The following is a 72,089-nucleotide window of genomic DNA, read 5'->3' on the forward strand; positions in this document are numbered from 1 at the left end:
CCATAGATAAGTTGACATTTGGATTTTTAACCAGAATACAGTGAAATATGAACTACCAATGGATAAGCCAACTCTGTGTTTTAATTTTCATAAGTGATTTATCAATGGATACTGCACAGATTATCCATTTTCATGGTATTCAAGTGTTAGCTTATTCTTGGATGGGTTTATACATAAGTATATACAGGATATATGGGTAATTTTAAAAAATATTAAATACGTACTCATGAATGAGCCTATCCAGAGATAAGCTGAATCCAATTTTGGGGGCATATTTTGGTGCCAAAAATTCTTATTTGTGAACATATACAGTACAATGAATACAGTAAATCATTAAAATATCTTAAACTATATAAAATTAGGAAAAGAAGGGCTTCCTTGAGCTTACCTCCACTCTTGCTAGTAGGAGAACAAGAAGAAGGTCTAGAGAATAATAAAGTTTTCAGTTAGGGTTGGAAAGATATAAAATTTGATACCAAATTTGGTATCAGAAATAATTTTTTTCCAATTCAGGGTGTCTGTTTTGGATATCTCCTCTTAAGTTGCCTTTGCCAGCAAATGGAACACTGTTTAGAAAGCACTACCACTAAATCTTTGTGATAGGGTTGGCACATAAGGAAGAAGACAATCTAAGAGATATCCAGCATGTAAGCAGTATTAAGATTTATTCTTCAATATAAGCACTTGAAGTTGGTTTGGTGACATCTTGGTAACCAAACAGCTATGGATTAATTGGGTTAATATTATCTGCAGAGTCTTAATTTTGGCCTTCAGAGACAGACAAAGTTCTATATATTCAGTTGGATTTGCTTCCAATTGTTTATGCTATTTTGCGTAATAGACTTACCGGTATGTGTTTAGCAATTATTTTATCCTTTTAGTTTTGAGAAAAAAGATATTTAAGGATGAGGTGAATAATTGTAAAATGACATCAAGGAATCTGCTTATGCAACAGAGCAAGCAAACTGATCCCTCATCTTCTATGGCTGGAAAAATCAAATTATGGGGAGAATCTACCAGTACTAAGTGTGAAAGTGAGAGTTTCTGCTAGCAATGATATTAAGATGACATTCAGAGGGTAATTATTTTTCCTCCCAACTTCTGTCGTTTCCCTCACATCTTACATTTACTGTAGATATTTAGGAGTACATGTAAAGCACATGCTATGGACTCTTCAAAACTTAGTTACAAAATGTTTCAGTTACTCATGCACAAATTACTGAATCAAGTTTAGGTAAACTGAAATGTAGGAGAAAACTGTTTGCGAAATGAATAAATCCATCCAGGAATTAAATAATTCCTTTTTAAAAACCCACATAAGTAAGAATATAATCAAATAAAAGCACTGAAACCAGTCTCTCCTGAGGAGAGTCTCCTCCCTCCTGCAACTCCCCCCCAACCTGATGTGGAACCACAGCTTGACTTCATGTGATTGGGCAGAGGAGCATTCCATTCCAAAAATTTTGGATATCTTGGCAACATGATGTCTTATGAATCAGATGGGCAGCAGCAGCAGCACCTGTGAATATTTGTTTCTCATTTTCAGCTGCTATGGAGATTGAAAAGGTGTATAGTTTCCAGTGGAACTTAAAGATGAGCAAATCAGATCTGGCCACAACAGGCACACTTAACATCTGCTGAGTATGGTTTAGAAGCCAGATGTCAACATCATTTCATACCACAGACAGCTATCCTTTCTATACTGACTGGCTTAGTCTTAAAATCTTTAAGAGGCAGCTTTTTTTAATTCATGTATTTAACTTGCCATATTTTTCTCCCACAACTTTATATATATATTGAAATCTTATCACAATTAAAGATGATAATATTTGTCAATTCAGGATCGGGGTGTCTCTGGTCTCCTCAGGACCAAGGTGTCTTCCAAATGTTTCAGGTACTATACATTATATAAGAGGGGAGCATTTACTGGAATTACAAGTACTTAAATGTTCTGAGTAAATGCTCTGAATAAATTTGCTCAGATGTAATTAAATATCATTCTCTTGGGCATAGTCCTCTACTGTAGTAATGATTGGCTGACTCCCTATATACAACTGTGGAATTTAGGTACTAAGGTGTGGCTTTTTAACAAAAATCTGTTTGTTCAATAAGCCACAATTGGCAGGATTCCCCCATTACACCAAGCCATATCCCATGGTTCATAAATTGTAATAGATGGGTTTATATACTACATTAAATCTATACAACACAGTCCGTATAATCAGGAGCCCAGTCTTTTCCTATTCCAGCAGTGAGGATGGAAAAAAGTAGACTATATATACATAAAAAGAATTGGGTGTGCAAATGTCACTTTAATTCTAGATTTAAGTCCCATGGAAAAGCAATGATTTGGGAATGCCAGAAGCCCTTTATCTGCAAACAGCCTCAGACTGACGGTCAGCATTAGCAAATGCAGAAAAAGAAAAACAGCTGAAAGAGTTTCTGATTGAGATTTCTATATCTCTTTGTAGTACACAAACAGCCTAATACATAGATCTGCACTGATTAAAGGATTCCATGTATAACCGAACTGACTGCTGAGAAAGTCACATCAGACTTATTAATGAAAAATTTTTTGTGCTGGACAAAAGAGGAAGGCTCTCGATGTTCTTTGGCCAGAATTTCTATACCATAGCATATTAATTGATTGTCTCCAAACAAACAAAAAAACAATAAATCCCAACACATTTATATCAAGACATTAGAAAAAGCATGTAAGACAAATCAATATAAAATTGGTATTTCTAGTGCCAAACTGGAAATGATTCCACATTTCCTTCAGCAGCTAAGAATGAAGTGTTGATGTAAAAGCATATGGCTGACATAAGCAGTTAACTTTTTATTTATTTTTTAGGAAGAGAGCTAATGTAGTCCTTCTCTGATCAAGAAAGTGGAAATCTTGTTGTGATGACTTCTGGTGTCAAGCAGCCTCTTGGTCTTTTCAAACACTGTTCCCACAGAAATGCATACATTAAGTGCTCTTAGAAACAGAGATATGTTACAGATCACATTCATATCAGTCTATATTTGCCCTTACTAACCTGGTGTCCTGTCCTCCAAATGTTTTGGAAATTCTGGGACTTGTCCAACACATCTGGAAGACACCAGGTTGAGGAACACTAGTCTTTTTTTAATCAATTAACTTAAAAAAAAACACAATAGATTTAATAATATCACATGAGGAGGAAAAAGGCTGGAAAATGAACCTTTAATTAGAACAACCACCAAAATATCTGACAATATTGCCAAAAGAGAGAAAGATTTATTTAAATTCATCTTCCACATCTCCTATAAAGTGGATAAAGAAAGTCTGTACACCTCAGGTTTTTGAGATGTAAAAAAATTAGACCAAGATAAATCCCTTCAGAATTTAGTCCATCTTTAATATCTCATGTATCTTTTACATATCAAAAACCTGGCATTTTAAACATGTAATAAATGTTCTAGACAGCATCCTTGTCCCACACAACTCTTGATATATTGCTATATTCCAAATGTTAACATTATAACCAAAAAGAACCTATGTTTGTTTAATATATAATGATACAGAATCATATTAATTAACCTGTTAATTTTACCCTAAAATGTGACAATCATAGGACTAATCATAGGAGCTATTGTTCCAGTTCCTGAGTTGCCTCTAGCAAAGCAGTTATGCCCAACCCTTATTAAATGTCTGTCGTACCCACCATTTAGGACTGTCTCAGTTCAGTTCAAAAAAGCTGCTTCAAAACATGTAAAGGCACACATGGAGCAACTCTTAGTGCTTCATTGAAGCAGCTGCTTCCTTTTCCTAAATCACAGCTTTCAGTACCAAGCCTGGAAACAGATTGATGATTATGTGCCATCTTTTGATATTTTATTTATTTTATGAAAGATTTTGATTGCAATAGTGAAAACTAATAAAATTAAACATAAAGAAGAAAGAAAGAATAGTAGGAAAGAATAAAAAGTACAAAAAAAAAAGGAAGAAAGAAAAATAGAAAAGAATATGATAAAGAGAGAGCCAATTTGGTCTAGTGGTTAAGGTACCAGATTAGAAAGCAAGAGATGGTGAGTTCAAGTCCAGCCTTAGCCATGAAAGCCAATTGGCTGACTTTGGGCTAGTTGCTCTCTGTCAGCCCAACTCACGTCACAAGGTTATTGTTATGAGGAAAATAGGAAGAGGACAGTATATTGGATATATTTACTGCCTTAAGATATTTGTAAAAATAATAAAGGTGGAATACAAATAAATAAATGAAAAGAAATATATAAAGAGGTGATTTCCAAGCTTCATTACAAAATGTATAGACAAATTTAGTAATTTTTCACCCTCTATAAACTTACAAATATTTGTCTCTTCATTCCATATTCTATCCCTTATCTATAAACAAAGTCCATAAAACATAAACTTTTCAATACTGGTGTCAGCAAAATGGCATAGTGTATCCAATGTGGGATCATCATTGGTTTTCATGGCTTTGTTTTGGTTTTCTAAGCCATACAAGTCAACTACATTTTCTTCTTTCATGTTTCCAGCATTGACATTCCACTCCATTCATAAACAACACATCTAGTTTGCATGTTCTGTCAATTTCTGACAGACCTCTCAAATCAACCAGACAGCAAACATGACCATATGAGCTAATTCTACTTTATTGTAAGCCTGCATTAATAGAATGTCACAAGGCTGAAAGTATAAATCTCTTACCATTAATTAAACAATTGGGTGGTCAATTAGGGCAGGTCCTTCCTAAGTTTCTTTTTTGGACTGTCAAGCCATTGGATTCAAGAGGGTTTTCATTGTGTTATTTCTGTTATTTCTGTAGAGGTGTAGTGATTCCTGACATACAATGGAACTTTCCCTCCTCTTTTGTTGGGTCTGTTTCTTTTGAACAGTTTATATTTTTCTAGCTGTACATTCTAATCATGGGTTCCATCCCACCAAGTTTTAGTAATGGCAACAATATCATACCTGCCCTCATATACTAGGACTTCAATGTCTCTCTGCTTGTTCCCTAAACTCTGAACATTAGTGTATAGGCATCTGAGCTCTTTATGGCTGACCTTGCATTCCTGCTAAGTGATGTGGTTGTGTGGAGTGATATTATGTGGCTTCACTGATATATGACAGCAGTTTTGGCAGTCCCAGTTGCCATTGTTAGGTGAATCCTATGCAGTTGCAGTGTCCCATGATCATGTAATTATTCTTTCTGGCCTTCTGCCACTTCCCCATTGACTTTGCTTGTTGGAAACCGGCAGTGAAGATTGCAAATGGTGATCGTGTTGCTGCCAGTCATTGCAATAAAGTAATTGTGAGTTGGTTGCCAAGCATCTGAATTGCAATCACATGACTGTGGAATTGCTGTAACGGTTGCAACTATGAGGACCGGTTGTAAGTACCCCTCATTCAGTGTCATAACTTTGAACAGTCACTGAATGAGTAAATATTAAGTGTGAATTACGTATATAAGTATAGACTACATATATATATATATATATATATATATATATATATATATATATATATATATGCAAATGAAAAGTTCTAAAACCGAATTAAAAAGAAAAGGTAAAAAAAAGGCATATCTTGACATGGACATGCATTTAACAAATGAGAGGATGCTTAAGCTTTGAAGAAATCATATCAAAGCAAATATAAAATCTTGGTCCAAAAAATAAATGAAACCACATCTCAAAAACTTACAAGAAACTATACTAAAGGGTTTCTCAGCATCCAAAGGAATTATGACTTCTGGGTCTTGTTTATTTTGGAGTTAGAATAAGGATCTGATATTATCAGAAGCCTGACAGCTCTGTAGAAATCCAGCCAGAGCAGGCCGCAGAGCTACTGAAAGAACAAGCAGTAACTAAAGGGCCAAAGTAGCTCTTAAAATCTTAGCATCCACATTTATCAAAGAAGTAAATCAGTGGTGGGTTGCCCCTGGTTCGCACCGGTTCTATAGAACCGGTAGTAAAATCGGCAGGAGGCTCCGCCCACTGACCCTGACATCATGAAAATGCTTCTGCGCGCTGCCCTGTTGTGAACCGGTAGTAAAGGTAAGTACATTTACCCTGAAGTAAATGTATAATCAGAACGCACAATAGGACCCTTGCTCAGTTTAGAAATAACTATGGCATTTGCCTCATTAAAAAAATGCCATTATATACCTTAGTATGAGATAGAAACTCAATATACTTTTTGTATCAATCTTCTGGAAAATCATTACATTGAAGATCTTCTCCATTTCTGCAGATTTAATTATAGTGTCAATTCTTTTAAGTGAAAAGTGTGAAGAGAGATTAGTGATCTGAGCTGTGGTAGCACAATAGTTAGAATGCAGTATTTCAAGCTAACTCTGCCCACAACCAGGAGTTTGATCCATACTGGCTCAAGGTTGACTCAGCCTTCTGAAATCTGTAAAATGAGGACCCAGATTGCTGGGGGCATATGCTAACTCTATAAATTGCTTAGAGAGTGCTGTGAAGCACTGTGAAGCTATTGCTATTGCTATCTGATCCTATGATAAATGTGGTAGCTTTTTGTGAAAAAAAATACAGCAATCTTCTATTGAAAAGAATTAGAAGTACATAATTTACAAACCTGGATCCTGACTGGCTTTCAGTTAGCATAAAGCGTTACTCCTACTATCTCTCTTTCTTTCTAATTCAAAAATACTTAATATCTTTGGAATCTGTATACACCACCTGTTTGAATTGAAAATAGACAGTACAATATTACATTGGTTAATTAAGTCTGAAAGATAGTAGCGTTCTAGAATTCTCTGCCTTTTCCTAGTTGAATTGCTTGGTGGAATGTAATAAAAATTCTATTTGGGAAATGTATAGTTTGTTACATTTATACTTAACTGAGATTGAAGTCTTCTGTAAGACTGGAGATGGGTGGGATGAATTATGAATTAATTATCTTTGACTTTCTTACTTTAAAAATTAATTACTGCCCAAATCTGCTGCTTCTTTGTAAAAACTTTATGCAATAATCCATCCTAGAGAAATGCTTTAGTGTATCCTATAACAAGGGCAATGATGTAATGAACCCAGGGTTAACATTAAAAACTCTGCCATTTATTTCCCTCTGCTTACTACATTGTTTATCTTTCAGCAAAGATGCAATCAAAGACCACTTTAAAATATATTTAATTTTTTTCTAAACACAACAACATATTTCACAGGAACATAGTCAGAAATTGTAGTGGTATCTATGTCACAAAGGTTTTTTTTTTTTAAAGGTATTAGAGAATAAGCTACCAGGAAATAATCTATTAAACACAATTGGGAAACATGGGAAGCTTACAAATAAATAAAATGTTATTTGGAACTTGTGTAAAATGTCAATGACAGAGCCATGGTAATTCCACAATATATCACTGTCTGAAAATAGCTTCCTGTCACCTTCATGTTGTTGCTATTTCTAATTCAAAGGAACAACATGGAAAGCACCAGGATGGTGATGAAGTTCAAAGGTATTGTGCACCTGTTTGTTATGACCTTACCTATTATGCAATAAAATTGCAATATAATGCATATTGTTCCATAAAACATCCTGCAGAATTCAGAAACACAGCTTTCCTTCATGGAAAGTCAAACCTATATTATTCTGTAACCCAAAAAGCAAACTGGGAAGGTAGAATTAAAAATACCTGTAGCATGTATGGCACGCATGCAGCCATTGCATTATTTGTGTCAATGCGTTACGAAATCAAGGGCAAATCTGGATTTCTAAGAATTTCAAATGAAATTCTCATGGGGGAACAAGAAGCATTTATTATTTGATCCAGGTGGCTGTTTTTCTTTCTGTTTCATATACGTTCGCTTTTATAATATATTGCATTCCCCCACCTCTCTTCATATTGAGCTTCTTTTTCTTCACCCCACTTTATGCGCTGTCTGGATTTGCATCTGTTTTTCCTTTACCTCTTTTACTTTTCCTTCATTATTTACTTTTGTAAGCGAACTGATGTTTTTATTCAATTCCCTTGGGTTTTTGCCCAGATTTTTAGTGTTTTAAAAATCTCTCAAACTGTCCCATTCTTTTGGTTACCTTCCATTCCATAGCACTGTCTGGGACCTGTTTCCAATTATGTATGTTTTGTCTTGTTTACTAGATTTTTCTTCTCCCGTATGCTGTTACAGTTGCTTTTTCAGCTGGGGTGGAGCTGACAGAAGCCAGAGTGAGGCACACTTTTTCTTCCATTTTTATATTTTCAAGTCTGTTGCTTATTTATCTTTGCCTGTGAAATAATGTCAGTACCTACTTATGGCTATGGAAAGTTTACCTTTGAATGCTTATAACTGAGACAACTAGAATATAACTTCCTATGCTACCTTTTGTAAGTCATAATATAAAAAATGTAGGCCCGAGCCGAGGAAACAAATCTCTTGTTTTTCATATCGTCCTTCCTTTCTAAAACCTAAGCTGCTACCATATATGGATCTTCATGAAGAATGGTGTTTCAGATGCATGTTCTGACTTATATGTTGATTGCTGCTGCATGTGACTGATTTTCAGAACAAACTTATAGGCACTGCTTTAACCAAAGGCCCGTTGCAACATTTCTCCCAAGGCAAAAATGGGAAAATCTGGAGATTACATTATGCTATGCATTGCATGAAAGATTTCATAGGTATCGAAACAAGAAATGGAGTACAATGCTCACACCCAACGTAAGCCTATAATTGGGACATAGAAAGTTAACAAATACTAGATAAGACAGTCAAGTCAGATTAACATGTAGTGTATGTTAGCGCAGGCACAGAGGCCTTCTCACTGCTATCTAGGAAGAAATCTGGGTGTTTGATTCCTTGCATTCTTTGATTTGAACTATATAGTCCTACATATGTTCATGGTCGGTTAGTTGGCCTGGCTAATTATGTATTGACTTTGCAAATGATTCAGAATTTATAGTAGTGTCATGTAGATTAGGGGCAGCCTTGCCAATTCTATCTGAAGGATATAATTTCCTGTGCAAATCTTATGCTTTTGTAGTTGTTAGAGGGCAACTACTTTTTGGTCATGGCATTGCATTATCTTGCGTCACCTCACTGGAATATCTTTCAGAGTACTTTAGTAGTTCGCATTTCTGTCTTAATAAGATTTGGAGTTCCATCTTTTTACTGAAGCCTGCATTTTATGCCCTGTGATTTTTAGCCTTTTGCAGGACTATAGGGACGGCGGTCTGCAACCAAAATCTTCTCTGTAGGGTGCTGAACATAACATACCAGAAGCAAAATGAGTCTGCTGCAGAACCTTCACTTATAATTGCAGAACTGATCCCAAGAACAACATTAGAGCTCTCTGTCCAGAAGAAAGCAGTGGTAAGAGAGCACAGCTAAAATACTGTGCAAAACCCTCAAACTCCCAGGCCCCCACTAGAGGACCCGGCATTGAGGAAGGCACAGACCACCCAAAGGAGTGAGAAGGGAATTTATATAAAGCTGCCCTTTAGGCTTATCTATTTTTCAAAAACTCACTTTTGTCACAAATGGTACTACTTAATGCATAGTTTTTATGGAAATTGAATTGTCTTTTTAAAATAAACTAGACATCTCTGTGACATATTGGACCATCCTTTGGGAGAAAGTTAGTGCAGTCTGATGTAACCAGAATGAACATGAAATTTTAGACTGACCATATCCCCCCCCCCCTTTTTGTTGGACAGTCTGTGATCATCTAAGAAGAATATATATCACAAATAGAAAAATAATTGTAGTGGCAAACAGACATGAATAAAAAGTCAATATTAACTTACCCAACCAGGTAAACAGAATGCCACAGGTGGGGGGAAAAAGGTCATTTGAGGAACCTTGCTTTAAAAATAGTTGTTCTACAATGCACCGTGATATATAGGTAAATATATTCTGCACATTTACTGGAAAAGCAGGCTGAGCTCCCTGGTCATGTAAAAAGGAACAGCTGCAGCTGAAGAGCTGAACATGTATCAATCATCAGGATTCAAGTACCCATGCAAACTTTTTTTGATGTGAATGTTTGTCTTGTAATAGATAAAAAGAACCATGAAAAGTATCTAGATATATGGGGCATGACCAGTTTGCTTCTAGGTAGCTCCCAATCAGAAATTCTCAAATATTTATTTATATTTGATATTGATGAATGAGAATACTGGCCAAGAATGAGAGAAGAAATAATTTTCAAATTTCTCATTTTACTTGCATATTATATTTCTAATATATAATTATTAATTATGATGAAAATTCATGTAAAAAACTATGCTTTTTATAAAAAAATAAAAAGCCCTGAACACTTCTGTTTTTATTTTTATTCTTTTTTAACCACAATGCTAATCTAGCATGGCATGCATAATACGCACCAAGAAGCACCAGTTCAGGGATTTAACTTCGTGCCATGAATCAGTGGCTCATAGAATATAAGATAAAAAGACATTCAATCCTGATTTAAAGCATTTGCACATGAAGCATCACAAATAGAACCACTCTGATTTTAAAAATGTAAGTAAGAGGAAAATCAATGGCTGCTTGCTTTGATTGATTGCATATGGCATTGATCATAAGTATGATACACACATGCACACACACACATGCACACACTTTAAGTAAGACCAGTCCCTGCCCAGAGGAGCTAATGCAGCAGTGGTGGGTTGCTACGGTTCTGGCGAACTGGTAGTGGCGGGAGACTCCGCCCACCCGCCCAGACACTTCTGCACATCTGCAGAAGTATGTGTGCGCTCATGAGCGAACCGGTAGTGACCGGTTTTGAAACCCGCCCCTGTAATGCAGTAAATTCAGCCAGGAAAGAATGATAGAATCAAGGAGCAAAGATAATTTGGGGCATTCTTATCAATCTATATAAAGTCTAAGGATGAATGGATGCATGGAGAGAGAGAGAGAGAGAAAAAGAAAGAGAAAGAGAGAAGATGGATAGCTAGATAGGTAGACAGGCAGATAGACAGACATAGATACAGAGGTAGTCCAAACTGGTTCTTAAGTGAATTGTGTCCAGTTTTACAACCTGTTTTGCCACGGTTGTTAAGTGAATCACTGGACTTAATTGAATCACATTAAGCAAATGCAGCTTCTCAGAAATTGATTGGGAATGACCATAGGATACTGTAACTGTCGTAAATATATGGCAATTGCCAAACACCTGAATTCTGATCACATGACCATGGGGATGCTGTGATGCTTGTAAGTGTATCAGTTGTAAGTCACTTTTTTCAGTGCCGTTGTAACTTTGAATGGTCACTAAACAAATGGTTGTAAGTCAAGGACTATGTTCTGTCCCCGTCTCCACACACACACAAACACAGCCAGCCGAGGGTTAAGAAAGCACTTGGCACGCACACAGGTTGTTATCTAAAACTTGGCAGCTATACGAGCAACAACTGCCAAGGGCTTTACTTCATCAGATAAACAGAAAATACATACAAATTGCAAATAGTCCAGTTCAAAACAAGGAACCTTCGGCAGATTTAGGCGTTGTTCAAGTGACTAGCCAGAGTTAGTTTTTGTTCGTCACAGAGTCTTAAATGGCTACCACACTCTCTTCTATAGTCTCTGGGGTGTGGTCCAGTGACTCAGTTATAATCCCTGGCATGCCTCCTTAACTGCTGCAACCGTTTATCACGCCTTCGTTGGCGTGGATCCAGGAATGACAGATCACCTCCCTCGCTCTCATCGGAGACACCTGGCTCCTGGCTAATCTCCTCTTCCTCGGCCGGCACTTGAGGCAGTGCCAGAGGGGAGGGGCCTGGAGAGGGAGGCCTGGCCGACTCCTCTTCTTCATGTTCGGAGCCTTCTTCCTCCGATGAGATAGGCTCGGAGGGCGGGGCCACAATACTATCCCCCACCGCAGGGCCCTTCCCCTGGGTCTGACGGTCGGGATGGGGTCGGGATGGGAACTGTTCGTGAAAAGCCCATACCAGGTCAGGGGCCTGAACAGCAGACGCGTCCACCCAGGTGAAATCCTCGGGCCCGTACCGCTTCCAGGTGATGAGGTATTGGAAGCGCCTCTTCAGCCAACGGGAGTCCCGGATGCTGTCCACCTCGTACGTCGAGGTTTCGTCCTCGTCAGCTGCGACTGGGGGGGCAGGCATCGGCGGGCGGCGGAGATGGCTCGCAGGGGCCTCAGGGACCAGGAGGGACCGATGGAAAACGGGGTGGAGCCGCATGGAGCGTGGTAGAGTCAACCGGTAGGCCACCGGGTTGATGATTGCCTCGATAGGGAAGGGATCAATAAAGCGGTGGGCCAGTTTCCTCACCGGCCGGTCCGTGGGGAGGTGTCTCGTGGACAGCCACACCTGATCTCCGACTTCCAGCGGTGGCGTCGCCCGGTGGGCGTGATCGGCGAACTGTTTAGAATCCTCTTTCACCCGGATCAGCTGCCACCGCACCAGTTGCTGCACCGCCTGCAGCTCCGAGAGGAAGTCCCGGGTCTTGGGAACAGGGGAATCCAAGATTGTCAACGGGAAAAGCCGTGGATGGTATCCGACATTGGCATGGAACGGGGTCATTTGGTGGAGGTGTGTTGGGAGTTATTAAAGGCAAACTCCGCCAGGGGAAGGTACTCGGCCCAGTTGTTCTGCTGCTGGTTGACAAAACAGCGGAGGTATTGCTCCAGTATGCCGATGACCTTCTCTGTGCCCCCGTCAGTCTCCGGATGGTGCGACGACGACAGGCACACCTGCACCTCCCACCATCAGGCTTTTCCAGAAGCGGGCCGTGAATTGGGCCCCGCGGTCCGAAACCACCCGGTCCGGCAGGCCGTGGAGGCGGAAGATGTGTTGCAGGAACAGGCGAGCCGTGGTACGGGCCGAGGGCAGGCTGCGGCACGGGATAAAATGTGCCATCTTCGTGAGCGCATCCACCACCACGAGGACGGTCGTGAACGTAGTGGACAGGGGCAGGTCCATCAGGAAGTCCATGGAGATGGCTCCTCACGGTGTCTCCGGTGTCAGCAGCAGCTGGAGGAGTCCAGGAGGGGGGCCGGACGTGGCTTTGGCCTGTCGGCACGTCACACAGGATGTCACGTATACGTGCATGTTGTGCCGTACCCGAGGCCACCAAAAAGTCCGTGTCACCAGGTTCAAGGTCTTAAAGAAGCTGAAGTGCCCTGCCGCGGGGTTGACATGGCACTGGTTCATGACGAGGGCTTGGAGCGGACTCGTGGGCATGTACAGCCGACCCCGGTGCCTGAGCAAGCCCTCCTCCATGGTCCATGGGGACGCGGGGCCGACGTCCGCTTTCCGCTGCTGCGACCAGTCATCCTGTCACTGCGCTTCCAGCACCTGAGCCCGCAGGTCCACCGGTTCCTGGACCACGGCCAAGGATTCCGCTGGCAGCACCGTCCGGGGGGGAAGGGAGTCCTTGGGGCAAAAGTATTCTGCCTTACAGGATAGCGCGTCCACCCTCTGGTTGAGGCTGCTCGGAATGTACGTGACGTGGAAGTTGAACCGGGCAAAAAACAACGACCACCGGATTTGCCGCTGGTTCAACTTCCTGGCCGTGGTGAGGTGCTCCAGGTTCTGATGGTCCGTCCGCACCTCCATCTGGTGTCGGGCCCCCTCGAGGTGATGTCGCCAAGCCTCGAACGCGGCCTTGATAGCCAGCAACTCCTTCTCCCAGATGGTGTAGTTGCGCTCGGAAGGATTGAGTTTCCGGGAGTAATAAGCGCAGGGAAAAAGAGTGCCGCCATCCACCGGAGCCTGTAGCAGCACCGCCCCAATCGCCACGTTGGACGCGTCCGTCTCGACCATGAACGGATGGTGTGGATTGGGGTGCCTCAGGACCAGCTCCGTGACGAAGGCCTGCTTGAGGATCTCGAAGGCCTGCTGCTGCGGGGCCCCCCACTGGAACGGAACCTTCTTCCAAAGGAGTTGGGGCAACGGCAAGGTCAGTGTGGCGAAGCCCGGGATGAAGGTCCGGTAGTAGTTGGTGAATCCCAACAGACGCTGGACGTCCTTCGCCCGACATGGGGGTTTCCAACTGCGCAAGGCCTCCACCTTGCGCGGGTCCATCGCGATGCCCTCGGGGGTGATGATGTGCCCAAGGAACTCTATGGAAGTCTGGAAGAAGTAGCATTTCTCTAACTTCGCATAGAGCTGGTGCTCCCGCAGGCGCTGCAGGACCTGGCGGACATGCTGGAGGTGGCTTTCCTGGGTCCGGGAATAGATCAAAATATCGTCCAGGTAGATCACCACGAACCAGTCCAGCATGTCCCGGAACACGTCGTTCATCAAGTGCTGGAAGACCGCGGGGGCGTTGGTCAACCCAAACGGCATGACGGTATACTCGAAGTGTCCGTACCGGGTGCCGAACGCCGTCTTCCACTCGTCCCCCTCTCGCATGCGCACTAGGTTGTAGGCCCCTCGGAGATCGAGCTTAGTGAAGATCGAGGCCTCCCGCAACCTCTCCATCAGCTCCGGGATAAGCGGCAGGGGGTAGCGATTCCGCACTGTGATGGCATTCAAGCACCGGTAGTCGCAACACAGGCGTAAGTCCCCCGTCTTCTTCTTCACAAAGAGGACCGGGGCCGAAAGCGGGGAGGTTGAAGGCCGGATGAACCCACGGGCCAGGTTCTTTTTGAGAAAGTCCCGTAAGGCGGCCAGCTCGGGCTCCAACATGGAGTACAGGCGTCCCGAGGGCAGGGGCGCATTGGGCAGCAGGTCCACCGTGCAGTTGTAGGGTCGGTGCGGGGGCAAACAGTCCGCCTCCTTCTCGCTGAACACGTCGGCGAAGGACGTCAGCTCCAGAGGCAAGGAGATGTTCGGGGCGGAGATGTCCTGGCCGGCACAGGTGTGGCGGAGGTGGTCGACACACTGCAGGCTCGGGAACGAGATGGCATTTCTCGACCATGCCACCTGAGGATCGTGCGCCCGAAGCCAGGCCATCCCCAGGACCAAAGGAAAGTGCAGGTCCGCTGTCACATAAAACTGGATCGCCTCCTCGTGGTTCCCAATGGCGAGGCGCAAGGGCTGGGTAGCAAATTTGATGGGCCCTGCCACGAGTTCCCGCCCATCGATAGTCTCGACCTGCAACGGAGGGTCCACCGGAACCAAGGGGACTTTAAAATGGGCCACAAAGGCCTGGTCCATGAAGTTCGTGGTGGCCCCCGAGTCCACCAGTGCGTGTGCCTGAAGCCCTTCCGACCGATTGGCTAACAACACCCAGGTGTTCAAAATCAGGTGCCGAGGGGGCTCACAGTCAACAGCCGCCGACTCCAGCGGGGCCTGGTCACGTGCCTGGCCCAGGGTTTCCCCTAGGCCAGGCCTGGCCCGTTTCCTGGCTGGTCACGCCGAGACTCCGGAACAGGCTTGAGCACTCCACTCCGCTTCCTGGGACCCAAGGCGGCAAAATGTCCAGCCTCGCCACAATAGAGGCACAACCCCCCTTGGCGTCTCCGCATCCGCTCCTGGGCCATCAGTTGAGGTCTGGCTGCTCCGAGCTCCATGGGCTCCTCAGCTGTCGCCACAAAGCGGGTGTGGTCCGGGGCGCTGTCGGTGCGAAACGCGGGGGTGCTAAAGCTGTCAGTGGTTCTGGAAAGGCCCGACGGGGCCGTCGCCGTTGAAGGCGGGCATCGATGCGCAGGCATTGGGTCACCAGCGCGTCGAGGGTCTGTGGCGCCTCCATGCGAACCAGTTCATCCTGCAGCTCGTCGGAGAGGCTGTCCTGGAAGGCATCCATCAGCGCTGCCTCATTCCAAGCTGAATCCTGGCCTAGAAGTCGGAACTCCGCAATATAGTCCTGCAGGGGGCGCTTCCCTTGGCGGAGGTCCTTAATGCGCCTCGCTGCCGTCTGCACCCGGAGGGGGTCTTCATACATGGTGTGCAGGTGTTGCAAAAAGCCCTGATAGTCCAGGAGCAAGGGGCTATTTTGCAGCAACAGGGGCGTGGCCCATCGGGCGGCAGAGCCAGAGTGGGAGCTAATCACAAATGCCACCCGAGCCTGGTCATCCGGAAAATCCTCTGGCCTCATCGCCATGAAAAGTTGGCATTGTCCCATGAAGGCTGGGAACATCTCCTGCTGCACAGAAAACCTATCTGGCACGTTCACTGGGCATCTCGGACGGGGAGGGGGAGGAGGGGGAGCTGCAGGAGCATTTCCCAAAGCAAGTTGAGCAGTTAGCTGTGCCACTTGCTGCTGCAGAAGCTGATTGGCCTCTAGCATCTGCTGTACCTGCTGCTGCAGCTGTTGGTCCATCGTGGGTTAATGATGGAGTATGTGTTGGTGATGAACAAGATGTTCTGTCCCCGTCTCCACACACACACAAACACAGCCAGCCGAGGGTTAAGAAAGCACTTGGCACGCACACAGGTTGTTATCCAAAACTTGGCAGCTATACGAGCATTGACTGCCAAGGGCTTTACTTCATCAGATAAACAGAAAATACATACACATTTAGGCGTTGTTCAAGTGACTAGCCAGAGTTAGTTTTTGTTCGTCACAGAGTCTTAAATGGCCACCACAGTCTCTGGGGTGTGGTCCAGTGACTCAGTTATAATCCCTGGCACGCCTCCTTAACTGCTGCAACCGTTTATCACGCCTTCGTTGGCGTGGATTCAAGAACGACAGATCACCTCCCTCGCTCTCATCGGAGACACCTGGCTCCTGGCTAATCTCCTCTTCCTCGGCCGGCACTTGAGGCAGTGCCAGAGGGGAGGGGCCTGGAGAGGGAGGCCTGGCCGACTCCTCTTCTTCATGTTCGGAGCCTTCTTCCTCCGATGAGATAGGCTCGGAGGGCGGGGCCACAACAGACTACCTGTAGATAGATGATTTATTCCCCATTCTGGCTGGGAAAATTTTGGGACATTTTAAGGTTGCTGAGGTTGAGAAACACTGCCATAGATCATATCATAATGTGAATAAAATGTTAAGCACGTGTACAAAATATATAGCATAGACAACTGAATAATATATAAATGTACAAATGCTGAAGGGTCAAGCTTTATAATGGCATACAAGAAATACATGTTTATTTAGAGGCTATGGACCCTAAACTGCCTTCAAATAGTGCAGAACGTAGCTAAATTTGTAGAGATTTCCATGTGTTTGTCATCCCAAAAGAATAAGACTTTCTTCTCCTCTGACATACCAGAATAATTTAGCAGGAGGGGCCACTAGGTCTGAATGGAAAGGTATAGCCTAGGCTAAATATAATTAAGAATAAATCAATGGAACGAAAACAATTTCACCCAGAAATAAGTGTAAAGCAATTTGCAAGGACATCCATCTATCCAATCCTATGTTTGTTATCTATGAAACCTTGAAGAATTAGAGTTCCCAGGTTTCCTTGAATGTTTGCCAAACCTGACTGGGAACTTAGCATAACCACATATACAAGGTTAACACTGAAAATCGTATTTTAGCTTTAGAATTTTTTTAAATCACATGGTTACAGTTGCTATCAACATCATTCTGGAATGCTTTTGTTGATTGAAGATGATAGCTGAAAATTCAGAGGAAAAATTAAAGTAAAGCACAAGCATATTTAAGCATAATTGCCTTAAAAACCAAATTGGCAGTAATATAATCTATGTTTTTGTTAAAAATGAAACATCCCAGAAGACTGACTCTAGCACAGAAATGGCAAAAAAGCAACAACCCCAGCTCGTTTCAAGTAGCATGTGGACAGGATCCAGTCAAAATGAGCCACTTGTAAATTGAGTAAAGACTTGCTCAAATGTCACAGCTGCATGGTGACTGTGAGGTGAGTCCAAAATACTAGTTGCCTTGCAGGTTTGCTTTGATTGCAAGGATACAGAGGACACGTTTGTAGGAATTGTTTAATGTGGTGTGAGCAAAGCTGCAATGTGGGATGTAATTGCCACAGTAACATAAGTGCCATCATTCATGGTATTGTTGCTTTCGGCCATGTCCCATGACTGAAACACAAAACAGTGATCTTAAGCACACACTGGATGTATTTCTGGGAAGACTACTTTTTTCATACATGTAACATCTTTGCATGATTTTTCAGGAAAAGATTCCCATGTTTGTTTATTAGATTTATACCCCACTTTTATTTTGTGTAACCAAGATACCATACCTATTGCTCCCTTCTCCTACATCCCTTGCAATAAAAACCTTGTGAGGTATGTTGGACTAAGGGGCAACTAGAATCACCCAGTCAGCTTCTGTGTCTAAGGGAGGATGAAAGCTCATAGGGTCCCACTCTCTAGTCCTGCAGCTTAACTACTGTACCACAGAAACCTCCTTTAGACTGGGTTGATTTCTAAACTACCTATTTCAACACTGTGTAGAAATTCTTCTCCTAGTGCAGACTGGAGTCTTTCCCATCACCTGTCAGGATCTGGGTGACATCATCTGATGCTACTATTTTATGTTAAAAGGAAGTTTCATTCTTCGGTTAGGATTGTAGTCATCTAAGCCTAGATAATATCCATGGTTATTTAGAAGCATAAATAACTAAAGCCAGTCCATTCTCTCTGGAAATTCTCTCTTGCAGTTAATTTAGCAGGTTACCTACAGAACCAGCTTCATCCCATCACATCAGCCCATCTCACTCATTCAGGCAGGGAAGGCATGCTACAGACCCCATCAACTGGAGAATTCCAACTGGTGGGGGTCAAGGAAGAGGACCTTTTCTGCTAATGCCCCCTGCTTCGTGGAAGATCTTGCTCCCAGAGGTGAGAAAGCCCCCCCAATTTTCTGACCTTTCACAAAGGGGTCAAAACCTCTCTACTAGCCTTGTATAGGGACACCAGGGCACACATAGCCATGGCACTGATTGGTCCCATGAGCACCCCCTCCATACTTTTATTAACAACTCTTAGTTTCCCCATCTTGGATTTTTCCATTTCTTGCAATTTTATAATGTTTTACATTTTAAATTTTTTAATCTTAAATTATTTGGTTTTATTGTATTGATTAAATTATACACTGCCCAGAGCTCCTCTGTGAGGGAGATGGGCAGTTAAGGAGTTTGATAAACAAACAAACAAACAAACAAATATATACTGTGTGTGTATATATATATATATATAACTGTGGTGAGCTTTTAAAATTTATTTATTGTTAAACTATACAAGTGGTGGGGGCATATGTGTGTATGTACTGTATATAATGAAAATGGTTTCTACTGAGTTGTCAATTCAAGTAGCATATTGGTAGGAAATACAAATAGTTTCCTCTCCTCCGTTGTTGTTTTTTTAAAAAAAACAAGTTTTATTGGTTTTTTCTCCTCTCCCACATTCACCTACATCTTTTTTTTTTTTTGAACAGTTGGCTGTTTCTTATCTTATACAATTAATCAAATTCATATACATTTTACTTAATTACAATTCTTGCCAAAATCGTCTTTCCCCTTTTCTTTTCTTTTTTAAACATATCTCAATATATCTTAATATTGCAGACATAAACACCATCTTCATTTGTCCCTAAATTCTAACTTTACTGCATATTTAGTCTCTTTTATTCTTAAACAGTTCATTCTTTATCTTAATATATTTATATGTGTTTGTTCGGCGTTGCCTTTCTTCCACTTCATCTTTTTTATTGTACAGCAATCTTTCTCCTCAAACCTACCCTCTCCCTCTTCCCTCTCCCTTCCTACTTTCTTTCCCCATCATCTTCTTCTCTTCTCTACTTCCCCTTCCCTTCTCCTTCTCCTCCTCCCTTCCACCTCCCTTCTCCTCCTTCATCTCTCTCTATTGCTGTATTCATTTTCAATTTAATATTTTCCACTGTGGAGTTTCTCCTCCGTTATTGATGCTACAGTTGTGATACAACCACACAGTTATGCTCGTTGCCACCACAAACCCCTTCCAAAGCCCTTCCTCCCTTCCATTGTACAGAGTTGTTCAATATATTTTCTCATTAGCAAGAAAGCAGTCATTCTGATTCTTCATGTTTTCTTTTCTGGGTGAAATGTCATGACTTGGTTTTTTTCCCTCAGTTGCAAATGCAACCCAAAGTGAGCCATTTTGTGGCTACCTGTACTCACCCTTAGTCAGTTCCAGCTCATCTTTGCCCCATCATTTTTTCCTTCTTTTTCAGGACTGCTGGATTTCTCTCTTTTCACCACCTGTTTTCTACCAGACCACAGCAAAATATCAAAAAATGTCTGAACTACAAATATTGCCAGTTGCCTGTAAGTCATGATTGTGCCAGTAAGTCATGATTGTGCAACTTTTTGGCTTGCCTGGGCCTTATCTAGTGAAGCAGAATTACCTTGGGCCATATACAAAATATATAATATAGCTAATGTATATAAATAACACACTTCCTTTATTTTCTTGTGGGACTGCTTTACTAGCTGTCTATGGCCACATGTGGCCCACAGGCTGCGGGTTGGAGAAGCCTACACTAAATTATAAATTATACCTTTTTCTTAATTCAGAAAAGAGTAAAATAAATGAACTGAGCCAACTATCGATTTATAATTGGGTTGGGCAATGTAATTTTCTTCCTCTTCCTCTTATTCTTCCTTCTTTGATATGTCCTAATATTGGTTGATGGGCTTTGTGCTTCAGCAATATCTGGAAGGCCATTCCTTCCTCTCTGATAGATTCCACATAGTCTACCATCAATCAATCATTCAGTCATCCTTCAGCTTTTGGATCATGGTTGCTTGAAATAATATACTTAGGGTTGAGTTCTATAATGGTACTTCATAAATAAAATTGTCATTGTTTGTGCCCTGGCTTTTCTCTTTCTTGAAATAATAGATAGTAGTCTTTCTGTGTGTTGGTATAAGTTTAGGTAGAGATATATACTACTTACCTGGAAAAGTTCTGCATAAAAATATTTAAGAACAGGTCAGATAGAAGCATTAAAGTGTATTTGGGTGCTTGTCATTCACATAGGTTTTCTGTTTAAGCGAAATCAAAAGTAAACTTCTATGTTTTTGATACCATCACAGTTCAGTACAAAGAGCAATTCACATTGTACAAAGTAGGAAATTGCCAGATACAAAGTTCTGCTGATATGTATCATTTCAAATGCTTTCATCTCTATCTTAATTCATTTGTCACTGTTGACAGCAATGAATTTATGCTTGCAGAATTTTCCACCAGGTCTCCTGGAATAAATACTCTCTCAACTGGGAAAGCTCTTGTCATTAGTGGAGAGATACTCTCCTCCCAGCCTATTTCTCTACCACCTATCCTAAGCGTCTTTTGCTTTTGGTACTGCGTTCACCAGGTAAGGTCCTAACTACATCTGATCCAAAATGACCCCTGATAATCAGAGGAAGAGTTTCACAGAAGCAGGCAGACTTGGCTCCAAAGCTTACTTAACTGCACTTGGCCAGATCTGTGGTAACTTTATGCTGAACAAAGCCATCTGGAACCACCATCTATGCTAATTTCTCTGCTATGGTTATTGCTAAGGTTTAACAACCTCAATTAGGAATTCATAACATTGTAAGTCCAGGCAAGACAAATCACCATTTTAAAAATATGTGAGGTTTCTTTTTTTTTTTCTTTGATTCATTGACTGAATGCCATGATTTGCATACTTTTGGGAGTATCTAACCATTTAGATTTGCATACTTATGCAATCTAAATGGTTGCCATAACTAAGTTTTAGTGCCAGCTTCCTGCTGTGTAAAATACAGGTAAGTCTGGCAAACATTTTTTAAAAAATTTCTCCACCGCCATGGGGATGTACACTGCTGTATTGAAATCCTAAGGGAAAAAGTCATCTGTTCCACTTGGTAAATTTGCAGGGGAAACTTGGGGCTAACATTCACCAGCATGCAAGAAGGGCAAAAGATGGGTTCCACTTTTGGAAAAGGATACATATGTTTTTTAGTGCCAGATAGTCTTCACTGCAAACCACAGTCATTTATGATTTCACAAATTAGACCTGGAAGAGGTAGCTCCCATTTATTCCACATGGAAATCACAATTTCTTCCATGTCTAAACTCTCTTGCAGCCTATTTTGGGAATACTTATTTATAAAGATGCTGGCGAAAGAAGCTGAATAACCCTCCCTTTGGATTAAAACCCTATTTACTCATTCATTGAAAACTGAATCTAAAGAAACTAAAGAGGAACGTGACTTGAAGATAAGGGGATGAGACAAGAAATAGAGATGCTTCCCACAATTCTACCTAGAATTATTTATCGATCTTCTTCATCCTTTCATCTAGTGGTACTTTGCATTTAAAAATAAACAATTCCCAAACAGAAGAATATAATAATGCAACTAGAACATAATGAAGAAAACAAAACAAAACAACAACAACACATAAGCATATTAGTACTAGTCTTCTTGTCTTGTTTTAGAATCAAGGAAAGCAGAGACTGGGCATATAAAAAAAAATCCACTAAAAGCCTTGGTCTCTTGTATCTGTCAGTTTGATGATTAATGTCCAATACAAACTACAGTAAGGAACTCTAGAAAAATCTGATTTTGAAGTTAAATAAAAACTAACTAATCCTGTTAGTTTTTATTTACAATTTCAAGGCTTTCAATATCCCAAAAAGTTACTGTAGAAACAAATTAACCTTCATTAAATGAATTGTCTCAATCAATTGATAGCTATGCAAAAAAATGATGAAATTAAGTAACGATGGAACAGTTCAATTTTTATATGCAGAGTTGAAGAGAGAATGTTTGAGCACACAATAAACTGTAATACATAGCAATTGTCACCTAATTATGGGCATTTCTATAGTACTGAAGATCATCCCTGCACCCAAGGGATGCATGTCTACATGCATATTGGAGCCTTATGCAAAAATGTTATGCTTTCTAATGATTTTATTGCTTTTGTAAATTTATTTACAATGCAAGTGTTGTCCCATGGGCCTGCCAGTTGTTGCTTCCAATTCATGCATATAACACTTTAAAAACATCACTCTGAACACTACATTCTTTGCCTCAGTTATTTCCTGTGGGAGGGGACTTCTGAGGTAGATTATAGGTTTCAAACTGAACTATTTCCTTAGATTCATTTTAAATTTACTGCATGTCAAATTGATTTGAGCTTTGCTCCCATAGTTGCTTACTGATAGGTCAGGATAAAAAGGAGCATCGGCTGGTTTTTCATCAAACTAGTCATTATCATGTATTCCAACTTTATAGAGGAGCAAGGCTTACTCATATAAACAGAAGTGTCTGAAAGGACATCCAGGAGTCTGGCTTCTTATGTGCAACCAAGAAATATCAACAAATTGACTTTAGAAAATCAGCACTTTTCTTTGTAACCAAAAAAAAAAAAAAAATTTAAGCAACAATTTTCTTCTTTCCATCTCCTTGAAATGAATATAGATTTATTAAGGAAGTTACATCAACATTTCTCATGTGGAAAGGAAAGTTATCTTTTGTTTCTTGGCATACTTTGAATTGGCTGCAATAAATTGAAATACACTAGTAATGTCTAGGGGTTTTCAGCAAGGCTTTACCAGCTGTCAAAAATGCTGCATTAGGAATCACTGGCCCATTTAGATCCATTGGTTTTTAACAGTTAAAGCAAGAGAAAACACTATGGAAATGCTCATTCCATTTCCATCCCCCAGTTTTTCTGAAGGACTTTGAAGCTGACCTTAAACTGTCTACTGTTGACCTCACCCTATTCCTAAGAGGTCTGTAAGGGACGTGCATAAGTGCACCAGCATGCCTACTGTCCCTGTCCTAATATTTCTTTTTACTCTTGCTCTTTTCATGTATTCAAATTATGTTTATACTTTTACCTGTTATATATGCTTGACAAAAAAAATAAAATAAAATGTTCCCTCTAGCTGACCAAAGGCTATAAAAAGGAAACAAAAAGCCATATCGTTTGCCTTCTTTTCCTATTCATACTTTGTATGATTAGCTGGTGAGTTATAGAAATTGGAAGAATAACTGGGGAAAGCAACTGCAAAACTTCTAAGTCATTGTCCTTTTTTTAACCTGAAGTAACAGCATTCATTGAACTGCTATGACTTTGGATTTCTATTGAGAGGGGGAAATGAACCCAAGAGCCAGGATAATAAGAGAATAGAGAATCAGCCTGCCAAAATGCATTCCAGCTCTCAAGTGTAGCAATAGGGGAAATATTTAAACCTCAATTTGATATATATCATCATTGAGGTGCAAATAAATCATCCCAGAAAGCAAATAAAGGTAACAGAGTGGGATCACCTAGGTGTGGAGATGAATAGCTCAAAGATCCACCATGGACGCGTCCTGTATCTTTAGTGCTAGAATTATAATCATTGGAGAAGTCAGCTGGGATGTAAGAGGAAGTGACAGAGCAGTGTGTGTGAATAAGGTTGAAAGCTCACCAGTCTCCTAACTACTCAGGATGAACAGATGAATGTAAGCGAAGTGCTGAGCAGCAATCAACTTGGTGGCGTCAGACTCTAGATGTTATCTCAAGAAAATACCGAACAAGACCTCCTGCTCTGAACTTTTCTGAAAATGAAGGAGTTGCAATTTTCCAGATTTTGTTGCCAGTACTAAGTAAATACAGATTTTGTTTATAATTTTATCCTGATTATCTCTTTTGAACAAACCATATATGGAGAACTTTCTACTTAGCATTCTCCTGATCAGGGATATTGAGCTCCAAATTTAGTTGAGATGAGAAACAGACATGAAAAACTATTACTTTCAAGCTAGTTCATGGAACTGTTCTTCAGCTCTCCCAGCTCCAAGGATACACAGTGCTCATTCTTGCCTAGTTCACCTTATAAAAGAAAATCTGAGAAAAGACTTAATTCAGTTATACGCAGAAAATATATGGATGCAGTGAACAGATTCATTCTTGCTGATTTACTTCTGATATCTGAACATGAGTGGGTCATCTGAAGTCTATCTGTATCAGTGATAAAATAGGCAATATAATAAAAATATATTGATACAATATACTGTAAATTATTAATTATATCAACAGAAATATCTCATAGACAATATACTATACATATTATTCTATGTGGCTCCCATGCACAAAAAGTTTGTTCAACACCATGAGATCAAAATAGGGCTCACTACTCCTGTCCATGTATTAATTATACAGCAGTTATCTAAATAGGAATTTTCATTGCTTTATTAGAAACGTGGATTTTTGTTCATCTCATCAGTATCTTAATCAGGGGAAATTATTAAACCTGAGTCATTAAATTTCAGGAATACATAGCAAGATCTAAATCTTCAAGAGAACACACAGTCCTACAATTGCAGATCTGAAGGTTCCAAGTTAATACTAGGAAGAAAACACAAGGGGGAAAATCCTTACATCTGCTTATCTGAATCAGTAGATATGAAGTCCACATCCCTTTGGAGAAAAAGAATTTCCTTGTTGAGGTCTGATTCAGACAATAATTTCTCAATTATCCAAAGATCTGGCTCAAGGTCTGACACTGTGTCACATGTCCCACAAGGCAGGAAAGCTTCTGGTTAGCCATGATAACTTTTGATATCTGCCATCATCAAGATATATGTGTTTAATCAGGCTCTTGATAGGTAAGGCTTGTGAAAAGAGGATAGTTTGTTCTCCCAAGCTGTTCGATCTCTAAGACCTCTGTTTATTTTGGAATAGAATGAATAACATTGTGCTGGAAACGGAAATTAAAAAAGCAGGCCTGTAATTTACAATAGGGAGGACAGCAGATGTAAGGACTTTCCCCCTCTTTTTTTCTCCACCTCTTTTCACTACTCTAGTTCCAAATTTCCAAAACTGATGCAGCTGAAGGAAGGTTTAAACCTTCCTTTATTGCTTGCAACAATGAAGGGGGTGGGGGGAGAGATCACAATTACCAGATTCTGTATGCTTGCCAAAGAAGTGAACTGCTTCAACACATGCATGCATACACACACTTTATCAAAACCAAATGCCCCTGAAATCAGAATGTTGAAAAACCTACTTCAAGATGTCCATTGAAATATATCCCCAATGATGCAAGAGAAGAGAGAGAAATAGGTTCTTTAATATAGCATTTAAAATAAAACAATTGCTCGCCAGCAATCTCTCCTTTCTGGTTTTTATAAAACAGTCTCATTTTTTTTTCATCCATAAGAAAAAGTCCCAGCAGTTTTCTTTGAAAAGAGATTCCAGACAAGCACCTCCATCGCAAAGAGCTTCACATTCTTCTAATGAGATGTGATCCGTGGTTTGAACTAGGAGGCAATCCAAGCAATGGGGCTATCCCTTTTTTGTGCATTTGTTTTTGTTTTGTTTTTTCCTTTGCAGGAGCAGAGTTTCCTTCTTTTTAAAATTTCTTCAGCAATGGTATAAAAGTACAATATTAGAGTAAGTGTTTATAATTTTTTTAGGAAGAATAATAACTTGGATATTGGCATCGAATAAAAAAGCTAGTCCTAAAGGGTAATTCCCATCTACTTAATAATTCCCACCCAATTATAAAACAAAGCAACAATAATAAAAAGGAAATAATTTGGTTTGGAAATATTCTTTGTAGACCTTGGTTTCAAGTAGATAAGAAAATACGTATTTACAAATTTAGGCAAAATTAAGGATAATATGAATAATCAAGATTATGGGCAATCGCTTATGTTTTTAATCAGAAATAAATTCCACTCCATTCAGTATGACTTATACCCAAATCACTGGGATACAGTAAAATATTTTTTTCCCATTTAAATCCTGATAAACTGCTTTGCAAAAGCATCTTAACAACAATGCCAAATAAAATGGAAAGCCTTTATCAAATATTCCAGGTCAATGTGTGTGGAAGGATGGTACGGAAAAGATAATAGTGAAATGTTCTATTCTCACCTATGCCTATTCAGCAGGCTGTTGGACCAATCCTGCACACCTCTATGAACCTAGTTTTTAAAACATTATCATCATCATCATCATCATCATCATCATCATCATCATGGCAGAGTTTCCATGATTATCATGCACATTTCAAAACTTTTATAATAGTCTACTTCCTACTTGTCAGAAAGTTGAATTTTAATATTCTTAACAAAGCTGGCTTTTCCATTCAATAGAAATATAAAAGATGGACCCTTTTCATACCCAAACTCTATAGATATTATTAGCAGGATTGAAAAAGTAATGTTCACCTTTCCCTTTTAAAAGTTCAATTATTCTGAAACTTTGGGCTCTATCTTTTAGGAACAAGAGTGCTTAGGATGGTGAAAGCAGTATTAGCTCTCCACAGGTTCTTTTGAAAGGAATGACTTCACCTGGCAACATTTTCATAATAAGAAGCCCAATCCTTATCACATCCTTTTCTGTCTGGATTAAACTATTATACCCAGACAGATTGGGAACTGAGCTGCAAAACAGGCAGTGAAATTGATCCAATGTAAAATGTTTTCTTTTGTTAAAGAAAGTGAGGTATGCAGTTAATTGTTACTTGTTCAGTTTTGGGAAAGTACAAAGCCTTAGCAGACTTAGATGGAGTTGCTTCTTTGATTTGTTAAATGAAAAAGGCCTTAGAAAGAATCAACCATCAAGAAAGACAAAGGATTAAAAGTAGAAGTGTCACTTTTCCAAGCATGTGTACTCCTTCCGTATCTGTGATGCACATTTCCTCCATGCTTATACAACTGGAAAGGATCAATAGAATAAGATAACTAACAGATTATTATTAAATACCAGGCACTTGTAATCTGGGGGAAAGGAGGAGGGATTAAAACTGGCAAATACAGGGGGAAATTAACAAATACGCCACAAAAACCCAACTCAACATTCCTCATTCCACAGTGAGGAAAAGCAGAGCTGCTACATCTTTTGGTAAACTTTTGAATATTTTTAAAGTGGATTAGGTCAGCTCTCCCCCTTTTCACAGGAAATAAGAGAACTTTGCTTTCCTCTCCTCTATGTTGTTAGAACCCTTGAGAAATGTTGATGTTAATATACATAAACTGACATACACCAGGACTGAGCCACTAGATAGAATGAATGATGAAGCACAGGTTGCAGGGGGAAGTGACAGGTACAAAAGGGCTTGGGAATGAAATGCAGGAAGAGACATGGTTACAAAGGAGGCTGGCTGGAGGGGAGAACATTGCAGTCCATGGGAAGGCGGGGAGAGGGTTGTTATTAAACAATTACATTTTGAGGTCCCTATGTAAATTTCTGTTCCTTTTGAATATGCATAATGAAGTTGTAAGGTATGCTGCTTTGGGGTACAATGTCATACCCCATGTTTCATGACTCTGAGAATTCCACATTTAATAGCCACTTCTAGAGAGAGGGCATTTATTTATTTATTCAATTTATATGCCGCCCCTCTCTGAAGACCCAGGGCAGCTCACAATACACTTAAAAAATCACTATAAAAACACTTAAAAATTAAAAACATTAAATACATTAAAACCCATTCACATCATTCATGGCCGGATCTCGTCAGATCCAAAGTGAGATCAACGGCCCCAGGCCTGCCGGAAAAGCCAGGTCTTCACCGCTTTTCAGAAGGCCAATAGGGTGGGGATGGTCTGGACCTCAGGAGTTAACTGGTTCCAGAGAGCTGGGGCAGCCACAGAGAAGGCCCTCCCCTGCGGGCCTGCCAGCCAGCATTGTTTAGCTGACGGGACCCGGAGGAGACCAACTCTGTGGGATCTTACCGGTCACTGGGAGCTATGCAGTAAAAGGCGGTCTCGAAGATAACCTGGCCCTGAGTTATGTAGGGCTTTAAAGGTAATAACCAACACATTTCTTTGCCTTCCCCCCTCCCCCAAGCCTTGTCTGATCACATCCCAATGTTAGCCAGCTGCCTCCAGGATAATGAGCATCAGATGCAAGCATGGCAGAACCCAAGTTATCACAAACTTGCCAAAAGCGTTGTTCTCTAAGTGAACTGTGGAGGAATCAAAAGAATCTAAATTGTGCTTTGTGTTATCAGAAACAAAAAAAGAGACACCATCCCCCCCACAAGGCATAGCGTGTTGTGGTCATTGAAGCTGGCTGCCTTAATCTGTGGCTCTAGCAATATCACAGCAGCTAAAGTTTTGCTTGCCAGGGCTAGGGTAATAACAGCATTTTCATCATCTGTATCTGAAACATACCATGGAGGAGAAACAGCTGGCTATTGCAATAGGATCAGAGGTACTTTCCTCTGGCTGTTTCTTCTCTCATCTCACCTGTCTGGTGATCCATGGGGCCTCGGATGATAAGCAGCTCCGTCGATCAGCATCCCCTTCAGACCTTATCAAATGGCACCCTTGGAATCACAGACTGGATTTTAATCCAGGGTTCTGGTAGCTGGGAGATGCTGAGAGAACTCATTTATCCTGGATTTTTTTTGCGTCATTGTGAAAGGAAAACAGACCCACTAGCTTCCCAGCTTTCAACTGAGCGGACTGCAGGTCAGCTTTTTCCTGGCCCAGCACATCAGTAGAGCAAATAGCAATATGAGCCATTTCAGGGAAGTCTTGCAGAATCAGAGGAAATGTGATTCTGCTATTGGTCGCATAGAGGATGAACATCTCATAGAAGAACTGTGAACATGGAACTGTGAACATGGTTCGTTCAAGGATATCATTAGCAAGGGATAGGAAGAGATAGCCAGTCGATGTTAGATACTGTTTTTCTTTGAAAATGCTAGAAGCAACTTAAGTAAAGATACTATATTTGAATTACACTGGCAATTATCTTTTCTAAACTTTTTAAAGCTTCAGTATGGATTGTTATTATTGTATAAGTCAAAGTAGTCGTTTGGGACTCTAAAATCAAGCTGTATGTATGAATTGTGTACAAGCACCCTCCAAACTTTCTACAACTCTGATTCTCTTTATATATAATATTTACTATGCATGTGCACCTGTGTTAATACACTGCAGTTTGCTTCACCGCTGCTAACTTGCACTCCTGATGGCAGGCAAAAGGATTCAGTAGAGCCAACAAGGCAAAAAATTTTACTTTGAATTGCTTTGAATGATTCTTTAATTTTGTTCTGCTTTAACATGAAGTTAGATTTGGTATCCCAGTATTACGACTAGTAGTAATAGTAGTGCTATTATTTAGCATCTTTAGTTTATGCCTAGCAGGGACAACTTTGATCAGCAACCCTTTACTTTCTAAAGCAACCCTTTTTATATTTGTCAACAGATGGTGCTCTTACTCCACAGTGAGGGTAAGAATTGGTGACATTTTCTGACTATTATCCTCCTGAGGATGCTACCAAGAATTCACCATGTGTTTCAGAGAAATGGCTCTCTGCATCCATGGCTCAGGCAATCCCACCTTGCTGATTTATACTTGGTGCAAAGCAAAATTAAGTTTTCATAAATGCACCTGATTAAATCTATTGTGCACTGAAATTAAAGTCTAATTAATTTTAGTATGAAATCTAAATATAAAGCTCCCAACTCAAATCTCAGTTTAGTTCCGATCTCATTAGATATTATATGTTTCATCATGGCTTCATAATACACGTTATAGGGAGGTTCCAGAATCACTGAACTGGTGCATATGAAGTATTCTAATAATTTGGGTAAAGTTTTCCATAGAAACACCAAGTCTTTCTTGGTACAATTATTAGAATGGAATCATACTGATTTCTGGGTACACTGATTCACTGAATAATCAACCAATAACTGTAATGTATAAGTAAAGATATACATCTTTTGATCTAATTTAATTTTTTTTAAAATGGGGTGAAGGTTAGAAATCCAGAGTTTACTTTATTTTAACCTATTCACCCTCTTGAAGGTTTTTCAAGGTCAAGATTTCCCAGCCTTGGAAATAGCCGGTCCAGAAACTGGGTGGGGAAGTGGTCAGGAGAGGCAATCTGAACTGATTTCTCTCTGAAAAGCTATAGTCCTGTGACTGACTTCAGGGGAAATTTAAGAAACCATTGGATTGCAGGCTGGGTTACATAAAATAAAGTTTAATAAAAAAAAACTGTTGAACTGGGGAGTGCATAATCAAGTTCAGACACTAAGAGAAATCCCTGAAATTCACTGGAAAATTACATTCTGATCCATGCATAAGTCTGGAATCAGATCTGTTTGCGCTGGAATTCATAAGGATCCGTTTCTTCAAGCATAAATTTGTGAATGAACTTTGACTAGAAAAATCTAGATCTTGCAATTTAGATCCGATAGTTTGTTTAACTGGGCGCCATTTTCCATTATGTAGTTGTAATGCCAATATGAAATAACCCTCACTTCCACACAAATTATTTGGCAATACGTGCTATAACACAGTGTTAAGTGTTCTATATAGCCATATTCACATTTTGCCTCACTGCATTGTGAATACTTCTAGATGGAAGGACTTTTGGCATAGAAGAGAAGGCATATTTCATGGCAGCTCAAGGAAAATAGAATTTTGGCAGGCACATGCCACATCAGTGAGGCAGGGATTTTCATATAAGAAATTCCTGATACTCCATTTAGACTTGAGCTCATGGGATACATTTTAAAAGAAAATTTAAATGAAATGCAGGTTGAGCTGTTATGGAGAAAGCGGTGGAGAACACATGAAGTCAGATGCTTTACGTTCTGGTGCTTGGATCTGTCCAGGGTTGGAGCTGAAAGAATAAAATTAGTGAAAAGGCAGAAGCAGCTGTTAGCATTCAGGCAGAAGCTGGATTTTGTTCAGGTAAAGTCCTATCAAAAGTAGAACTTGCTTCATCTGCTATGTATTAACCAAATGCCTTGATTTTATGGACAAGGCAAAATAGGTGGCATAGATTTACTAGACTGTATATAAAGATCCTGATTTCAGGGTGAATAACAAATCCATATTAATCTTTAAGATTAAATACAGTTCAGTTCCATTTCTTCAAAGTATATTCCATAGTATATACTGTTCCCAAAGCAGAAACTGGGGCTTACCACCTCAAATCTATTTAGAGAGAAGAAAAAACAGAATAACAGAATTGGTGGGACCTTGGAGGTCTTCTAGTCCAACCTTCTGCTCGAGTAGGAGACTCTATATCTGTGATGGCGAACCTATGGCACGGGTGCCACAGGTGGCACACAGAGCCATATTGGTGGGCACATGAGTGTTGCCCTAGCTCAGCTCCAGCACGCATGTGCGCACCAGTCAACTGATTTTCAGGTCTTCCGGTCCCACCAGAAGTTGGGAAACTGGCTGTTTCCGGCCTCTGGAAGGCCTCCAGGGGTGGATGGGGAAGGCTGTTTTTGCCCTCCCCAGCTCCTAGAAAGCCTCTGGAGAGAGGGGGAAAAACGGGCCTACCGAGCCCACTGTGCCATCGTGTGCCAAAAGCAGGGGGAAGTGTGGAGGGCAGGGCGCATTGAATTATGGATGTGGGCACACACACCCGCGACCCCCCCCGCTCCCCCCGCTTTTGGCACGCGACGGCAAAAAGGTTAGCCATCACTGCTCTATATCATTCTGGTCATATCTAGCCAATCTCTTCTTAAAACTCTCCAGTGTTGGAGCACCCACAGCCATTCCACTGATTAATTGTTCTCATTGTCAGGAAATTTCTTTTTAGTTCTAGGTTGGTTTTCTCTTTGGTAAGGTTCCATTTGTTACTTCTTGTCTGTTGTGACCCGCCAGCGGCCAGCAGAGCTGGCAGCAGATTCGGACAGTGAGGAGGTTGGGGAGGAACATGGGCCAGTCCTGAAGTCTGGGGAAGGCTCGGACGATGGCTCTGCATCGGAGGCAGAGAGGGGCCCAGGGCCATCTGGGAGTTATGTGTTGCCTCTGGAGCCTCCGGAATCTGACATCAGTGAGGCAAAAGAACAGCATGAGCCTGTTCCCAATGTGCGCATGCACAGAGCTGCCAGGAGACAGGAACAAGAAACAGGGTCAACTTGGGAGTAAGGCTTGGAGATGATTGGCCCCTCCAATAAGATATAAAAGAGAAGTGAACGGGACATGAACTTTTGCAGGAAGCAATTAGTTCATCTGGCTGATTCAAGATTTGAAGATTCTGTTTGTGACTGTGCCAAGTTGGCCTTGCCCTGCATCTGGAAATTAGCTCTTTGGCACATTCCATGTGAGATAGGTGGGTGTTGATAACCTTCCTCTGAAAGATTGTTTATCAAGCCTTGTGGACTAAATGAAAATAATTTACAGCCGTATGAATTAAAGAGGTTTGTTGGGACTAAGTTTGTGCTGTTTAATTTCTAAAGGAGTCTAGGTCAGAGCATTGTCCTGCCCTCAGGTGCTTTGGAAAATAAATTGATCCCTTCTTCTTTGTGATAGCCTCTCAAATATTGGAAGACTGCTATCATGTCACCACTAGTCTTTATCTTCATTAGACTAGACATATCCAGTTCGTGCAACCATTTACCATACCTTTTAGCCTCTAGTTCTCTAATCATCTGTGTTGCTCTTCTCTGTTCTCTTTCTAGAGACTCAATATCTTCTTTTATATCACAGTGAGCAAAATTGGATGCAGTATTTCAAGTGTGGTCTTATTGAAACAGTATATAGTGGCACTAATACTTCTCGTTTTTGATACTATTCCTCTGTTGATGCAGCCTAGGACTGCATTGGCTTTTTTGGAACTTGCAGCACTGCTGGCTCATGGCTGGTTGGTTGGGTTGGAGCATGGCATGGAGCATGGTTGTCCACTAGCACTTCTAGATCCCTCTCCCAGTTGGAATGGGACATCATGGCACCATCTCAGTGCCATCATCTTGCCATGACCATATCACCATGGCCACCTCAGCACAGCCATCTTAGTATGGGACAAATCACCACAGGAAACTTGTTACAGGACAACTCGGCGCGCACCCCTGTGGCCTTTCCTTTGTGGGAAGTGGCCGTTGACCACAGGGTCACAACAGGTCGTTCTCCAGACCCGGGTCTGGCCTCCCATGGGCCTGTGCAGTCAGTCAGGTTGGAGCACATCTGCTCTGCTTTGCTGTCTGCGGTGTCACCATCACAGCCTGCTTCCCACCAGGGAAGCTTCCACTCAGGCTGCATTCTCCTTTTTCCCTGTGGGCCCTCTTAGGAGGGTGAAATCCATGCCAGTCTCAGTATTGCGGACCTCTCCTTTAGCATGTTGTGCTGGACCCTGATGGCTCCTGGGCAGAGAGAGGGACAAGCATAGACCGTGACTGTTGTCTGACAACTATCGATGATTCCTGTTTAGCTTGCCTTTCATGCTAGAAAATGAGGTGAGGAAGTCTTTGGAGAAGGGAGGCAAATCCCCCTATGAAAGGTGGGTCCAGTGCAGCATGCCAAAAGAGAGGTCCACAATGCCAAGATTGGCATGGATGCCAACCTCCCAGGAGGACCCATGGAGAAAAAGAAATGGTCAGGACACACCTCTCATGTGTGGGCAGCACAATGCTGAAACTGGCATGAATATCACCCTCCCTTGAGGACCCACAGGGAAAAGAGAATGGCCAAATTCAGCCCAGGCAGAAGGTTTCTTCAACAGATGGGCGGCAGGTGGGATATGACTCTTGTGAGTGCAGCAATGGTGACACCACAGACAGCTATGTGGAGCAGCCATGCTCCAGCCCAACCAACCAGCCATGCCCATGGAAGGCTGGACCTGGATCCGGAGATGTGGCCCATTGTAATGCCATGATTGATGGCTGCCTCCTGCGAAGGGGGGCATGGCAAGTTGTCTCATGACAAGTTTCCCATGGCAATTTGTTCTGTGCTGAAGTGGCTGTGGCAATATGGCCATGGCAAGATGGTGAGGTGTCATAGACCCTTTCCCAGTTACTGTTGTCCACCCATGTGCACATATTCTATACCTGTGTGTTTGGTTTTTATTGCCTATATGTAAAATTATCACCAGTGAATTACATTTTATTAGATAGGGTCCAGTATTCAAGTCTGTCTAGATTCTTCTGGAATCGAGCATATCATCTAGAGTGTTGGCTTTAGCTTGATGTCATCTGCAAATTCCTTTTCTATGCCATCATCTAAATCATTTATGAAGATGTTGAAGAGTCTTGGCCTAAGGCAGAAACCTGAGTTACCCTACTACATACTTCCCTCCACATAGATGTAGTTCCATTGAGGACTACATATTAAGTGCAATTTGTTAACCAATTACAAATCCATCTGAGGCTGAGACTGTCTATTCCACAGTTTTCTATCTTACCAAATAATAGGTTGTGATCTGTGATCCGCTTTGTCAATTGTGTTACAGAAGTCTGCTATGTCCACAGTATTTCACTAGTACACCAATTTAATGACTTTGTCAAAGAATGCAATAAGATTTGTTTGGCATGATCTGTTTTTGACAAAATCATGTTGACTTTTAATAATAGGTTGGTTTACTTCTATGCGTTTTCAGATCTGTTGCTTGATTATCTTTTCCAGGATCTTTCCAGGTATTGATGTCAGGTTGATTGGTCTATACTTTCCTGATCCATTTCCCCCTTTTTTTGAAGATGGGAACCACATCAGCTCTTTTCCAGTCCTCTGGCACTTTCCCAGTGCCCCAGGATGTTTGAAAGATATGGTTCAGTGGTTCTGAGATCACATCTGCCAGCTCCTTCAGAACTCTGGGATGTAATTTCAGCTTATTTCCTAGGTAGAGGATATGTAGGAAGTATATTACTTAGGAAATATGTATAAGAAATATGTAAAGGAGGTATATTGCTTTTACACCATTATAAAACTACAGTAGGTGCAACGTGGCAATTTTAAGTCCTGGTTTATTTTGGCTGAGCTGCCTTTGAATAGCCATGTTTGGAAAATAAGACTCTATTTCTTGTAGAGAAGGAAAAATAACCCAATTGTAATGTAAAGAACAGTGATAGTTGCAAAATGTTTTTTTTTTAAAAAAAGAAGAAAAGATGATACAGTGAGCAGCTGAGGGAAAAACACCTGGGCTGTCAGTTGCCCAATTATTAATGGAATCACTTCTGCTCTGACAGATTGTGCTATAATTCTTCTGTCTTTTCCCAAAGAATCCCAAGAATTATTATTTAATGCATTGGCAAGAATGGCCTATTAAAGAGTCTTCCTTCCACACTTTTTCTCTCTAGAAACAGGGAATGTCTGTGTAACTATGGGTCTTTTCCCCCTTGCACCCAACCACCAAACAACAGGCAACTTTTTTTTTGCCATGATATTGACTTCATCTTGTTCCCAGCCCATGAATGAGACAAGATTTAGTTGTTTTTAGTTGTATTGATGTCAATGTAGCATTTTCCCATTGATTCACATGTAGTTCAAGAAAGCCTCAGGAAGTATAAACTGTGCTAGGCCTGATCACCCATTGCCTTGGAGGGAAGTCATGTGAAGAAAAGACAATGGAGGCAGCAAATGTTATGCCAACGGAGTTTTCTCAGTCAAGATGGATGGACAGTTTTTCAATTCAGCAAAGGAAAAAACTCCCCATATTATGGCCAATAACTGATTAAAGAACAAAAAGCAGAGAGTAGAATAAATGCAGAGCCTGTTTGGTGCAGTGGTTAAGGCATCAGGCTAGAAACCAGGAGACTGTATTTCTAGTCCTGCCTTAGGCATAAGGCCAGTTGAGTGACCTTGGGCCAGTGTCTCTCACTCTCGCTTTCTCAGGAAGGAAGTAATGCCAAACCACTTCCAAGATCTTGCCAAGAAAACTGCAGTCACCAAGAATCAAGACTGACTTGAAGGTGCAAAAAAAAAAAAAAAAAGGAAGAAGAAATGCACAGCTTTCAAATTGTAGAAATGTGAAGCTGGGATTGCTGAGGGACTAATGTTTTTAACTTCTTTATACCTGTACATAGCTGTGAAGGTAGCTAAGTTTGCTGAATAAAGCTCCAGAAGACTGTCTCCAAACGGAATGAATGAGCCACAAAATGGCAGTTGCAGCAGGATTTTCATTCTTTCTGCCTAGACTTACAATCTTTCTAAAGGCCTCTGTGAGATACTAAACACTGGATTCAAGAAAGTACTCATAACTGTCACTCCTCTTATTTCAAAAGGAACACTGAACTTCATTATTTTTTTTAAAAAAAAGCAAGGTGAAAATATTGCCAGATGTTGGAGAAAAAGATCATTCTAACACTGAATACAGGAACGAGAAAATTCAATATTTTACAACACCCAACTTCTGTAACAGCACATATGAAAGAAAGACAAATTGTCTCTTGCTCTGAGGACATTTGAAAATAAGATCCACTTTAATCTTCTCCCCCCAAAAAGAGCTGGCACACCCCAATATTTGTGTTGGTTGATTAATCATTGTTTACGTGAATGCTGATTGCATTCTGCTTTTCAATAACTCCTCCAATCACGTCATCTGAAAACTGCCTTCAGTCTTTCCTTGCTTTCAGTATCTTTATCTTAAAAAGAAGAAAGACAGTGTTATTATTCTCTTCTCTCTTAGCTTCCAAAAGCAGCAACAACTAGTGAATAATCTGAAATATTTCTTTGCCCCATAATCATTTATTCAGAAAAAATCTATTTTCTTGTTTGTTTGTTTGTTTGTTTGTTCTCTCTCTCTCTCTCTCTCTCTCTCTCTCTCTCTCTCTCTCTCTCTCTCTCTCTCTCTCTCTCTCTCTCTCTCTCTCTCTCTCACACACACACACACACACACACACACACAAATTAAAATGTTTTGTTTCTACTGCTGTCACCTTCTGAAAACATGGTTCCCTAACTAGACTTCAGTGGACTGCTAGCTCTGTGCATGGGCTGCTGGAAAGGAGGAGACTTCCAACAGACTCATAGTTTTTCATCCTGTTTAGTCTCCTTCTTCTCATCTTTGGACATATGCACTTTGCAATAGTGGGCAGAGGTTCCCAAAAAACTGGGATGTTATGGATTTCCAAATCAGGAAGACTTCCTGTTCGGAATCTGTGCCAATTGGAGTCCAGTGCACAGATACTTTGCAGGTATGGGGAAAAAATGGGGGGGGGAGTGTTCTCCTCTCCCTTTTTTTTCAGCAACAACTCCATCACCCCCTGGCGTCTAGGCTCAGACTAAAGAATGGAAAAGGTCTACAGAAAATCTCATGGATGTTGGCTAGCACCAGGAAGGAGAGAAATTTGTCCAACTGTCCTCCTTAAAAAAAATCAATACTGCCATAAATCCTAAAATGACCCTTTCTTGTTTCTGATGCAATTGCACAGCTACTGGTATCATTTTAAAAATCAACAATGTGAAAGGCTTAACAAGAAAAAATGTATTTTTTAAAGAAAAAAATTGCAATGGGAAAAACATTCATATTCCATGCGCTGTGCTCCAACACACAAATATACTTTTTATATACCGTCTATATTCTACCTGACACAATTTGCCTCAGTCCAACTTTCAGCAAGCTTGAGAGGGGTTAATGAATGGGAAGGTGAAATATTTCTTAGAATTCCATTAAAGTCTGACTAGAGGCAAAGCCAAGGCCATTCCAGCTACCCAATGATTATGAATAAAGCTTGGAGTTCTCAACTTACTGAGGAATGTTAGATATGAAACCACAATCAAGCTTCAATCTCCTCAACACAGCATGTTCCACAGGCCAATCCACATGTTTGCTGGGGGAAAAAAGTGTATTCTGGAGAAATAGGGTTTTGTTACAGGACTTCAGTGTAGATATTTTTCCCCATTAGTATATAATCTGCACTGTTGATCCAGGCATTGACTGTTGCTTCTAATTTTATAACTGCACACAAATGTTATGCCATGCGGTTCTTTTTCTCCTCATCATTAGCATTTATTTGCTTGGGATTTTATGTCAACTTGAAATGAGTATCACCTGACTTTCTACTGCAGATAGTCTGGAAAATGCCAAACATAATATGGGGATTGACAAGAGTCACTATGTTTGTTACAGGGGACAGGTGCTAATCCAGGAGTGAAATCCAGCAGGTTCTGACAGGTTCTGGAGAACTGGTAGTGGAAATTTTGAGTAGTTCAGAGAACTGGTAGCGGAAATTTTGAGTAGTTCAGAGAACTGGAAAATACCACCTCTGGCTGGCCCCAGAGTGGGGTAGGAATGGAGATTTTCAATATCCTTCCCCTGGAGTGGGGTGGGAATGGAGGTTTTGCAGTATCCTTCCCCTGCCATGCTCACCAAGCCACATCCACCAAGCCATACCATGCCCACAAGCCACACCCACAGAACCGGTAGTAAAAAAATTTGGATTTCACCACTGTGCTAATCTTAGCTATAAGATGTTTATTATCCACCAGGATTTTTATCATGGACAGAAAGAGTGAAGGGAAAGGTGAGGAACCAAAGAATTGACTAATTAGGGGTTGAAGGATTTGACCAATCCCTGAAGGATAGGACTGTCAACGGCATCTCAACATGTTTATTTTATGGATTTGTTCTCTCTGAATATTAAAATTTCACCTTTCAACAAATGATCAGGGTAGTTGCATAGGATTTCACATTGTTAGGCAGCCTTCAGATTGGAGTGAACCTCCTGGATTTTATTTTGCTTTCTTTCTCTCGGTTCATTCTCTTATGGTTGTTGCCAGCCGAGCATCCAATTTATCTGAATGCCCTTTCAAAAACAGGGAGGGAAACTTGAGCTTTTACGAAAGACAAATTATTTAGCACTAGGATCTTATTCTTTTAAGCACAGTGACCTATTGGAAATATAGCTTTGATATTTTATTTTTAAGGGAAAACAAAGATTTTTTTAAAATAGCAATAATCTATAATCAATAGCAATAATCTATACAAGGGGTAGGCAATTATTTCTCCCAACGGGCCACATGAAAAATTGGGACGGTTGTGGAAGGCTGAACCAATAGAGCTGTGAAGCAAATGCACATATGTAAATTTTTTAAAAAAATAGCAATCACCTTTAAGATAAAAACAATCCACTTGGACCAGATACAGACAGCCAAAGAGCAGAATGTAGCCTACAGGCTGTAAAATATCCAGGTCTAATCTATACGGAGGAATGGCTGGTGAAGTTGACAAATTTTGTAGAAATGGATGGATTAACTTATTTGATTAGAGAAAATGTTTGTTTGTTTGTTTGTTTTCTTCAATTTATTCCTGACTGGAAGTTTCTTACAAACATTTTGTGTAAAAATGAAAAAAAAAAAAACAGTGTGGTTTTGATGATTAGACAGCATAAATTATAGAAAGAAGAGTATTATGATGTATTCTTAGAGAGAGGTCAAAATACATTTGTACTTATAACTGCTTTGAAGAATATTGGAAGCCACTTCTTTGTAGCTTTTTTTCTTTCTTTTCTACTTCTCTTTAACTTTGTTCCTGCTCATGGACTTTTTGCTTTTTTTAAAAAAATATAAATAGAAAGAGCAACATATTCAATATCCATATAAACAGTGTGTTGTCTGGTTACAATTCTTTTGAGTAATACCCATCATCATCATCATCATCATCATTATCTCTAGTAGTAATCTCGTAATGACAGTGCTATTCCCTCATCATATTAATACATATCAATTATTAATACTAATCAAAATTATTAAGTTACAATAGTGAACCTTAATAGTGAAATTAATCTTTCTCTTGTAATTTTACAAGTTCTAACTTCTGTTTCTCTTATTTAACCGTTGATAGAACAGATCCCATATCTCAATATTCAGTGTCTTCCTTTTCTTTAATTTCAAGTGTTAGTTTATTGATTTCTGCTCATTCTAAGATTTTCTTCTGTAGAGATCTCCTCGCCCTTCCAGTGTTCTGCAAACACAATTTTGGCCACTGTTAACACATGTACTGTTAAATATACAATCTTTTTACTGTATTTTTCTGGTATAATGCCCAACAGAAATATTTCCAGTTTTAAATCTATATGTTCCTTTATCATTTTTTCTATCCAGGTGTGTATTTTAGTCCAATTTTTTTTTGCTTTTGGGCATGTGCACCACATGTGGTAGTACGAGCCCGGGGTTTGGTTGCACTTCCAACACTTGACAGACATATTCTTAAACATTCTAGCTAATCTTGCTGGAGGGAAGTACATCTATAAAACATTTTGTATAAGTTTTCTTTATATGCAGTGGATGTTGTCAATTTATGGTTTCTATCACACAACTTTTGCCATTTGTCCAATTCTATAGAATATCCAAAGTTTTTAGCCCATGCTATCATGTTTATTTCACTTGCTCCTCTTCCATTCTATATTTTTTGCTTTTTCTTTGACTTTTTTCTGTTTCTTTTCTTAGTTGATTACCTAGTTTGTATTAGCTTTTATCTTCTTGAATAAAAGTTTTAATAAAAAATATACTTAAAAAATAGTGATGATCTTGGCAGTGGTAGTATATAGACAGATAATGATTCAGATGTTAAGCAGGACAGAGCTTGATCCATTCGTGGAAGAGAAATCCCAGAAGTCTAGGCCAGGGGTGTCAAACTCAAGGCCCGCGGGCCAGATCCAGCCCATGGGGTGCTTAGATCTGGCCCATGGGGCCACCCTGGAAACACCGAAGAACTGACCTGTAGTGCCTCTGCCAGCAAAAATGGAGTTCGGGGAGGCTTTGACGAGTGGTGTCAAGCTGGCCATGCCCTCCCCAGCCACACCTCCCTGGCCCTCTGAGGTCAAACACAACCCTGATGTGGCCCTCAATGAAATCGAGTTTGACACCCCTGGTCTAGGCTATTGGGGGAACTGAAATGAGACAATGGCACACCATGTCCATCATGTAGACAAGGAAAGGGCAAGGTTTACCATCTAGTAAAATCAACTATACTTTCTAAGGCTACCATGTTTAGTTGCACATTGATTCTTTCATAGTGTAGTGTAAAGTTTAAAGAGTATATACTTTCACATACTGAATGTAGTGATAGTTTCTATCTCTTAACCATTACCCATCTGTGACATCTAATGAACCAAGTGCCCTAATGAATTTGTTTTACATCTTTGCATCTGTTTTATTGGATATGAATTCCTGAAGGGTGGGCTTTGATTACAGAAGGCTAGGCATCTTTCTTCTCACTAACTTTTGCTGCATATAGAGTGAAACTTCCATTCAGGAGTTAGGAGTTCAAACTTCTATATTATCATTCAGAGCTATTTTGCTATCTGATATGAAAAATTCCTGTTCTTATATTTTATCTGTAGAGATGCTAAATGCTCCCCAACTACATAACTGCATTAACATTAAGGAAGACCGAATTTAGAAGTAATTTTTTCCCCTGATCTCATTAGATCTCTCAGTCACTTTTGAATGATCCGCCTTCATGTTCTTCTTGACTTCTATTCATGCTTTTATGGTTTTAGTGTTTTGTGGTTTAGGGTGTACATAATCTAGACAAGTGTAATTTTGGTGTATACAAGTAACATAAAATAAAATATTGGAATGCATCTCTCTCTCTCTCTCTCTCTCTCTCTCTCTCTCTCTCTCACACACACACACACACACACACACACACACACACACACCTCTCACACACATCTATCTATCTATCTATCTATCTATCTATCTATCTATCTATCTACCTACCTACCTACCTACCTACCTACCTACCTATCTCTATCTCTATCTCTATCTCTATCTCTATCTCTATCTCTATCTCTATCTCTATCTCTATCTCTATCTCTATCTATCTACCTACTTACCTACCTACCTACCTACCAACCATCTATCTGATTTGTATGTTGCCAAGGTATAAAAATATAATAAAGTTTAAAAAGCTTAAGATGCATAAAACCCAAACAACCCCCCAAACCCTCCAGAAAATTATTCAGCTTTTTCTGGAAGGAAAACATTGTTGGAGGCAAATTAATCTCTAGCTGGAAGTAGTTCAGAGGGCTAGTTCTATCACTGAAGATCAGGGCTTCTGTGGGACAACCACCTGCTTCTTCTGGCATGGACAGCATGGTTGGGCCAACTCTAATAGGGAGATGTGGTCCTGCAGATAACCTGGTACTTGGTACTATAAAGAATTTACACGTAAATGCCAGCATTTTAAATTGCACTTGGAAGGTAATAGGAAGCCAGTGAAGAGCTCACATAACAGCTCTAGTATGTGCCCATTGATCAATTCCCATGAGCACTCAATCCACTTCCATTTTGCCCTGGGTGGTCTTTAAAGGCTAGAGCACATTGCAATAGTCTAGCCTTGTGTGAATTAAGAATAAACTTAATTGAATACATACTTTGATTAATGGTCTTCAATACCATATTATTGCCATGTCAATGCTGGATTCAGCCTATCACCACCTAGTATTACAAACATTTTAAATGCAATTTTTATAACTGAGTTTTTGATCATTAGGAAACATTTTAGTAGATCCTCATTAAAATGCCTTTTTTCAAGATATTGGAGCTTGCACAAAAATTTGATAATATGTTTGAACCAATAGCAATTGCTTTTACCTGTCTGATGTTACCAATTTACTGCAGTGTTTTATATTACCGAATATTCTCTGTCATTCAATATGTGGCCGAGTATAACATCTACTCTAGGCAGTTGGTGTTGAAGAAGAGTCTGCTTTTTAACGCACTAGGAAATATGATCTGTCTGAAGGTAAGAATGTGATCTGAAACAGTGGCACACTCCCTTTTAGGACCAAAGATCTTCCATCTGGATTTCCTAGAGAAATGCTAATAAATTAATCTTTGTTTTGCCCCTGATACTCTGTCCCAATGGACTGAGACTGAAATCTTGTTTAAGAAAGAGAGAAAGAAAAAAAAAAGACTCATAAAATAAAGCAAGAATCTAACAAAGGCTGGCAAGAAATATCTGAGTGTTGCAACTGCAAATGAGCTGTTCTCCTGTCTGGAACATCCAGAACGCGGATGCCATATGTTTTTCCATCATGAAGATGATGAAACGCATTGTACTAATTAGAGAGTGAAAGTCTTTTCCTCAATCTTTAAAAGAGAGGCTGAAATTCCAATCAAGATTTTAATTGTACTACATTATAGAAAACAAAAACAGCTGTGAAAAGAGACACATTGACAGAATGCCTTCATTTTTAAGCTGAATGCCGCTTACTGGAGAAGAAAAGACCTTTGCAGTATTTTGAAGAAGGAATACTGAAGGTGGATTTGCTTTCTCTATATAAATTCATAGGAATTGCTACATTAATTACCCCAGATTGTCTGCTTCCTCTAAAAATTGGAATGTCTTTGCAAATAATTGGAATGCTGATTCATCTTTAATAATTTTATTACATTTACAAAGCATACACATAAAAAAACAGCATTAACCATCATTAGAAAAAATAAAGAGTAAAAGAGAAGTGCAAAAATATATAAAGAAAAATAAAAAAATATATACAAAGAATGATTTTTAACTTCTTTTTCCAAAGATATAAAACTATGCTTACATTTGACTCTTAGTTTAAGACTGTAATATACTGTTTTGTCCATTCCCTCCCCCCCCAGAAAAAAAGAAAAAGAGAAAGAGAAAAAAATATTATTTTTCTTTTTAAAATGTTTAACAATTATTAAATCCATATCAGAGGTGGGTTTCAGCAGGTTCTGACCAGTTCTGGAGAACCAGTAGCGGAAATTTTGAGTAGTTTGGAGAACCAGTAGTAAAAATTCTGACTGGCTCTGCCCACATCTATTCTCTGCCTCCCAAGTCCCAGCTAATTGGGAGGAAATGGGGATTCTGCAGTAACCTTCCCCTGGATTGGGGAGGGAATAAAGATTTTGCAGTAACCTTCCCCTGGAGTGGAGTGGGAATGGAGATTTTACAGTATCTTTTCCCTGCCATGCCCACCAAGCCATGCCCACTAAGCCATGCCATGCCCACCAAGCCACACCCACAGAACCAGTAGTAAAAAAATTTGAAACCCACCACTGATCCATATGTCAAAATTTGCTTTTTCCTCCATCTCCTGCAAAATGTCTACAGAAGCTTTCCAGTTACAGATAAATTTATTCTGTAATTTTCTCCATACAAGGGCTGTTAACTTACCATAGCCATTGTTTCCAGTTTTCTTATCTTTATTAACCATTCCTCTATAGCAGGGGTGAAATGCTCCCGATTCGGACCGGATCGCCTGATCCGGTAGCAATGGAGGCGGGTGGTTCAGAGAACCGGTAGCAAAAATCCCTGCCCCCACCCCCCATGCCCAGCTGAGACACACAATCATCAGAGGTTTTTTTTTACTTTTAAAAGCATTTTTTCTACAACCTCTTCGACGGAAAAAATGCTTTTAAAAGTAAAAAAAAAAGCCTCTGATGATCGTGCGGCTCAGCTGGGATCGTCAAAGGCTTTTAAAAGAAAAAAAAACTTTTCTTCTTTTAAATGCTTCTGCCGATCCAAGCTGAGTTGCCTGATCAGCAGAGGCTTTTTTTAAAAAAAGCCTCCTTGAAAGCATTTTTAACAATCTCTTCCCCGAAGAGGTTGTAGAAAAAATGGTTTTAAAAGTAAAAAAAAAAAAAAAATGGCCACGCCCATCCAGTCACATTAACCCCACCCATCAAGCCACGCCCACAGAACCGGTAGTAACAAATTTTAGATTTCACCACTGTATCATAGGCTCTTTCCAACTCTAAATATATAAAAGTTGTGCTGCTGTTATCATATGTAATGATAAAAATTTTTACTAATATTTTATCCATAACCCACAACAAAAAAATTCTGGTCTGAATTGTACATTAATTTTTAATTTGTTAAAATTTACATTACAAATTTCATCCAATATTGCTTACCTCTACTGCAGATCCACATGATTGGAATGCTGATTTATGACATTCCTAGAAATCTGTTAGATATATGATCTTTATTAGATTACCAGATCCTTTTAGTAAATGCTGCTAATCCTAATCTGCTAATAGGATTTAGCTAGGGAAAGCTATAACCTCGTAGGGAAAGCAATAGTCCAACAAAGTGCCAGATGCTTTGTTGGACTATTGCTTTGTACCGTAGTACTAACTGTTAGGGAAACTAACAGATTGAAGATGTTTCTATTATACCCATTCAAGAGTTTAAATTCATAATGAAAAGATTAACCTGTATCCCTGTCTCTGTATTTATTTATTTATTTAGAGTACGGCTTCATCTCTGTAATCAACTATTAAGGCAGATAGTCCTTTGCATTCCAACTTGAGTTCAAAGGTTAGAACTCTCCAGGTTCCTTCAGTTAAACAACGCCATGTATCAGGACTCAGGAATTGTGTGTTGTCAGTCGCCACACCTGCCCTCTGGAATGAGGTTTCCCCCTAAGATTCCATTAATTTTGCAAGACCCCTGCCTTATTAGCTATGGCTGCCTTTTTCATTACAAAACGTATTTCCATCTTCTAGCTGCTTAAAATATAAACAGAAAAATATAACATTTGAAAATAGTTTTTTAGTTGTTTTAAAATGTAATCCCCATATAAGATAGTATTTGTGTGGAGGTACCCCATGGACAACAATAAAACTATGGTTATTTCATTTTTGCCTATTTTTCAACTAGCAACAACAAACAGAATCCCAGAACACATTACAAAGGTCAGTCATTAAACAGATATTGTTTCCTAACACTCAAGAAGAACCTGCCCTTCCTAACACCTAAATCTATTACTCTGCCTCTTGTCCTTTTGAAATGAACAACAGAAAGTCTTGGCTTTCTTCTACATGATAATCTCTTCAAGTTAAACATACTCAGATCCTTCAATCTTCTTAACAGGTTTAGTTTCTGAGCTCCTAATCCTATTTATTGCCTTTTTCAATTTGTTTGTAATCTTTTTAAAGTGTAGTGACCATAACCAGATATAATATTTGAGATGTGATCTGACCAATATATAATAAATTAGAACTTTTATTTCCCATTATTTAGAAATTATGCATCTTTGATGAAATCTAAAATTGCATTTCCCTTTTTTGCCATCACCTGATACTGCCAACTCATTCAGTTTTTAATCAGCTACTATTTCAAAATCTGTTTTTTTTTCCTCTTAGTATTGCCATATACCTCCAATTCCAAATATTTTCTGTTATTTTCTGGTTATTTCTCTAATTTATCAAGAATATTTTTAATTTTATTTCTGTCTTCCAAAAATATTTGCTATCCTACTCCATTCTGTGTCCTCTGCAGATTTGATAAGCATCCCTTCTACTTCCTCTTCTTCTTCCAATCATGAATAAAATATTGAAGAATGAAGAATTCTGACCTGAACCATGTGGCCTCTCACTCAAAATTCTTTCCAGTTGAGTACATTCCATTTTTGAAGTACACACTTAACCATCATGCCATCCAGACTAAACTTACCTAGCTTGCTAATCAGAATGTCATTGGAGACTTTGTCAAATCCTTTGCTGAAATCATGGTATAATAGGTTTACTGTGGCTCTGAGATTTCAAAGACAAAAAGTATATCTAAGAACAGGGGTCCCCAATCCATAGCCCAGTTGCTGATCTGTTCTTATTTTATTTCTTCTCTTCTTTTGCTTTTTGTTCATGAATTTAAATTGGGTTTAATTTCCTTCTGGTCAAAGCAAAGGAAAGAAGAGGCCATTGCTAAACCTGAATACTAACAGTTCACCAAGCAGTAGGCATTTTCTGATTCCTGCAAAAATAGGATCCATCAAAAGCCATTTTGTGTCAGGCACAAAGAATCAGGACTATTTGTAAGATTGCAGCTTAGTATTGTGGCCCGCCAGCTGCCAGTGGAGCTGGCGGCAGATTCAAATAATGAGGAGGTTGGGGAGGAACTTGGGCCAGTCCTGGAGTCTGGGAAAAGCTCTGAGGGATGTTCTGTGTTGGAAGCAGAGGTAGAACCAGGTCCATCCAACCTTTCCCAGCTGCCTTCGGAGTCAGAGATAAGTGGGGAAGAAGAACAGCTGGGGCCTGTTCCAGATGCACGTATGCGCAGATCTATCAGGAAAGGAGAACAACTGAGGAACAGGAGCCAATTTAGGAAGAAAGGCACATATGGATGCTGAATGGCCCCTCCCTGGCTGGGGAATAAATATGTTGGGTATGGGAGCTGTATATCCATATACATATACACAGAGACTTTCCATTTAGTTATATCATACATATCAACCACTATATTTAAATTTTACACAGTCCATTCAGACATTTGATTTCTGGAGACAGCAAGAATCTTTCACTCCCACATGCTATCAGAGAGCAGTGAAGAACTAAATATCTTTTCTCTCCCTCCCATCTTTAACATGTGGCCCAGAAGCAAACAGGGGTTACAACCTGGATGCTTGACATATGGCTCAGGCTGTGAGTGTTAGCAAACTTGCTTGACACCAGCTCTTAGAACCCTCTGTGGTAAGCCATAGATATCTCTGAGCTAGATACCTGACTGCTGCAGAACCAGAATGAATTCCTTAGCAGCTGTTCTGAGAGAGTTTAATGTAACATCCTTTCTTAACAGCTAGCTAAAGTCTACATAGCTTTTTTAGTAGTCATATTTTATCAGTAGCAAATGGGTCATAGGGTAAAGGAAGTGGTGAAATGACAGCAATGGAAGGAGAACATGAGAGGAAACAGTTGTGGGCACTGAGGCAATAATAACAAAAAGGGATAGTATAGCCAACTTGGTTCAGGGAATAGTCAAATCAGCAATAAATATTTAACACTAGACTGCTTGAGATGCAACTGCATTTAGGCTCTCAGTTGTGAAGGCACTTGAAGTAACCGTAAAGAGCAGGGGTCCTCTTCTCCCACTACCGAGCTGGCCTCACTACCGAGCTGCGGCAGGCTGCACAAGTGACAGGGAAGCAGCGGCCAATTGCCCTCACACACGAAGCCACCCTTGCGCAAGAGGCAGCTGCTTGTGCTCACACACAAGCCTGCTGCTCACACAAATGGAGCTCCACACATTCACATATGCCTACCTGCCACTCACAAAGACCTCTCTCCCCACCAGGGGTGGGTTCTACTTACCTTTACTACCGGTTTGCATCGTGCCCACGCGCACTCTTCTGTGCATGCGCAGAAGCTTCTGCATATGCGCAGACCACCTATGATGAAGTCCGGGTCAGTGGGCGGAGCCTCTCGCTGGTTTTACTACTAGTTCTTGCAAACCGGTCCGAACCAGGGACAACCCACCACTGCCCCCCACCCACCAGGCCATCAGGTCAAAAAGGTTGGGGACTGGGGAAGAGCATAGGCAAAGACCTTGAAGGACAGTGGGAAGACCTGTTACCAAGGTAAATATCAGGTGGCTTATATCTCCAAGAAACTAATTTGAGAAAAGGCCTCAGAGTTCACATGAAGATAAAGTGAGAGAGAGGGAAACACATCCAGACCTGCAACATTGTTACTTTCATATTCTAATAAAGGTAGCTGAATGTCTGCATGGTGTCTCTTTAGTGTACTAGGGTTGACACTATAATTAGTGGAAGCAAATATTCAGAAATCATCTCCAGAATCACATTCATCACCTCAACCAGTTAGGCAGGAAAGCTGCACTAGGAAAGTCAAGGAAAGCATCCCCTGAAAAGATTTCCATCCAGAAAACTATTTCTATCTTGTTGAGAAATGATATGGACATAGCAATGAAGGTTCCTAGAATCAGTCTGAACACAAAAGAAAATTTGGCTCTAGCTATTATATTTAAAACCTTATAGCAATAGCATTTAGACTTATATGGTGCTTTACAGTGCTTTACAACCCGCTCTAAGCAGTTTACAGAGTCGGCATATTGCCTTCAACAATCTGGGTCCTCTTTTTACCAACTTCGGAAGGATGGAAGGCTGAGTCAACCTTGAGCCTGGTGAGATTTGAACTACCAAATGGCAGTCGGCCGGCAGTCAGCAGAAGTAGCCTGCAGTATTGCACTCTAACCACTGCACCACCGTGGCTCATAGGTTTATGAGATTCAGTTAATAACTCAATTCAGTTTTAAATTTGTTTCTTTCTCAATGCCTACCTGGATGGAATGTCTTTTTTAAAAAGCAAATATATGATGGGCAATATTGCTGATTACTAACAAGACTTTATGCTTCCCTAATTCATTGTGTACCAGTGTCTTTTTCTGTGAAACCTGAGGAGACTGCTCTCAATATATTAACCTTGTTGATTTTCTTCTTTATGTCCTTGGAAATTTCCATCAGATTTGTCAAATAAAATTTCTGCTTCCAAACCCCATACCAACTACTTTATATCAGCTCATTTTTCCAGATGTTTGTGATCTCATCTTTCACTAATGAGTCCAAGACCTTCCCTACTGTCAAAAGTAAACTTTACTGCTTATCTTCAAGTCCTTGACATCATGTTCATCCTTGTCTTACGGCAGGATTGCATTTACTTCATTCCAATCCCTTGGTACTGCTTTTCTTTCAAATAAAATATTAACTTCTCTATTGAGCTGGTATAAATTCTATCTTCAGTTAGAGACCTAGGAGAATAACCTGTCCAAGTTCAAAAACTTGATCTTTCTCTAAAAATGATTCTTTCCCAGAAACCTTGATGGTGCAGCCCTTTAATTTCTGGCATCATAAATCGTCTTTGTATGATGAGCTCCCAGAGACCATTGGCTTTTGAGGAAAAGACAAGAAGGACTATGATTTTAATTGAGCACTGAGGAAAAGCCCAAGAGCTCGGTCCACAAGCCTTTACCAACATGCCTTAAAGGCATTATACAAAATATCAAGCTCACAAGCAGTTTCTGAAATCTAGAAGTACTGTACATCTGCTGGGTAGCCTAGTCTACCTATTGGATGAAGTAAAAAAAAAATAGCTTTGCTTTTGCCTGACTGGATTAGGTACATAATGGGTAATACCAAATAGTGGTTGACTAAGCATGTTGGATGAACCCAGGTGACTATGATTTATTCTACAAATGATTTAATAATCATAATTTAGCATTAAGTGTGAAGTAGTTTGATTATGTACTAGACTACCTGTGTTTCTGTGGGTCATCATTTCAAAGATATTTCCTTGTATCATCTTGGCTGCCAGAACTTTAACTAATCATGATTATTTTGAGACAACTTGTTTTAGAATTGCTTGCACAGCTGCTAATCTCCCATTTGTAGAAAACTTTAAAAAGTAAAGGAAACCTCTTAGCTTTGGCATCTGATCCCATACTTGACTCACTGATGTCTGTCTGTACCACTGTAAATTGTGGCTAATTCATTTTGAGCGGTGTAAGTACTGAGCAAGTGAATTAGAATGCACCAAACATAGGCAAGAGACCATATTAGTGGCAATTTAGGGGCATCCTAGTGAGTGAGTGCTTTGTTAGTTTCTTTGTTTTGTGCATATGAAATATATTTTTTTCTGAACAGAATGATATCTCTTTCAACTCCCTAGATCGGGGTGCCAAACTCAAGGCCTGTGGACTAGATCCAGCCCATGGGGTGCTTAGATCTGGCCTGTGAGGCCACCCTGGAAACAGAGAAAGGTCTGGCCCACAGTGCGTCTGCCAGCAAAAACGGAGCTCAGGAGGGCTGCATGTGGCCCTCCTGAGCTCCATTTTTGCTGGCAGAGGGTTGCAGGAAGCCATTGCAGCCAAAAATGCTGCTGGGGAGCCCATTTTCTCTGGCAGAGCTTTCAGGCCACCACAGGTGCCCTGACACAAGTGATGTTGAGCTGGCCATGCCCACTCCGCCCCCCCCCCCCCGAGGTCAAACATAACCCTGATGCGGCCCTCAATGAAATCGAGTTTGACACTTCTGCCCTAGATATTCTACATGTACTTAGACTTATTGACATAAGTTATTGTCTATTTTAGATCGGTGAACTGTCTCAGCTCTCTCTCTCAAATCAGCCGAAAGCAACAAGAAAACGCAGACAAGAGGCAATGCTGGTTTAATGCTGACCGTGACATCAAAAAGACGCTGAGCCCTCTTCGCACAAATGTGGAAATTGGAAAACACGCCACCAGAAGAAAAAATAATACAAAAAATTATGGAATGTGCAGAAATGGACAAATTGACCAAAGAAATACAAGGAAAAGAAGATACAGACTTTTACTTAATTTGGCAAGAATGGTACAAATGGTTAGATAAAAAAGACACGAAATAAGAGATTACCACCCAATACTACAAAAATAAGTAAATAACAGGAAATATCGTTATATAAACATTGATACAAGATGAAAGATAATATATATAGATATATTGATATATAATTACCGAAGTAGCTCTACTTTCAAAGTTCAAGTCATGCGACTTGATTTCATTGTATAGTTAGTTTATGTCTAGTTTGTTTTAATGTTTATGTCTATATGTGTATGTTTGTTTACAATAAAAAATTAAAAAAAAAAAAAAAAAGACGCTGAGCCCAAGCGTTTCAAAATTGGCGCTACGAGCATTCACCTCGTAGTGCCTTTTATTACCCCTACCTTCCGTAGTTTAGTGTAATTGGGCAAACGTCCTCAGCTGGAGGGCTTCCGCTCTGGCCCCTCTTCTCCGGGCCGTCGGCTTCCCAGCAGTTTGCTCTGGCAGTGGCAGCGAGTCTTGGTTTCATTTGCGCGCTCCATTCCATCCGGACTCTCTCCAGCAGCAATCTCATTCCCTGTCCTACTCCCGGCGTTCGGCAGCCCGGGATCGACCGCCTCCTATAGTGCCACCACCACCTATCGTGTGCATATCTATATCTCCTAATGTGTTTCTCCCCACTCCTCCATCCCGGCCCTGTATTGTCAAGCAGGGTTTCGGGCTCGACAAACTGTTTTTTTCCTCAAACAATAAAAAAGTAATTATAACATGGATATAAATTGCCCAATAATTGTTTCATGGCTGCAAATGAAAGATAACTTACTTAGGCTTAACAGTGCTCAACTCCATTAAACAATATCATGACATAAGGTGATTATTAATTGATTTAATTATTAACAAATGGTAGCTAAAACTAGTTCAATTGGATTAGTAATGCTGAAAAAGTGATGTTCCTAGTAACAAAATAGTAATGGAGAAGGTCTGTTCAAAATTGTTCCTGTGCAACATATTTATAAACTGCTGCATCTAACTTCACACAAGTTATTTTAGATGTTTACATCTAACATAAAAGAGCAATGGTGGCGCAGTGGAATGCAATATTGAGTCTAATTCAGCTAACTGCTAAGAGTTTGATCCTCCCAGCTCAAGTCAGTCTTCCATCCTTCTGGGGCCGGTAAAATGGGGACCCTGATTGTTGGGGGCTATATGCTGACTGTGTAAACCACTTAGAGAGGGCTGTAAAGCACTGTGAAGCAGTATATAAGTCTAAGTGCTAGTGTCATTGCTATTTTCAGAATTCTTGAAAAAAGTAATGTGGAATTTTGAGAATAATACAACATGATTTTATAGATTTTATAGATTTTAATGCTAAAAAACATTGTTTTAAAGAAAACTTAATGATTTTTTTTCTAGCCAATATTATTTCATTTCTGAAGCCAGAGATCTTGACACCAAATCAAAAAATCACCAAGTGGTTGAACCTACATTTTCAACTATACCAGATGTGGGCAAGAGAAACTGACTCGTAATACTCAGGAAACCTACTGATGGAAAGAACTTAACTCTGCACTATCAAGGAAGAAATTATCAACACTAACTTTCCACAATGGGGCTAGTTAACTGAATATTCTGAGGCTATGCTGATTTTTCTCAAAATACAAAGATGTGTATATTAATGTCATAGTGCATATAAAATAATCAATGTCAGTTTTCGCTATTGAAAGGAAGAGTCTCTTAGTTGTTATTATAAATGTGTAACAATATCATATTGCCTTGCCAGATCTGTTCTAGTTCAGTATAATTAGTTACCTTGTTTGTTTGTTTTTAAACTGTAGTATATGTTAGGAATTTGATTTTATTAAGAGAATTGAAAGACTGAATTGAAAGAATTGAAAATTTCAAATAATTTAATTCTCAGTCTCACCTATGCAATACTAATTGGTGCATTTATTATCATTATTATGCATTTATTATTCTTTTTAAAAGCTCTGTTTACAGATACTATGATCATAATCTATGGATAAGCTTTCAAATATTTGCCCCTTCCCTTTGGAATGCAGCCTAAGGTCTTCTCCTCATCTTTATTCATTGTCATAATGTGAAGACTTGCATATGTAATGATTATCATAGATATGGCAGAACTTTAACAAGAGGTCAACTAGAGGAAAAAGCTGCAATGAAACTTTTTTGGGGGGGTAATTCAGGGGTGCTCTGAATTAATACATTTAGCTGTTAATTCAAGCCTTACTAGAGACACTATGTTGATGACCTAGACAAAACTGCAAAAGAATGTTTCTTTCAACAGATTCTGAATGAAAAAATAATCAGAAAACAGATGGGAAAAAGTCTACCAATGTAGTTTTGCTCTTTTGGTCAGAAACCACACATCTTTACTAGCCGTGATTGAACAAACCCTGCAATATTAACATCTCTGTTGGATTAGTATATTCTGGATTTTAGCAACTGTATATTGGACAGAGTACCATATGATATAAATGGTTTCTGCTGTAACAATTTCTTTTAGGTTAATCTTAAAATCACAATGTTATTTGTATCCATTTGTTTAGATTTGTTTTTGATTACACCTTCCCCAAAACCCAATGCCAGATAACAGCACACCATCAAGATCAGGAATCGCTCTATGAGTGACATGGGTGGGGTTTCTAAATTTATAATCTCTTTAATGAATAAATGAATGAATAAATAAAGTAATAAATCAAGCCAACATCTTCATCATTCTCACAATGTGGCAATCCCTATTTGTTCACCCCATTCTAACTGGCTGTCACTTAGCTGAGTTTAGACAGAATCACCACCATGTCAGAGTAGAAATTCATTCATTCATTCATTCATTCATTCATTCATTCATTCATTCATTCATTCAATTTACATAGTCACTATATCATATATGTCTGGGTTGTTCACAACAGTTAAAAACAGCATCTAAAAAACAATAAATGAAATAACAATGAAAACAACAAAACATATAAAACCATGTTAAAAGCCATTTTATAACCATAGAGAATATGCTTTTTAAAATTACTCTCTTTCGTACTTTCTCCACCAAAATCTCTGCCCAAACAAATAAATAGTCAGGGTAGAGCTGACATCAGCCAATCAGCATATATTTTTAAAAGTTTCATTTTGTTTTACCTTTTTATTTTTCATGTTTATTTATTAATTCAATTTGTATGCCGCCCCTCTCCGAAGACTCAGGGCAGCTCACAATGCATTTAAAATCATTATAAAAAACATTTTAAAATTAAAAACATTAAAAACATTAAAACTCATTCACACCATTCATGGCCGGATCTCGCCGGATCACAAAAGCAAGATCAACAGCCCCAGGCCTGCCAGAAAAGCCAGGTCTTCACCGCTTTTCAGAAGGCCATAGGATGGGGATGGTCCGGACCTCAGGAGGTAACTGGTTCCAGAGAGCTGGGGCAGCCACAGAGAAGGCCCTCCTCTGTGGGCCCGCCAGCCGGCATTGTTTAGCTGACCGGACCCGGAGGAGACCAACTCTGTGGGATCTTACCGGTCGTTGGGAGTTGCACCATATTTATTTATTTTAATTTATATAGCTGCCCAACTCAGTAATGTGACTCTGGGTAGCTCACAAGTTTAAAAAAAACCCCAACAAACTCAAATAAATAAAAATGATTAAAGTAATTAATCAAAATTACTTGTTTTTTACAAGAGCCTGGTGGCGCAGCAGACTAATAGCCTGTTATTAACATTCAGCTGCCTGCAATTACTGCAAGTTCGAATCTCCCCAAGCTCAAGGTTGACTCAGCCTTCCATCCTTTCTAAGGTAGGTAAATTGAGGACCCAGTTTGTGGAGGCAATAAGCTGACTTTGTATAAATATACAAAAGTATGAAGGCTATTGCTTAACACATTGTGAGCCGCCCTGAGTCTCCGGAGAAGGGCGGCATATACATCAAATTTAAAAAAAAAATAAAAAAATTATGATAACGTTGTAAAATGTTATTCTAAATGGGAAAGTACCTATCAAGAATAAAATAATGTCCAATCTAAGAACATTTGCCACTGTTTTTTGTGCAGCCCATTGGTGGTTAAGTTCACATTCTCCAAAATTTGTGATAGTTCAGCCAGTTAAGCATCCTTTAGTCAAGGGGAAGAGGGGGAAGGAGGAGAATTTTGGAGGGATTCATCTATAATTGCTGTATTGCCTATCTGAATCTTTGAGGCAGAACAAACTGCTGTTACTTGTATAAGCAACCTGTCTGTCCTTTGCCCTCAAGTATTTACGAAATACCTATCTTCTTGGTATCTGATTGCTGATGTTGGCTTGAGGGACAGTGCGGTATTCATAACTTCCCTGGCTGTATATTTTCTTAATTTCAATCCAGAACATAAAGATCTTACTTTCTACCTTGAATATTTTAAAACACATTTAGCTATGCTGCTTATCAAACATTTGGGGGTGAGAAAAGGAAAAAGCAGCTATTCTTTTCCATCTTACAGCAGATGATTTCCTATTTTCAATTTCAATTTTCAATTTCAGTTATGTTCTGTCCTCTGAATCTCTTAAAGTGTTTCTTATTGATCTAACTATCATCACTGGCATTGAACAATGAGTAAGAGGAGATGACCAAAAGTAGTGCACCAGAGGGGATGGCTATAGAAAAATTAAATTATATAGAATAGAATAGAATAGAATAGAATAGAATAGAATAGAATAGAATAGAATAGAATAGAATAGAATAGAATAGAATAGAATAGAATAGAATAGAATAGAATAAAGACAGGACAGGACAGGACAGGACAGGACAGGACAGGACAACAGAGTTGGAAGGGATCTTGGAAGTCTTCTAGTCCAACCCCCTGCTCAGGCAGGAAACCCTATACCATTTCAGACAAATGGTTGTCCAATTTCTTCTTATAAACCTCCAGTGTTGGAGAATTCACAACTTCTGGAGACAAGTTGTTCTAATGGTTAATTGTTCTGTCAGGAATTTTTTTCTTAGTTCTAGGTTGCTTCTGTCCTTGATTAGTTTCCATTCATTGCTTCTTGTCCTGCCCTCAGGTGCTTTAGAGAATAGCTTGACTCCCTCTTTTTTGAGGCAACCCCTGAGATATTGGAACATTGCTATCATATCACCCCAGTCCTTCTTTTAATTAAACTAGACATACCCAATTCCAGCAACCATTCTTTATATGTTTTAGCCTCCAGTCCCCTAATCATCTTCTCTTCACTCTTTCTAGAGCAGTGGTTCCCAATGTGGGGCCCATGCCCCATAGGGGGGCAATTTGATTTTTAATGGGGGCAATTGAAAACTTGTTTAAACCAAGTTAATGGCCTTTTTGGCTTTGTCCACGTGAGTAGGAGTTCACTTTTTGAATAGTAAGAATTATATGTCATGGGGGGGGGGTATCAGGATTTAAGAGATGCTTAGGTGGGGCATGGCCAAAAAAAGATTGGGAGCCACTCAGGGGTACGTTCTACTTACCTTTACTACTGGTTCGCAACAGGATCGCGCGCGCACGCTTGCTTCACTCACGCGTGTGCCTTGCTTCTGCACATGCCCAGAAGCTTCTGCACATGCGCAGATCACTGATGATGACATCCAGGGTGGTGGGCAGGACCTCCCACTGGTTTTATTACCAGTTCTTGTGAACTGGTCCTAACTGGGGGCAACCCACCACTGGAACCACTGTTCTAGAGTCTCAATATATTTTTTACATCGTGGCAACCAAAACTGGATGCAGTATTCCAAGTGTGGCCTTACCAAGGCATTATAAATTGGTATTAACACTTCACGTGATCTTGATTCTATCCCTTTATTTATGCAGCCTATAACTGTGTTGGCTTTTTTGGCAGCTGCAGCACACTGCTGGCTCATATTTAAATGATTGTCCACTAGGACTCCAAGATCCCTCTCACAGTTACTACTGTTGAGCAAGGTACCACATATACTATACCTGTGCATTTGATTTTTCTTGCCTAAATATAGAACCTTACTTTTTTCACCACTGAATTTCATTTTGTTAGAAAGCACCCAAAGTTCATGTCTGTCAAGATCCTTCTGTATCTTAAGACTATCTTCTGGAGTGTTGGCTATTACTGACCGCTTGGTGTCGTTTGCAAATTTGATGAGTTTCCCATCTATCCCCTCATCCAAATCATTGATGAAGATGTTGAAGAGTACTGGGCCTAAAATAGAGCTTTGGAGTACCCCACTGGATACTTCCCTCCATGTGGATGCAGTTCCATTGAGGACTACATGTTGAGTGCGGTTGGTCAGCCAGTTATGAATCCATCCGGTGGTGATGTTGTCTAACCCATATTTTTCTATCTTATCAAGTAGTAGATTGTGGTCTATTTTGTCAAATGTGTTGCTAAAATCCAAATAAATTATATCCACTGGTCCACTAATTTTGTCACCTTGTCAAAGAATGCAATAAAATTTGTCTGGCATGAACTGTTTTTGACAAACCCATGTTGGCTTTTGGTTATGACTTTGTTTTCCTCTAGGTGTTCATTGATTTATTGCTTGATTATCTTTTCCAGAACCTTCCCAGGTATTGAGGTCAGGCTGATAGATCTGTAGTTTCCTGGATCTATTTTTCTTCCTTTTTTGAAGATGGGAACTATGTCAGTCCTCTGGTAGTTCCCTGGTGCTCCAGGATCTTTGAAAGATATAGTTCAGTGGTTCTGAGATCACATCTGCCAGTTCCTTCAGAACCTTGGGTATAATCCATCTGGTCCTAGTGATTTAAACTCGTCTAGGGTAGACAGGTGCCCACTTACCATTTTCTTGTCTATTTTAACTTGTGTTTCTAATCTGTTTTTTATGGTACTGTTTTTGATAGGTTAGATTGGTTTTTCACTTTATGTAAAAGAGGATGAAAAAATGATTTAAATAGTTCTGCTTTCTCTCTGTTGCTTGTCACCTTCTTGCCACTTTCTCCCACTGGTGGACCAATTGTTTCCTTGACTTTTTTCTTGTTTTCTTGTCCTGCTCATTGTATCTCCCCTCTTAATTATAATTTGGGCACTATGGAATTCATCTATTAGGGATTTTTTCCCCATTATGGATGATTAGAAAATGTTAGGAGCCTTCTTCCTGCTCTCTTGTTAAGCTCTTGCTCTCCTTGCCTCTCACTGCTGTCTTTTCCAGATCTCACAAATTTTTAATTATGGAAAATATATCTTTAAACCTAAGCAACATGCTTTTCTCACACCATAATTTACTTCTCATATATTAGCATTTTGCAACTAATGGGTACATTTGGAATTTCAGAACATTCTAAGAACATTCCTCAAAATGGCAGCCAAGAGAACATAATCAATTACCAAGCAGTGATTGATCAAAATACCAGTTTGTCCTGTAAGCTTTCCCTCCTGTTTGACTCATGCTGAGTTCATGGCCATACTCCTATAATTTTCTTGGCAACAATACAGAATTGATTTGCCATTGCCTTTTCTGTCTGTCTGTCTGTCTGTCTGTCTGTCTGTCTGTCTGTCTGTCTGTCTCTCTCTCTCTCTCTCTCTCTCTCTCTCTCTCTCTCACACACACACACACACACACACACACACACACACACACATCAGAAGAGAGAGAGATGATAGAGAGATGATAGATAAGAGAGATGAGAGAGAGAGATGAGAGACATGATAGATAGATAGAGATAGAGTGAGAGAGATGAGAGAGAGAGAAAAATGAAAGATAAAGAGAGAGAGAGATGAGAGAGAGGGGGGAGGAGGGAGGGAGGGAGGAAGGAAGGGAGAGATTATAGCTTTCCAGCAGTGGTGAAATCTAAAATTTGTTACTACCAGTTCTGTGGGCGTGGCTTGGTGGTGGTGATGGGTAATGTGACTGGGTGGGCGTGGCCATTTTTTTTTTTTTACTTTTAAAACCAGTTTTTCTACAACTTCTTTGGGGAAGAGCTTGTAAAAAAATGCTTTCAAAAGGTTCTGACAATCCCAGCTGAGTTGCCTGATCGTCAGAGGCTTTTTAAAAAACCCTCTGACGATCAGGCAACTCAGCTTGGATCATTCGAACTTGGATCGTCAGAGGCATTTAAAAGAAAAAAAAGCCTCTGATATCGCTCAGCTGGAAATGGGGGAGGCAGGGATTTTTGCTACCGCTTCTCCGAACCACCCGCCTCCATCGCTACCGGATCAGGTGATCCGGTCCGAACCGGGAGCATTTCACCCCTGCTTTCCAGTATGAAGTTTTCAACATTCAGACCACCAGTTTACCTGGTCAACCCCAGTTCTATGATTACAGCAATTTCTTTCAGCTCACAGACAGAGAGACTTCTTTCCTGAAGCCTAAAGAGGACTCTGTTGCACAAAGCATTAATAACAACGACACTGTGGAAAGTATGGGGGGATAGTAATGGTGATGGTGGAAGAAGTAAATGTGCAGGATAGGGAGCTGATGTTTTTGGTGAAGTCCTCACATGCAAAGATACAGACCTAGCCATGTCAATTCACACATTAAAAATAATTCCGTTGGAGCTAATCAAATTGAGTAACTGGTAAGATAAAGATTAGCTGGCTTAGAGTTGGAATCCTCTTATATTTGAGAATAGCCATAGGAAATTATGTTTGGCTATTTGAAGGAAATTATGTTTGGCTGAGTGCTAGTCATTATCACTGACATGCATTATCAAACTTGATGACATTATCAAACTCATTTCCATTAGGTAAAGGTTCCCCTCGCACATATGTGCTAGTTGTTCCCGAATCTAGGGGACGGTACTCATCTCCGTTTCAAAGCCGAAGAGCCAGCGCTGTCCAAAGACATTTCTGTGGTCATGTGGCCGGCATGACTCAACGCCAAAGGCGCACAGAATGCTGTTACCTTCCCACCAAAGGTGGTCCCTATTTTTCTACTTGCATTTTTTACGTGCTTTCGAACTGCTAGGTTGGCAGAAGCTGGGACAAGTAACGGGAGCTCACCCTGTTACGTGGCACTAGGGATTCGAACCGCTGAACTGCCGACCTTTCGATCGACAAACTGGCTTACCCACTAAGCTACTGCGTCCCTTTCATTTCCATTACATGGCCTAATTGATTCTGGTTTAATTTATTAGCAATAAATAGAAAATAATTAATTTGGGGTTTTCAAGCTCATTTTTTCATCTTTGAATTAAGATAAAATGTACATTTAGTCCACATTTAGCTATTCTCACTTCCTATGCAAAACAATTTCAGAGAAAAGAACTCTATTAAACAGAAACTTGACTTTGTACTGGAAAGGAATGTTGGCTTATATTTAGAAACTTTCACAGAGCCAAATGAAAAAAAAAAATCTTTTTATTGTACATTTATACCAAGCTGGCTTCACAGTTTCCTCTCTCTTTTTTTAGATTGCTATTTTGATTTTAAATGTAAATAAATAGTGCAATATGCTGTTGTTTTAACTTTTAAATTTATGTCTTCCTTGACAACAGATAGTCATAGTTGCATTCTTGGGGGGGGGGGAAATTAAAAGTATAAGATGGAGGAAACAAAATTAATTTTAAACTTTATGAAAACATTCATTCTGTACATTAGGAGAAGCAAACAGACAAGCTACTGACCCATACCCACCACAGACTGTAGTTTCTTGAATTGATTGATTAATAGTACAGAAATGAGGAGGTGTGAATTTACTTTGGACTTCAACAGAGTTGAAAAAGGCTTGGCAAGAGCTGGCTGAGCTTAATCTGCATTTTGAAGCCTCTGAACTATGACCACCTACTGGCATCTTCTCCTGCGATTAGTCTCCCAGAGAGGAAACATTCTGCTCTAGACCTTGTTTTGGCCCAGGCCAAAGGATTTTTAAAGAGACTTAAAATGCAACAGCAGACCCATTTCAAATGAACAGGCTACCTTTTCCCCTGGTGGGACTGACTCAGTGTTTACAGGGGAAAATACAAAAGTAGTAAAAGGAAGAGGAAGGGAGCAAACACAGGTCTTCATGGCTGATGTTAATTTTATTTTATTTTTTAAAAAAGAACACTCTGCTGAAGTGAAATGTGACAATTGGGTTAAACGGGTAAAAATTAGCAAAGGAACAATAAATAATGCCTCAAAGTGGGGGGCGGGAGGAAAAGAAGAAGGGGCCAGCATAAAATGCTGATTGGGAGTTAATTTTATCTTCACAGGGAAATGATGATCTGTGTATTATTCTTCAGTAGGGATGATTAAAACAAAGCCCTCTTTTCGAAAAGACTGAGTGCTTCTCAACGACCATTTTTTCTGGCATGGGTAGGAAATGTAGAATAACAGTAACAAGACACTTTATTGAAGAAAATTTTGACTCATAGTTTAATCCTCTATGAGCATTTCAAAAGAGAGATGTCCGAGACAACCCAGCAATTTACTTTTTTTAATGTTTGTTTAGTCTTCTGATTATTTTACATCTGTAATTAAATGCAGATTCTTAAAACTCTCTGATTGTGACTAGACTTGTGTACACTCAAAATGTCTTCTACCATCTCAGCACACAAGCTTTATACACATTTAACTTCCTTAGAAATCTCTTTTTTTTTCTTCATTCAAAACAGTTCTACCTTACTTCTGTTTCATTACTGTTATGATTACTGGCATTTTCCGTAATAGAAATTCTCATACTGGCTTAAGAATTATGCTTCATGAAAAGCTGTGAATATATGCTAAAGATTTGAAAGAGTTGTATTTTAAGTATATGGAGAACACAGGGAGGAGGAGCATCATGGAATCATCTAATATATCACAAACATCTGTTCTTATATAGAAAATACAGCCACATAACAAAAAGTTTCAAAACTCTGTTAAAAACAAACAAAGAAATCTGGGACTGAAATGGTAAGTTTCAAACCAGTAAAAGTTTCATTTCAGTATTCCTATTTTTATCCTTAGCTGCATCTCATGCACTTTTATTGGATGGACCAAAAAGCATACCTATTCCAGGAATTAGGAAGAAAATCTGTTAAGTAATTTCCCTCCATTTCTGGAATGGAATTTCCAACAATGAATAAAACATTGCACCTTGTTTTTTTTAAAGATTAAGCATTGATTAGAAGTATATATTACTCTACATCTCTAAAGAAAATCTATGAATGTACATATGCAAGTTGGAAGAGTGCAGAGTAAATAGATATTTATGATTTAAAAGCATAGAATATAATTAATTAGATACTGAAGGATGCTACTGTGAAGTTGCCAGATTTGGAGGAAACAAGATCAGTGTTGCAAGAGATTGCCTAGGTAATTGTTTATGTCCCCAATTCATGATATGGTTATCAGTTCAGGAAATGATTATTAATGAGACTGAGCATGAGATGAACCTTCAGCACAACTGTAGGAGGAGATCTTACATGGTAAATAGCCATAGTCACATGCTATATGGCCTTATACAGCTCCCTAATTGAAGTGGTTCGGGAATAACGAGAGGCACAACCAAGCAAGTGACAACAGCTCTTTAATTTACAGTGAGACTTCAGCAAAAACTCAGAGGCTGCAGCCCTCCTTATATACAATCCTGGAGGGACTGTCAGCCAATCAGAAACGTAGGCAGGTTTGAAACTCCCGCTTAAAAGTATCAATACATAACACCCCTCCCTTCCCAGAAGGCACTAACATTCAAAAATTTACATAAGTACACACAAAATCTCGCAGGTGCCCAGGCCGAGTTCTCGTCCTAGTTGACCTGCGCAGTTCAGTGTTTGGTGGGGCGTCGAGCTGGTCGGAGGGACTTTCTGTCTCTCCCGGCTCCGCCAATGGAACCTCCTGGATTTTGTCCGGGGCGTGGTTATCCCCGGTTGGGAGTGGCGACTCGCTGGGGCAGCGCTGGAACCAGGGCTTGTCAGCTAAGTATTCTCGCGAACCCGGGCTTGAGTTAGCTGTTTTGGGAAAGTTGTTATAGTTAGGCTCGGAGATGTCTAAATTTATGTTTGCTTCGCCGACTACCCTTTTTCTCAGTTGGTCTATGTGGCGCTTCCAGAGTCTGTCTACCCCTACTTCTACCGTATAAGATTTCGGGCCTGTTATGCCCACTATGGTTCCTGCAACCCATAGTGGTCCGCTGGCATAGTTTCGAGCGAACACCGGGGACCCAACCTGAAACTGTCTTAGTCCAGAGGTCTCTCCCTTGAAATTTTCATGCGAATAGTTGGGGTGAAGCCTATCTAACATGCACCGAAGCTTCCTGCCCATGAGGAGCTCTGCTGGGCTTCTCCCCGTGGCTGTGCATGGTGTGGCATGCTGGACAGCTAAGAATTGGTCTATCCTGGCCTGCCAGTCTCCGTTATCTAGTCTGGATAGGGCCTCTTTGGCCGTTCTTACAAAACGTTCGGCCAATCCGTTAGAAGCCGGGTGGAACGGGGCCGATAGGGCATGGCGGATGCCCAGTCCGGCCAAATAACCCTCGAACAGGGTTGCTGTGAATTGAGGGCCGTTGTCTGATACTAGAGTATCCGGTAGGCCATGTGTGGCAAACAGCTTGCGAAGGGCCTTAATAACTGCCTCGGCTGTGGTAGAGGGCATTAGAATTATTTCAAGCCATTTCGAAAAGGCATCTACTACAATTAAAAATATTTGCCCATGGAAGGGGCCAGCAAAATCAATATGGATCCTCCCCCATGGCCCTTTTGGTTTCTCCCACTCCCAGATGGGTGCTACTGGGGGATCAGGGCGAGACTCCTGGCAGGGTCTGCACTTTCCCACCCACTCGGAGATAACTTGGTCCATGTTGGGCCACCATACATAACTGCGGGCTAAACTTTTCATTCTGACAATGCCCGGATGCCCTTCGTGCAGCAATTCTAAGACCCTTGTTCGTAGTTTTGTTGGCACTACCACCCTGTCACCCCACAACAAACAACCACCTTGCGTAAACAGTTCGTTTCGTTTGTTTACAAAACCTTGGTAGTCGCCCCCGTCCACCTTGACCGGCCACCCTTTCAGCACCCACCCCATCACAGTATGAATGATCGGGTCCCTGGCTGAGGCTTTTGCCACTTCGGCAGAGGAAATAGGTCCCAAAGTTAATGTGTCCAGTAGAAGGACGGAGGCCTCTGGTGTTGGATTGGTCAGTAAGTCAGGCAGGGGACAGCGGCTGAGGGCATCCGCGTGACCCAGGGTCCGTCCGGGTCGATGTACCAGCTGATATGAATAGGCCGAAAGAAAAATAGCCCATCTAGTCAAACGTGGGGAAAGAGCAGCGGGGGTGGGCCTGTCGCCTGCCAAAAGTCCTAGCAAGGGCCGGTGATCAGTCACAAGTTCGAATTGCCGGCCAAAAAGGTATTCGTGGAACTTTTTAACCCCCGCAATTGCAGCCAGAGCCTCTCTGTCCAATTGGCTATAGTTTTGCTCTGCGCTTGACAGAGTGCGAGAGTAAAATGCAATGGGCGCCTCTAGGCCGTTCGGCAGTCTATGGCCCAGGACGGCACCAACTCCTACGGGGGAGGCGTCACAAACCAATACAAGCGGTAGCGCTGCGTTGTATTGGATTAGGAAACTGTCTTCTGATAGAAGTCTCTTTACTGCCTCAAAAGCGGCTGCTTGTGGTTTCCCCCAGACCCATGGTACATTCTTCCCCAATAGTTTGTGAAGGGGATCTGCGACGGTAGCTTTGTCTTTCAGCTTTGAGTAAAAATTGAGCAGTCCAAGGAAGGCTTGGAGCTCTGCTTTGGTCTTGGGGGCAGGTGCGCTCTTAATCGCTCTCACCTTGCTTTCGGTAGGGTGGATGCCTGTGCCGTCCACCCTGTACCCCAAAAATTCAACGGAGGGGACAGCAATCATACATTTATTTTTCTTTAACTTAAGTCCCGCTTCCCTAAATCTAGAAAGGACGTTCCTTACTCTGTCCCCTAACTGACGTTCGTCCTGAGCGCTGACTAGAACGTCATCAAAATAGGGCACCACTCCGGGGAGCCCTTGCAGAAGGCGCTCCATGGTGCTTTGAAACAGGCCGGGTGCAACGCTCACCCCAAACTGGAGCCTGGTGCATTTGAATGCACCCCTATGAGTTACAATCGTTTGCGCCTCTGCCGTGGCATCATCAACTGGTAATTGTTGATAGGCTTGAGCCAGGTCTAATTTGGCAAAAAATTTTCTGGGCCCCAGGGAGTGTAGTAGATGATGCACGATCGGCACCGGATAGGCGCTCGGCTGCAAAGCCTTGTTGATCGTGCACTTGTAGTCGGCGCAGATCCTAATTGAGCCGTCAGACTTTACTGGGGTCACTATAGGGGTTTCCCACTTTGCATGGTCAACGGGAACCAACACCCCTTGTTTAATTAGTTTGTCCAGTTCCGCATCGATCTTTGGTTTCAATGCGAAAGGCACCCGTCTGGCCTTGAGTCTTATTTGGGCTACGTTGGGGTCTAAATTAAGGGAGATAGGGGTCCCCACATACTTGCCCAACGTGTCCCCGAAAACGTCCTGGAACTCGGTCAGGAGACTGTCTTTTAACGATGACTTGAGCATCTGGTGGACGCCGGTGAAGCCCATGCCGAGGGCTCGGAACCACCCCATGCCGAGAAGGCTGGGAAGCTGCTTCGTGACGATGGTCAGCGGCACGTCTCTTTCGTAGTCTCCGTAGGTGACTCGGAACGTGCCCACGCCTTCGAGGGGGACTCGGTTCCCCTGGTAGTCTAGGATGCGCAGTCTCTGTTTGGAGAGCTGGTCCTTCCGGAACGATGGCAGGAGGGTCTTTAGGGTCGCCCAAGACATTATGGAGAGAGCCGATCCGGTGTCAATCTCCATCGAGCATGGCTTGCCGTTGATTTCGACCACCGTGCTGACTTTGTCCTCGATTTCCGCGCTGGCCTGGTCTATGTGAATGCTGCGGCCATCTCGAGGTTCAAATTCGCGCCGTTTTTTCGTGCCGCCTTCTCTCGTTGGCTGTTTCTGGCGCGTTGATTCTGGTTGGCTGCGGCGCTCACGTGGTTGGTGTTTTCTGGGCAGAATGGCTCTACAGACTCGCGCCAAGTGCCCTTTTTTCTCGCAACGCCTGCAGATAGCCTCCCTGTATTTGCAGGACAGTCTATCATGGTGCCCTCCACAGCTGGGGCAACTTCGCCGAGGGCTGCCTGTGTCTTTTCTCTGGTGCTCCGTTCGGAAAACGTCCTCATCCGACTCGGACTCCGAGCTGGATCCGGCGTCTTCTCTGTGCACCGGGGCAGACTTGGGGTTGTCTTTGCTGGTCAGCGGACACTGCAGCGTTTCTGCGGCTTTTGTGGAGGCTTCATGAGCCCTGGCCTCGTCTAGGGCTCCAGCAAGTGTCAGATCAGGCTTGGCGAGCAGGCGCCGTTGCAGCCTAATGTCCCGAACACCACATATCAGTTGCTCAAGCAACGCATCGTCTAAGTCTCTATAGTCGCAATGGGTTGCGGCTTTTCTCAGGCTGGCCATGTATGCGCTGACCGGTTCTCCCTCTCGCTGAACGCGCTGTCTGAGTTGGTATCGTTGCACGAACTTGGAGGGCACGGGAGCATAGTGAGCCCGGAGCGTAGCCATCAGGGTGTCCCAGGAGACGGTCTGAACTGGCGTTGGCTCACACAGTGACTCTGCCATCTCGAACACATCCGGTCCGCAGTGGCTTAGGAAGAGGGCCCTCTTCCGATTAGCGGAGAGCCCTTGCATGTCGCTGGCTTCGAGCGAGCATTCGAACCTCGTGAGGTACGAGACCCATTTTTCGCGGGTCGGATCAAAGGGCTTGGGCGGAACGTAGGCAGACATGTTCGGTATGCCTCCTGTAGTTCGCCTCGTCGCCTAGCTGAAGCTCGTGGTCTCACTGGTTCGCTTCTTGTGACCTCTATCCCACCTTCGTCGCCAATGAAGTGGTTCGGGAATAACGAGAGGCACAACCAAGCAAGTGACAACAGCTCTTTAATTTACAGTGAGACTTCAGCAAAAACTCAGAGGCTGCAGCCCTCCTTATATACAATCCTGGAGGGACTGTCAGCCAATCAGAAACGTAGGCAGGTTTGAAACTCCCGCTTAAAAGTATCAATACATAACACTAATATCATCAAACCAAAGCAAGTGGCAATCGGACAGATATATGAACAGTTGTGAGCTAAGATGCAAGCTATAGCTTGCACAATTGTGATGCTCTCCTTTCTCTAATGCTGGTATTCAGTTTCACTGGAAATCTATGGGGTATCCCTCTAGCTTGGTAACTTCAACAAATAAGGACATTTTGTCATTTATCCATTAAAGTTGAGATGTGCTAAGTCACAACCCCATGGAAAAATCATATGCAGGCTTTGTATGCAATCATTCCTTCCATTCAAGTCCCGCTAGGAATTGTTCTTTCCTCATAGGTAACTAAGGTTCTCAAAGCTTATCTGATCATTTATCAGATAAACAGTAGCTGATAAAAAGAGTATGTTTATTATAGGATATAGATGCTCATGGGTCAAATCTTTAACCTTGGTGATGCAGTAGTTAGAATGCAGTATTGTAGGCCAATTATGCCCACAATCTGGATTTCGAACCTGACTCAGGTTGACTCAACCTTCCATCCTTCCAAGGTCGGTAAAATGAGGGCCCAAATTGTTGGGGACAATATCTGATGCTATGGGGTGATATATAAGTCTATAACGTGCTGAAAATATTTTTATCTGGACCTGAGACCTCTGCAATACTGCCCATTCCTCTAGTTTCATGGTTAATTCCTCTTTTGTAGAGGAACTCTTTTGTATATTGAATTGGATGTTTTTACTGGTTTTATTCTTTTTATTGTTTTAAAATGTTTTTTTTTAAATTGTAATATATATATATATATATATTTATTATAAGACATACAGACTCATTGACTAAGATAGATGGCCAAAGAACTTAAACAAATAAATAAATAAACAAATCTTCCATTTTGTGAGTGTCATTTAAAAATAACATATGTCCACTTTTTATGAAAGATTCAGGTTCAATATAGAAATAAATCCATATGACACATGGAATATTCTACCTGCCTTCATTTCAGGAAATCAATTTAATCTAAAATAAAACCAGCAAGTTAGAATGTTTTTATACTAGAATTTCTAGAAGAAAGGCCTTGAATTTTCTTTTACTGTGACAGAAAGACTAGACACTATTTGTAAAGAGAAACGAATTATTACTATAATAAACATCTTTCCTGCATACTTTAAGTCAAAATGCAATCCAGTTTGTGGAGAGCACATTCTCCACTCTTCCCATTCCTTGAAACCTGGGCTTCAAAACACAGGATCCAGATGTAAGCTATTTTTCGTTGTCTGGAAGATCTAGCTTCTTGGCATATTTCCTCAAGCAATTGCGTGGGTGACTTAAGACTTCCCTTTATGTCTGTCATGTGGTTAAATCTGTCTGGCTTGCTCTAAACTTCTGGACACTATTGTCATTTAATGGAGCAGAATTAGGGGGAAATGTGCATGTCATACAGAACTGTATATCTATGATATCATGTCGGTTAAATGCATCCATTTTTGTGACAGTTTCACTGTATCCTGTACAGATTCATGCCAAGTAGAGAATATTTACCAAAATTTGAATGTAGTTCAATGAAGCTATCATGGTTCATTCTGGGTGAATTTCAGATATTTCAAATCTCATTCTTTACCAAAGAAAGAGCACTGTTGAAACTGACTGAGTAAAGTATGCTGCTACTCTTCTAGCACTATTGGTCCAACAAATAGTTCCAGAACACTTTTTGTTTGAAGAAATAGTTCTATCTATGATCAGACATTGAAACTAATTAAGCTAACAAATGAAGACCATTCAAAATTGCATTGAATTAACTCCAAGCCCATCTTCTTTAGACTAAAGTCATAATTTATTCAATCAGTCAATTTCAACAGTGCCTTTTTCTTTGGTAAAGAATGAGATTTGAAACATTTGAAATTCACCCATCATGAACAATGAGAGCATCACTGAACAATATTCAAATTTTCTAGTTGTCTACTTGGCATGAAGTTTCTTCCATATCCTTGAGGATGCTCTTTCCTTAACTGCCCATTATCTACTTCTTATAAGGCTTTATCAGTGTTTATATTATCTGCCCTAAAGAAAAAAATATAGCAACATGTAGTCTTCATGACAGAAAGGAGGAATATTCAGAATACAGAATAACAGAGTTGGAACAGACCCTGGAGACCTTCTAGTCCAACCTCCTGCCCAATACCATTCTGGGCAAATGGCTGTCCAATCTCATCTTAAAAGCCTCCAGTTTTGGAGCATCCAAAAGCCAAGGAGACAAGCCACTCCATTGATTAATTGTTCTCACTGTCAGGAAATTTCTCCTTACTTCTAGATTGGATCTCTCCTTGATAAGTTTCCATCCTTTACATCTTGTCCTGCCCTCAGGAGCTTTGGAGAATAGGTTGACCCCCTCTTCTTTGTGATAGCCTTTCAAATATTGGAAGACTCCAATCATGTCACTCCTAGTCCTTCATTTTGTTAGGCTAGACACACCCAGTAGTCTAGACAGTGTCTTCTATTTGCTATCAATGAAAGGAGAAGAATTGTGACACAGATTGCCCAATCCAGGATCTAGGAAAATGGGACAAAAGATCTGCAAAGATCTTTCTTCAGTGCACTTTCCCCCCCCATGAACACCATTAAAGGCAGCTATATGAACACATATAGAAAAACATGCATAAATTGCTATAAAGCATAGAGTGCTGGGCAAATGCTTTAACAAGCAGTTTACCGAATACAAAGGAGCTGGATTAGATTTGTAATAGTATTGGATTCCTGCCCATCTTCTCTTTTTCCTGGATCCTCTGATTCACCAAAAGCAATGGAGCATGCTGATCATGTAGTATAAGGTGGTTGCATACCTCCTTACTATTTTAGAAACACTCAGAAACCAGCCAGTAAAGCTCACATCTAAATAAGCCTTAAATGTCACTGTGTTTACATAATGCCAAGTGTTTTCACCAGCTATTATTTGTCCCCCTCTTCTGGCATTGGTTCCACATTACTGTGTAAATAGGTACAAAACAGATTGCAAGGGAGAAATAGTTCTGTTGCAAGGCTAATAATTATTTCACCCGTCCAGGCATAATAGATGATATGCATCCCAAAAAAAGCAGTGCAGCATGACTTGAGCGTTTCCAATACTATATGCATTTACATATATATATATATATATATATATACATACATACATACATACATACATACATACATACATACATACATATATATATATATATATATATATATATATATATATATATATATATATATTTATTCTCCAGCTAAACCACTAGCAAAATTCTGGAAGAAAATTCCTATCATATAAGCAATCGCAGCAATATAATTGAAGCGTCAGCAACAGAACATCATTTTCCTTTACAACAACAACACTGCTACATTTCTATGGTTTTGCGTCATAACATCACATTGTTATAATTGCTTTATGATTCCCAACTGGATGGAATCATGTAGCGAAAAATAATGAAGCTGAAAATGGGTTGTTGAAGCAACAGGGTACCAGGGCCTTGAAGAGGAATGAAAAAAATTAAATTAGGTAGCTTTATTGTGGATTGTTTTCTGTACTGTTGAAAAGCCACTGCCCTCAACAATGGTGTAGTGCTAATACTGATTTAATGCTGACTTAAACAGCACGTGGATTCCATTATTGTATGCTCATAGGACTCTTGATATTACAATGAGTCTATTTCTGTCATTCCTCCTGTTTTACCCCCTCTTGTTTCTTTTCAAATTGACAGAGAAACACTAAATAGAAAGTCAAGACAAGAAATGATCAGTTGTTTGCATCCAGATAATCTCCACACAGACAAAATCCACTTCTTTGATCGTTTATTTGGAAGTGTGCTGATTCATGTTTATGCATGTCTCCTTTGTTCACTTGAATAATACAATGACTCCAGACTGGGAGCCAAAGAATGAATCAAAACACTTTTTTTTCTAGTCTTGACATAATAAGAAACAGCTCTCCAAAGGCACTTGTAGTTATAAACTCTTTCTAAATTCATAGACAGTGATTTACAGATGTTGGCTTCATTAGGCATTTAGATTTCATTGCTGTTTAAAACCTCACTGTAAAGAATTCTGCTAATCTAAATGAAAGTTCTAATCAACTCTGGTCTTTCTGATTTACACCCACTTGGAAAGACCACCAGTCAGGAATTTTCAGCATCACTCCAACTTCCATCATCAGTGACCAGAATATGCTGAATGGCAAAGAGAAAGAGAAGCCTTCATAATATTTGATTTTTTGAAAGACAAATAAGAGAACATATAAGAATATACTGCATGTATATATGTAATCCTCCAGAATAGACTGATATAATCTAATTCTGCCTTGTTACATAAACAAAAAAATTGTTAGCCCTTCAAGGTAGTCCAGATAAGAAGCACAACTCTTGAGTAAATATAGTAACTCTATTCTATTCTAAGGTTACATTAACAGAATCTTGCAGTATTTCTCTCCTCTTTTCTTTACTCTCTGTAAAACTAAAGAGGGTCTCTTCTGAAATGTTTCCCACCAGAGGTGGGTTTTAGCAGGTTCTGACCAGTTCTGGAGAACCGGTAGCAGACATTTTGAGTAGTTCAAAGAACTGGTAATAAAAATTCTGACTGGCCCCGCCCCCATCTATTCTCTGCCTCCTGAGTCCCAGCTGATTGGGAGGAAATG

The sequence above is a fragment of the Pituophis catenifer genome, unplaced genomic scaffold (assembly GCF_029215685.1).
Source record: "Pituophis catenifer annectens isolate HBS135680 unplaced genomic scaffold, rPitCat1.0.hap2 SCAF_1, whole genome shotgun sequence".
Lineage (NCBI taxonomy): Eukaryota > Metazoa > Chordata > Lepidosauria > Squamata > Colubridae > Pituophis > Pituophis catenifer.